At 47.3% G+C, this 70,750-nt stretch overlaps 2 protein-coding genes across 4 annotated transcripts; both read left to right on the forward strand.

Annotated features, from left to right (window-relative positions):
* The first annotated feature begins 18,534 nt into the window (after nucleotides 1–18,534).
* Nucleotides 18,535–29,106, forward strand: Znf23 (zinc finger protein 23). Of its 3 annotated transcripts, none has more exons than XM_021170374.2 (5): nucleotides 18,535–18,800; nucleotides 21,696–21,760; nucleotides 22,676–22,802; nucleotides 23,368–23,475; nucleotides 27,335–29,106. In XM_021170374.2, the coding sequence occupies exons 2-5, from the start codon at nucleotides 21,737–21,739 to the stop codon at nucleotides 29,092–29,094; spliced, it is 2,019 nt and encodes a 672-aa protein (XP_021026033.2). In that variant the 5' UTR covers nucleotides 18,535–18,800; nucleotides 21,696–21,736; the 3' UTR covers nucleotides 29,095–29,106. The 3 variants fall into 3 exon arrangements, with proteins under 3 accessions (XP_021026033.2, XP_029336751.1, XP_029336750.1); XM_029480891.1 differs by having other exon boundaries at nucleotides 22,626–22,802; nucleotides 27,335–29,098; XM_029480890.1 differs by having other exon boundaries at nucleotides 22,679–22,802; nucleotides 27,335–29,098.
* A 10,549-nt stretch (nucleotides 29,107–39,655) lies between these two features.
* Tle7 (TLE family member 7) lies at nucleotides 39,656–49,889 on the forward strand. Its single transcript, XM_029480428.1, has 11 exons — nucleotides 39,656–39,826; nucleotides 40,941–40,943; nucleotides 47,116–47,222; nucleotides 47,332–47,354; nucleotides 47,515–47,573; nucleotides 47,909–48,121; nucleotides 48,212–48,453; nucleotides 48,648–48,789; nucleotides 48,934–49,087; nucleotides 49,426–49,499; nucleotides 49,785–49,889. Exons 1-11 carry the CDS (start codon nucleotides 39,656–39,658, stop codon nucleotides 49,887–49,889), a joined length of 1,293 nt encoding a protein of 430 aa, XP_029336288.1.
* The last annotated feature ends 20,861 nt before the right edge of the window (nucleotides 49,890–70,750 follow it).

The raw sequence follows: 70,750 nt of genomic DNA on the forward strand, positions 1-70,750 counted from the left end.
CAGGCTCTGCCAATCTGCAGGAATATCACGAGAAGTTCTTTGGTGCACTTCTCTCTATGAAGTCACAACAAGCGATGGATCAGGGCAAGGTGAACCAATACCACAGAGTCTAGCAAAAACAAACCCAGGCTAGAACAGCATCCGCTGTCTGTTGGGTTGTACTTACACCCTTTCCAAACATCACGTGTCCTCTCAAGTCTCTGCTCCAGCAAAACATCATGTGCCCTTTCCCCAGGCAGCTTCCAGAAAAACACCACATGTCTGTTCTCAGCAAAACATCCTCTCACAAGACAGTTTCCTGAAAAAGCATTGCATGACACCACTGAGTCTCCAAAAGAAACCAGAAATTTCCACCTCACTTAACTTTATCTTCTGCCCCTAATATAAATATCTGTTACATCATCCTGCCAAGTCTAGGTGTTTCCGGCCTCCAGGACAGCTCTGAAGTGGCTCCCCACAGGTGCTCCTGTCCAGCCTCACAGACTGCTTGTACTGGCTGGTTTTGTGTGTCAACTTGACAAACAAGCTGGAGTTGTCATGGAGAAAGGAGCTTCAGTTGAGGAACTGCCTTAATGAGATCCAGCTGTAAGGCATTTTCTCAATTAGTGATCAAGGGGGGAGGGGGAGGGCCCATTGTGGGTGGTGCCATCCTGGGCACTGGTAGTCTTGGGTTCTATAAGAAAACAAGCTGAGCAAACCAGGGGAAGCAAACCAGTGAGCAGCATGTCCCTATGGCCTCTGCATCAGCTCCTGCTTCCTGACCTGCTTGAATTCCAGTCTTGACATCCTTTGCTGATCAACAGCAATGTGGAAGTGTAAGCTGAATAGAAACCCTAAGACACTGCTTCAGTTGGGCCTTCATGTCCCTAGCCCAAGATGGTTGTGCAGGGATTGGACAGCAGCCTGTTATTCCCAGACCTGGCCAACATTCCAGCTTTGGGACCCTCAATAATGACAGCCTTAATGTCAGCAGGAAGTAGTCATAGATGATTATGTCACCTCTTATTCATCTATTATTAACAAAAGGCTGGCATGTTGGGTTTCAGACCTGGGACAAGGGGGTAAGGTACATATTTAACATACCAAAGTAGACCTTGCCTCCAGATTTTCCTGTTACGGGCATGGCTGGCAGACCCTATCCTCTATGCTTAACTTTCCAGCCCAGGGGCTGGGCTTCCCCTCCCCACCCCCCAACCTCTTCCCTATTTAATGCAGACATTTTGTTCTCCTCTCTTCCTGCATGCAAGTGATCTTTCTCTCCTTCCCTCCCCCCTTTCCTGTCTCCCTCCCTATGGCAACTTCGCTGGCCTTGCTCCTTGGAACCAGCGGAGCCCTCCCAAGAGAGGCTTCCCAATAAACTTGCCTTTATAGGTTTTCATTTGGCTTGAACTGACTCGTTTCACCATCGGAGAATAACTTATCAGATATGTAGATCACTGGGCTCAGTCTTACAGAGTTTCAAGTGTCTTTGGGGTATGGATAATTTTGAAAAATTGTTTCACACTGTTCTACCCTACTGAGAAGGCTGGATCTGGACTTAGAGTTTGGCTGCCCCCCCCCCACCCCAAAGTCTCTATTCTGAGTCAGGCCACCACCTGTGTCTGTGACAGGAAATAGAAGAGAAAAACAGAACGGCCAGGAAAAGACACTACTCCTCTTATTTCTGTATTGATTTTGTTTACTATCTTCAGAAATGACAAAGTGAACCGGTCGATGGTGGGGCACACCTTTAATCCCAGCACTCAGGAGGCAGAAGCTGGTAGATCTCTTTGAGGAGCCTGGTCTACAGAATGAGTTCCAGGACAGCCAGGGCTACTCAGAGAAACCCTGTCTTGGGGTGGAAAGGGAAGAAAAAAAAATGACATTTATGTAATCACAGATGTTTCACTCTCTTAATATTGCTCCTTCTTCTTTCTCTAAAACTTTTGTTCAAGTATGAACTTTATCTCAGAACCTGTAAGTGTGGCTTCAAAGCTTGCTATGTAACTCAGGCTAGCTCTCTTCTCTCAGTCCTCTAGCCTCTGCCCACCAAGTGCTGGCAGATCACCAAGTACCAGTGCCTCTGCCTAGAAGTGTTCGGTGTACTAATTTCTAGGAATTAGGAGGCAAATGACTCTAGCAAATAGGCAACAGAATAGTTTACAGGTTTCTAATTATTGATTTCTGTCAACATTGAAGGAGAGTCAACTCACCAGGCTCAGTGACTAATGCCTTGATCCACCGAGTAATCTCCCTGGCCATATGTTTTGTAGATTTTTCATGTACTATTAAATGAGCCGCTATTTCAAAGAATACTGCTCAGTGGTATCTCATACATTCATCATACTGTTCAACCATCTATTTCTTTCCAAGATGTTTTTATCACCCTGACAGGACACTCTGTACCCATTAAGTATTCTCTCTCCGTTTTCTCTTTCCCATGCGGCCCCTCTGGGAAACACTGGGCTGACTCCCATCCCTAAAGACTTACTTTTAAATGATTATACATTTGTGGATCTGTATGGGTGTGCATTCACATGACTTCAGGTGCCTCCCAGAGGCCTAAAAAGGGTGTTAGATCTCCTGGAGCTAGAGTTACAGGTGATTTTGAGCCCCCTCCGGTGGCTGGGAACTAAACTTAGGTACTTAGTGAGAACAGAGATCATGCTCTCAAGCACTGAGCCATCTCTCCAGCCATGCCTCCTTAATTTCTGTGGGGTTTACTTATTTTAGACCCTTTTTAAAAAAATGGAAGGTAACACACAAACGGGAGCCATTTGTACCTGGCTTCTCCCACTTCCCACGTTTTCCAGGTTCCCAGGAATGGCTTTGTTTGACTGTGGTTAATGATCCTCCTAAACTGCGGCAGCAAGGCCAACTCACAAGGCGAGCAATAAGCCACAGCACTTTCATTGGAGGAGATACCATGCGCGTTGGGAGACACCTTGGCTCGATTACAAAGAACAGCCGACTAGTCTCTTTTTCAAACACCTTCAACTCCCAAGAAAATTCCCCAAGGGAACAAATAAAATAACTACACCCAGTAAGTGAGACCACATCTGCTCACATTATTAAAGACCCGGGCCATACGCACAGATTTGAGCTGCACTGCAAAAGACCCCAAATCAAATTTAAGACAAGTAGAACAAGAACTTACAGCTCACAGTCTAGATGTGCTTGTGGGGAAGGTGGAAGGGAAAGGACTCGGGAAAGAACCCAGAGTAAAAGCGTGGCTTAGAACCCCACGGAGGGGCACTCAAATGCCGCCGGCAAAAATCACGAAGAGAACTTATTACTATTTCAAGGGGAAAACCTGGAGAGGAAAACAGAAGCTGAAATTCATGCTGATAATCTGGATCCAGACGCTGAGAATGTGAGCATGAGGTGCTCATGGGACTGAAGCCATCCGTGGAGAATCCTACACAAAATTTAGAAAACACTGCCCAGGAAGGTGAGAGAGAGAAGGGAGCCTGCTGCTCCTCCAGAGGGCCAGAGTTCAGTTCCCGGCATTCACACCGAGCAACTCACAACCACCTAGAAACACTCCAGGGGATCTAGTGCCGCCTTCTGGCCTCCACAGGCACTTGCACACACGGGCACATACACACACAGCCACATGCAAAGACACAGAATACATGTTTTTTTAAAAGAAAACATACTATCCAAACAAACCCAACATAAGGGAACTGCTCACTCTGGTGCAACAGCAGCGAGGCCAGTTAGAGGTTGAACTGCCCTTTCTGCTGCCACAGGTCCCAGAGACCTCTAGATAACACTGTAGCCATTTCTGCTCAAGCTCGAACAGGAATCAGTGTGACTCAGTGTCCAAGGAAGAGGCTATGATGGGCACAAACATAACCTTCATTCATTTGCCTGTGAGGTTAGCTGTGTTTGGTTGCAAATACTTCTCTGGCTATAGAAGCAGGAGGTTTGTTTCATTCCCACACTGTCCCCTCTCCTCCCTCCCCCGTGTTAGGCCTAATGCATGGTTTCTTTCAAGCAGGCCAAACAACAAGAAAAACAGAGCCGGATCGACAAGGAGCAGGCTGAACAAAGAGCTGCAGAAACAGAAGAGCAGAAGAAGTGGTAAGCCTGAGATGGAGTCGGCTGTTACACATTTTTAGAAAGATACAATGAAAGGGAAGGAGCAAGGAGGCAGTATGGATCACGTGAAAGGGGCCGGAAGCAGTTTACCTCAGAGCGAAGAGACAGGAACTTATTGTTAGCTTTTTGAGACAGGGTCTCTTTGCTGGAACCTGGGGCTCACTGATGAAGTGAGGATGTCTGACCATGAAATTCGTGGGATCATCCAGTCTCTGCTTCTCAACACTCACACAACAAGCACACACACCATCATACCCAGCATCATACCCAGCGAGTGACCTTAGTCTTTTGTGATAGCCGTAAGGCTAGAGGGCGCTGCCTGCCGCTGATACCTTCTGTCTGTGGCTGTCCACTCACTGCTATCAAAGTCTACGAAACACAGCAAGCTGGCAAAAATTAGCATTTGAGATTTCTATTTGAACAGAGATGAAGGCCTAACTGGCCAACTGGCCGCAGGTAAAAAGTGAAAATGAAATGTACAAGACTAGGATTTCAAAATGTAGTGGATTGAATAAGAGTGACTACCAGCGCTTGATGATCAGGGAGTGACACTCCTTGAGAAGCACTAGGAGGTGTGGCCTTGTTGGAGGAGGTGTGTCACTGGGGGGTGAGCTTTGAGGTTTCAAAAGCTCAAGCCAAACCCAGTGTCACTTTCTCTTTCAGCTGTCTGTGGGTCCAGATGTAGAATTCTCAGCTGCTTCCCTAGAATCATGACTGTCTGCAGGCCTCCCTGCTCCCTGCTATGTTGATCATAGACTAACCCTCTGAAACTGTAATTGAGGCCCAATCAAGTGCTTTCTTTTGTAAGGCTTTCCTTGGTCATGGTGTCTCTTCACAGCAATAGGACAGAGACTAAGACACAACAAATCGAGGCTAGGGATTTAACTCAGTTTGCAGAGTGGTCACCAACTACGCATGAGCTGCATCATCAGTCCCCAGCAGTGTATAAACTGGGGACGTGCCTGTAGTTTCTGAATCCCAGAGGTGGATGCAGGAGGATTCATTCCATGTTATCCTTGGTTACATAGCTCTGAGGGTCTCTGTGCCACCACAGCCAGTAGAGAAATGATCTGAGTCAGAAGGTAGCTTGGCTCAACATGACTAAGTGGCTGGACTTGGTTCAAACTTTGGGAGTCTGACTGTGAGTGGTTTGTTTTAGTCATATTTAAGCACAACACAATTTGGTGAAAACCTTCATGGTGATAACTCAATTCCACATGCACAGCAAAGCTTAAGACAAAATAACTAACTCTTACGTTAGTCAAAGAGACATGAAGACTCTGTAAAGTACCTGTGACATTCCCCGTAGGGATGGGTTCAACAGATTGAAAACCTCATAACGAGGGTCTGGGAAAGGATCCAGAATGGTCTTAGTCACACAGTGCAAAGATCACTAGGCTATTAACCACATCTGCTGCCAGCTTTCTGGGTGGATAACAGGTCAGACATCTCATTCTTGGAAGGAACATTTTGTGTTTGACATTCCTGCTTACCATATCTGTGAGCACACGGGCCTTCAGACTTCCCACATCCCACACATAGCAAGTTCAAGGCCAGCCTGAGATACATGGGAATTTAGCCACCATTTCTGAAGAGCTTTCGATGAAAAAAATTTAGCTTTTTGAGTTGTAAAAAAAAAATCCACTTCCAAATTAACTTTAGAAAAATAACTGTCAATTTTATAAGGACTTACTAAAAACTATTTTGACATCTAACTAAAATCTCAAGTTAATCAAAGGCTTAAACATAAAACAATGAGGTGTGATAGTACTAGAAGAGTTATCTTCTCTTTCTGATAAATGTGCTCTTCCATCTTCTCCTGTGGGTTGGAGCAAGGGCTCTGTGGTTAAGGCATACACTGCTCTTGCAGAGGACCTGAGTTCACTTCCCCAGCACCCATGTTAGGTGGTTCACAGCTGCCCATAACTCCATCCCCAGGCCATCCAGTGCCTCTGCACACAACAGGGACCTGCATTCACATGCATGTTACCACCACACACAATACACACATGATAAAAAAAAAACCCAACTACGTGAAATCCTGTACAATGACTGGAAAGATGCGTAGGTCAAGGTGCTTGCCACTTAATCTGACTGCCTGAGTTTGATCCCCAGGGTCTCCACGGTGCTTGGGGTAAACCTAACTCCCAAGGATTGCTAACTGGAGTGCTGGACCACTGATATACTCTTGTAGAAATCACTGACAATGTTGTCTCTTCGTCGGACAGGTTCAAGACTGCTAATTGATGCCTCTCTTCTCCCTGGTGAGAGACCACCTCCATCTTTCCTACTTCTCCCACCCTGCATTTAGGGTTATTCCTTTTGTAGGACTTTGCATGCAGATTTCTCCCAGGTGGAGTTTCTGTGTATAAGCTTGTGGCTTTTTTTTTTTTTCAGTCTGCTTCCCATCTGACACAACAGTTCCTGGCCCTGGGTCTTAGCCTGTAATACAGGTTTCTTAGACATCACTATGCACCAAGGGCCACCTGGAGGGCTCTTGCAAATTCCTTTCTCACAAGTTTCTAACAAGACTTTAGTGTTGAGTCACTCAAGATATTTTTTTAAAAAAGACTTTCCAGGGTTTGTCATCAGCTGGACAGAAGATATATTCAGGGTAGTACTACCTCAGAGCTAGTGTGTGTCTGCAGGTACCAGACAGGTTTTGCTAAGGTAGAGGGGAGTTGGATCCCAGGAATATTTAAGTGCTGTTATCAAGGATTTGAGTGGTGATGTCGGTCATAAGTGGACAGCGACAGGGAATTGGGCTGAAAGTGACTCTGTTAGCAGAGACCAGGATATACTTGTCTCTGCCCAGTTGGTCAGATGAATGAAAAAGAATCAGTTTGTAGGGGAGCTGAATGGGAAGGAAGGTCTGCTATGCTGCATCAACCAAGCCCAATGCAGTGAGGAAGCGTAGAGCCCATGAGTGGGAGGGTCCGAGGATGCCCTTGTCATACTCACATAACTGACCAGGCACCAAAGCCTGATTCCTCAGGCTAGACTAGACTCTAATCCAGATGCTAGAGCTTATGAGAAGATGGAGTTTGATGCCATAAAAGGTAGGAAATGGTCACTATTACAAAAATTTGAAGTTTGATACGCAGAACTTACTGTAGATTGTCGGGAGGTATAAAAGATAGGCTACCCTAGGAACTATCCTGCCTCAACCATCAAATTCTAGGCAAGTCCTTTCTCAGGAAGATATCAAGAAAGCCGAATGTACCGCTCCAACCTCATAGGCCGTGTGCGCCCTCTGCTGGGCAACCTAAAACACAAGCAACATGGCCCTTTGGTGTGGGGTGGAGGGTTGGATCAAGTTGATCAGATGAACTTTGACAACAGTGCACATGCTATGTATGTATACGGGGCAGAGTGAGCATGTGTGTAGTGGCTTTGCTCCCACCTGCAGCAGCAAAGTGGGAGGCAGGGAGTGTCTAAACGGATTGAGGCCCATTGTCCCCTGTAAGGGCAGCAGTGAAAGATGAGAGTGGTATTTACGGAATCAAAGAGGTTTCATTGTAGAAGGCTAACTAATGAGAAGGTTTGGTCCGACGTGGCAGTACAATTTTTTTTTTTTTCCTGGTGGAAGCTCTCTTGGCAGTGAGAAAAGTTCTAGACGCTTAGTTGATGGAGAGTCAGTTAATGACAAATGTCCAGTTTCGATTGATGACACCAAACAACCCAGCAAGAACAAACTGCAGAGTCTTGAATGGCTTGGCTCTTCCTTTTCAGACTGTTGTTTACCAGCCCGACTGCATGTCTGGATTTGTGTGTGTGTGTGTCTACCCTGACCTGCCTTCTGAGGTCCTGGACTCATTCACTTACCCTCAAAGTTAAAAAAAACAAAAAACAAAAAACAACTAAACAACATCAGAGGAGTCTTAGGTAACCTGGATGCTGAAATTAAGCCAATCTTACACTGTATATATAAGAGGATGGTTTTAAGTGTGTTGCAATGTATGCTGGATAATTTTACATAAACTTGATACTAACTAGAGTTATCTGAAAGGAGGGAACCTCAACTGAGAAAAATGCCTCCATAAGATCAGGCTGTAGGCAAGTCTGTAGGGCATTTTCTTTAGTAGCTATTGATGGGGTAGGGGAGGACCCAGCCCATTGTGGGTGGGGCCATCCATGGACTGGTGGTTCTGAGTTCTATTAGAAAGCAGGCTGAGCCAGCCAGTAAGCAGTCACCCCTCCATGGCCCCTGGATCAGCTCCAGGCCTCCAAGGTCCCTGCACTGTTGAGTTCCTTCCCAGACTTCCTCAGTGCCATGGAAGTGTAAGCCAGATAAACCCTTTCTTACCCACTCTGCTTTTGGTCCTGGTGTTTCATCACAGTGATAGTAACCAGAACTAAGACACAATGTCAATTTTTAGGAATACAGAGCTGTTTGGTGGGCTGTCGTGTGCTTCCAGTATTCAGGAAGGAAGGAAGGGTGACCACATAGGCAGAATCAGAACAGGTATGTTCTCGGCAGGGCTGAGGCTCAGAGTTTGAGAGTCTGACAACTAGACATTGCGGTCATCACGATTTTTGTGTAGTTCAGTCATCTTCAGGAGCCCCCCCCCCGTGGACCTGCGGCTGAGACCCACGCAGTCGGCAGTCATGTGGCATTTGAGGGTCTCGTTCTTTAAGTACCATTGTAACTTCCTTTCTCTCTGTCTTGCCACAACTATGTGCCCTTCATGCAGTGTCCCTAACCTTTAGGGGCATCTTCAGCGTGTGGAATTTTAAAATGCAAGCACTCACCCATTGCTTCTGCTTTTCATCAGTCTGTCATTTTGTTTCATGACCCTGAGTCTTAATGATTCCATGGCTAGCACTTAAAGCATAGGCCCTCTTTGACATTATCTATGTAAGTTCCGTATCATTTGGTTTAGAGGTAGCATATGTTCAAAAGACTTTAGAATATACGAGAAAGACCAGACCATGGAAGCCACACCGTTCAAGCACCTGAGCCAAGGAAAGCTTGGGCGGCAATGTGATGTGTCCGCTGAGGTTCTGTTCTTCTCTGCTTTGGTGGTAGTTAGTATTTCCATTTTAGCAGCATTTTTTCTTCTCAGCAGTTTGATGTTGAGGTTAAGTATGGTGCCGTTCAAATCCCTAGAGTTTTTGTGTGTTCTTTCGTTTTTAGAATTAGCATTTCCGTTTCCATTTCTCAGGTCCGATGTTAAGACCACTGTCTTAGGATTTCTCTTGCTGTGATGAAACACCATGACCAACAACAAGTTGAGAAGTGAAGGGGTTTATTTGGCTTCTGCTTCTACATCACCATTCACCACTGAAGGAAGCTGGAACAGGAACTCACACAGGGCTGGAACCTGGAGGCAGGAGCTCATGCAGAGGCCATGGATGGATACTGCTAATTAGCTTGCTCCTCATGGCTTGCTCAGTCTGCTTTCTTATAGACACAGGACCACCAACCCAGGGGTATCCCTACTCAACAAGGGGCCCTCCACCATCAATCACTAATTAAGAAAATGCCCTTCAAGCTTGCCCACAGCCCAGTCTGAGGGAGGCATTTTCTCAGTTGAGGCTCCCTCCTCCCCAGTGACTCTAGCGTGTGTCAAGCTGACATAAAACTAGCCAGCACAACTGACAGTGACAGCAAGCCTACATCAACATAAGGGGTTTCTGAAAAGAACAGCATGCCATCCTGTGGAGTGTCCTCCAGAGAACTGACCTCCTAGAAACTCAAGAACATGAGAAGGACCAGAAAATCCCTACTGTGAAAAATCCACTATTCAAGGAAACCCTTTGAGTGTGAGGCATACAGACAAAGCTTCAGCTATTTTTCATACTATGTTGGACACCAGAGAATCCACACTGGGAAAAATCATTTGTGTGTAAGGAATATGGAAAGGTCTTCAGTGGCGAGCCATCATTAATCCAGTATCAGAGAATCTGCACTGGAGAAAAGCCCATCTTTGTGAGGCATGCAGCCTCCAGTGAGAAGGCACATGGGATGCACACACAATGGTGACAGACCCTATCCCTGTGTGGAGTGTGGAAATGGCTTTACCAGTAGTTCTGAGTTTGTTATCTATCAGAGACTCCACTCCAAGGAGAACTCTATACATGTAACCAGTGTGGAAGGGCTCCCATTAGCAATTATCCACTGACATCAGAAAATTTACATGGGAGAGAAATCTTAGGAGTGGACTAAGTGGGGCATAACCTTTGGAAGGATTTTTTCTTTTAGTCAAGGGCACTCCACTCACACAGATGAAAAGTCCCACTGTTATAAAGTGTCAAGAAAGCCCTTCAACTTTTCCACAGAGCTAACTCAGCACCAAAGAAGTCACAGTAAGGACGACCCTCTCACTATATGTCTTATGGGAAAGTCCTTACAGCTAAAGAACATTAAAAAGACATCTAATAACTCACCCAGCATACATGAGGCGTGTGAGAAAGTTTTCATTAGTAAGAGAAAACTTCAGCATCAAAATCTCCATTCCGGGAAGAAACCCAATGGTTATAGTAACTATGAAAACCCCTCCAGTGTAAGTCCCCCATCCCCATTGGCCACTGTGCACTGGTGGGCTCAGGACGTGGAGGAACTGGCGAGCAGGGTCTCCCGCAGCAGGGAACATAGCGGGTATAATTATATCGGGAGAATTATTGAAATAGTGGGGCTAGTTTATATAGCACGAGTGTTGGGGCAGGGGGAGAAAAAAAGTATAAAGGAGGAAGCGCAAAAGCAGCTAGATTAGCAGAAGGCAGGCCATTTGATTTCTGAGAAGCCAATTCTCTGGCAGGGAAACAGAAACCTAACAGGCTTTATCATGACATGGCCTTTGTGTCTATGGAGTTGAGTAGTCCCAAGCCTGATCTGGGTAGGGAACAGGCCCCCTCCTGCCGTGCTCCCTGAGAACTCTTCAGGGTATAGGTAGCATTCTACTATCCCTCACCTGGCTTGGGAATCCACACTCCAGGGCCGTTTTGTCCCTAGGTCTCTACAAGCATATCTGTTCTGTGGAGACAGTTGGGCTGAACACTTGCCATTTGACCTCCCTAAGTTGCTTCACTTCCCTTCACGGTAATAGTATGCTCAGTTTTGGAGCCCACCTTCCACTCAGAAGTGGAATGTGTGGCAGAAGTCTCGCTATTGCTGCACATTCCTTCCGACGAGCCATAGCTACCGGTTAAGCTAAGAGGACCATTCTGCATGCCTTAGAGGATGGAAATGAAGAGCAGTCAGATCTTAGAGATAGTGTTGAACACCAACATTAAGTCATATCTGAAGCTAGAAGTGTGTGTGTGTGTGTGTGTGTGTGTGTGTGTGTGTGTGTGTGTGAGAGAGAGAGAGAGAGAGAGAGAGAGAGAGAGAGAGAGAGAGAGAGAGCTTAAATCCCAGTAACCACTAATTTTTGCTTTTGGACTCCATAAGTAAGGTAAATTATTCATGTTAATTTTTTTCACCTTGAAACAGTATTTTGACCTATGCAGAACCTTATCAGAGTAGCAGATAATCTTTATTTCCCTCTAAAGATGACACCAAAGATCCCTCTAAAGACAAATTTATTGTTGGGGATGCAAGTGGAACATCTGTTCAACACTCAGGAAGCCAAGACAGGAGGATTGTGAATTCAAGGCCAGCCTGTGCTGCATACAAGTCACACAGTGTAGGAGTCATGGATGTTTTCCTGGGACCTTGGGTTTTGGTGTGCCTGGTGAATGTAATCCCTTAAACCAAGACTCTCTTCCAAGACTTTTTATGGCAGCATGGGTTGAGGTTCTTTGGTTTTCTAGGGAAATTGTAGGCATAATGTTATTGTGCCTTGTGTAAAAATTATCCTTGTATTATTTCAAATGTTGGTTTCTGTGCCTCCATATTTGGTTGCCATCTGTATTCTAAGGAATCACCGGTCTCAGTGTTGTATAAACATTGCTCTATAATTATTCTCTGATTGGTCAATTGTGCCAGACCTATCGGCATGAGTCAAACAACCTCTGAGGATTAAAGACAGGAAAGGCAGAAAAAAAGATTCAAAGCCAGAGGTAAATTTGGGAGGACTGCTGGTCAGTACCACAGCATCAGTAGTCAGCAGCAACCAGCAGCCTTGAGTTTATTTTTTCTTAAATCTTTTTATACTTCGCATTACCATGGGAAGCAAAGGCTCAAGCTAACAGAAACAATTGCTGAAATATACACATACCATCCAAAGGCCTCCTTGTTCCTTCCACCAAGGTCAATAGCATCTTCAGCCTCTTACCTTAAGACTCAAGTGTACCTCCTCTTATCACTCCATGTCTCAGGAGACCAGGAAATCTGCCAACAGACCCTGACCCACTTTGATTCTGCCTTGTAGGATGTAGGAAAACATCCGTGAATCCTACACTGTGTGTCTTGTATGCAGCACAGGCTGGCCTTGAATTCACAATCCTCCTGTCTTGGCTTCCTGAGTGTTAAACAGATATGTTCCACTCTGCATGCCCAGCAATAAATTTGTCTTTGGTGTCATCTTTAGAGGGAAACAGAGACTATCTGCTACTCTGATAAGGTTCTGCATAGGTCAAAATACTGTTTCAAGGTGAAAAAAATTAACATGAATAATTTACCTTACTTATGGAGTCCAAAAGCAAAAATTAGTGGTTACTGGGATTTAAGCTCTCTCTCTCTCTCTCTCTCTCTCTCTCTCTCTCTCTCTCTCTCTCTCTCTCTCTCTCTCTCTCTCTCTCTTCTCTGCTTCAGAGAAACAGGCAAATGACACCTGACTGTCAATGAAGCTAGTTGATTAGCCAGTGACTGAGGAGAGGGGAGAAGAGGACTGGGCATTCTCCCAGCCAGGGGAGGAGGAGAGAGAGGAACTGAGGATTAACCATATGGAGAGAGTTCCAGAGACACCAGGAGTAAAACATCTGGATTAGAGAAAGCCAGATAAGTACTAAAATGCACATTTCTCAGGGATATGGGCTAGGAGGTAGCCGGATTAGTTTAGAGGATTAAAATAGAGCAATACTGCTCAGTTGTTGTGCCCTTGAAGCTTGATAAATATATATATAACAATCAAGTCTCAATTATTTGGGAACTGGCTGGGTTAAGAAGAAAACAAAAACATACATATTAAAAAGCCATTAACATGGAATCTGAGACTCAGAATCTGTGGGACTGAGAGCTGGTACTCTTGTAGTATTCTGAAGGAGTCTCATACCTGGAGTATTGTGTCAAGAAAGATATCCAGGGCCCATATTAGATACATGGAAGAAGGAAGTTACTAGGCCGTACCCATGCGAAAGAAGGTATGCTGTTCTCACTTAGCGACCAGCTTGTTTCATCATCCTATCATCTTGTTGTTTGGATAACTTTCAACTGCTATCATGTCAGAAATCAACCATAGTGTCTGTCTGTCTGTCTGTCTGTCTGTCTTCCCTGTGGTTAAATAATAATCTGAGTTAGATGTCTGTTAGGAAGTTTCTGAGGAGCTAGGCAGAACATGCACCTGAAGCAGCCAGGCGTGGCAACCTCTTCCCCTCGTTGCGTCAATGCCATGTCTGTAATGAACAGTAGTGTAACTCCAGAATCCAGCGCCATTACTTTAGGCGAACCAATAGGCTATAGTTCTATATAAATCCACCCTGTCGCTTCATTTTTACAGTTAAATGAATGCATGCCAGAAAGGATAATTAATGCCCACCCAAAGCCTCATAGATGGTCAGTGGCCAGACCAGGACCTCTGTGTACTGGCCATTTCCTCTTCTCTGTATTTCTTTTCTGAGTAGTGAGTCCTGCTGTGTCCCCAAACTCACCACCTTTGCTCTCATTACCTAATTTCTTCACCCATGTGTTGTATGCCTAGAAGTTTAATTTGGGTCTCTCTCTCTCTCTCTCTCTCTCTCTCTCTCTCTCTCTCTCTCTCTCTCCAGTAGTCTACCAGGCTATGTTTTCAATCTAATTTCTTGAATTATGAACCACTAGTACAGGTAGGTGTTATTGCTATAAGCTTCATACTCAGTGATATAAACTATGATTATGTTTTTTAATTTAATGTTTTTATGCAATGTAGTTTGATCATGTTTTGCCCTCCCCTAACTCTTCCCAGATTCTTCCCCTTTCCCCCGACCCCCAGCTTCCCTCCACCCCCTACATTGTTAAGGGATAGTGCTACTGTGATTCCAATACTTAGGCAAGGACCAAAGCATCTTTATTATCTTTCTTTGTTCACAAGATGCTTATCCTAATTCATCTTTTCATGGGTCCAGGCATCTCGGGGGTGCCTGCGTAAGAGAGCCATTACCGTTTCTGCTTCTTGTTGTCTAGCCTTCTGAATATTACAATTCAGCTTCCTCATATGACAAGACAAACATCTACGTCTCACATCCTTTTGGCTCCTTAAACCAAACCAAACCCCATCAGGATTTAGTTCCGTATTTATTCTTCACTATGTGGTTGTACTTCTCTGCTCGATAAGTCCTTAGAATGAAGTTGTGTGTTCTAACTTCTCCTAAACTCCTAGGTGATAATTTGCATCAATCACTTCATTATATAATGATTTTAGTCTTAAAATCATTATTGCAAGATATTAGCCTAGACACATTACTCTCTTTAACTTAATTCTTCTCTCTGGAATATATTTCCATTTCTAAACTTTCAATTCATGTGTGTTTCTAAATTTTAGGTGCACCTCATAACTGTCTAACATTTTCCCACTGGTGATCTTCAGAACCATTTTCAGAAATTTCAAAATCAGTCCAGTTGGATTTTGTTTGATATGACATTGACTGCATACAACCGATCAAGAATACCTTTCCTATTAAAGTGATTTTTACACCCATCCTTTTAAGTTTCTTTATTTGGTTAATTCTGAGTAATTACACACACACACACACACACACACACACACACACACACACCTTAAACACTTATTATTAAGCTAACTCTTTATTCAGCCTTACTTTGTATATGACCTTGCCAGCCCTGGTATATATTTTTCCACATACTAGGTTGAATAATTCAGTAAATTAACACTATCAAGAAGAACAGGAGAAAGGTGTAGTGATGTATACCTAAAATCCTAGCACTCAATAAGCCATGACAGGAAGGAAGATCATGGGTTCAAAGCCAGCCTGAAGTACATGGTGAGACAAAGCACTAAGTGTATATGACAAAACTCTTTCTGGAAGATGCAACACACACATCTACTTACCTCAGATAGGAAAGCCATGATACACCAAAGTATTGATACCACTCAAGTCCAATTTGGTGACCCAACGCACTTTATTAGGGTTACTTAAGGAAGATGGGTGTGACGGTTTGTATGTGCTTGGCTCAAGGAGTGTTAGGGGATGTGACCTTGTTGGAGTTGGTGTGTCACTGTGAGTGTGGGCTTAAGACCCTCATCCTAGCTGCCTGGAAGTCTGCCTTCCACTAGCAGCCTTCAGATGAAGATGTAGACCTCTCATCTCTGCCTGCATTATGCCTGCCTGGACTCTGCTCCTGGCTTGATGATAATGGATTGAACCTCTGAACCTGTAAGCCAGACACTATTAAATGTTGTCCTTATAAGAGTTGCCTTGGTCATGGTGCCTGTCCATCATGGAGGCCAGTTTCCTATCTGAATGAGAGAAGCCACATGTAGTGGCCATTCTGAAAAACAGTGAGAACTGAGGTCAGTGCAACCCTTGGTAATACAGAAATGGAAGGAGGGTGTATCCAGATGTTGGGCTGGAGGTTTGGAGGTCATGTTAGCCAATGCTTCTTATTCCTCTTTTTCCAGCTTGACTTTGTCTCCAGTTGAGGATAACAATGTTGAATTAAGGATGTGCATGCTCACACGCTGTCTTTTGCTGGTGTTTTCAAAGAAAAAAAAATCACAAGAGTGTGATCCAAAATGGTGAATGCTCTTTTGACAGAGTTCTGAGTGAAACACGGGATGGTTTTCCTCTTCATAGTGCTGGAGTCAGATTCCTGGAATTACTACATGTTAAAATGTGTGAACATGCATGTGTGAGTCCTAGATTCCGGTCAATATTTTCACTTACATGAATGACCAGCCACACATTAACAAGTCTTCCTCTGTAATACATGTGCATGTATGATCCCTGCTTTTTGGAACTACCAGAAAAGACAAATAGTTATGTAACTATGAACACTAACTAGGCAAAAATGTGCCAAATGCAGAGAAGTACAGGGTGCTGTAATGGCATATAAGTGGGGGCTCCCGCCTTGTTCTGGGTGGTTGGGGAAGGCTTGCTTTCTGTGAGGAGTGGGATTTCAGCTGACATTTCCTGTAACAGCCGAAAGGAAGGGTAGGGCTGGTAAGGGGAAAGCATTCTGTGCATGTGTGTAAGTGCAGGAAGAGCAAAGAAAATAGGTGTGGTGAGAGCCAGGAGGGGTGGGCGGGGCCAGCCAGCACCCTCAGGTACAGCAGGATGGGGGCAAGCCAAGCTGGAAGGAAGAAAGAACTGTGTTACCAGAGTCAGGAAGGGGGTTCATTTTCAATGCTTGAGAATTTCATACACACACGTAGTGGTTTTGACAACCCCCATCCCCTCCCCTCTATCCAATCCCCTCCCCCTCCTACCCCTTTCCCTCCAACTTCATGTGTTCTTTTGAGAACTCACTGAGTCCTCTTAGTGCTGCTAGTCCCGGAGCATGGGTAGCCTCTGAGGGACCACATCCCATTCCCTGAAGAAAATAGACTCCCTTTCCCCAAGCAGCCATCAATTCTCAATAGCTCCTCAGTGAGGAGTAGGATTTTGGGAGCATGTCCAGGAAGGAGAATTTTTAAAGAGGGTCCAACCCAGTAGCTTTTAGTACTAATGTCCCCCAGGGTTCATTCTTGGACTTTGTGTGGGGTAAGTTTTTTGTTTTTGTTTTTGTTTTTGTTTTTGTTTTTTTACCTTTGATGGTGATGGTGAGGGGTAGCATTGTGGGTGAAAGTCAGAAGTGCCACAAGCCTACGATGTAAGACAGTCTTGGCTACAGAGCTTGAAGACTTGCTAGTGTGTGACTGGTCATTTATGTAAGTGAAAACCTTGACCAGAATCTAGGACTCAGACAACCCGTGTAGTAATTCCAGGAATCTGACTCCAGCATCATGAAGAGAAAAACCATTCCGTGTTTCACTCAGAACTCTGTCAAAAGGGCATTCACCATTTTAGATCACGCTCTTGTGATTTTTGGAAACACCAGCAAAAGACAGGATCTCTGTGGCTCTGACATCCGAATTCCATGTGGGACAATGGCAAATATGTATGCCATTAGACCAAAGTAGTGTTGTTACTATAAATCATTTTCATGTATCCTCTACTATGTATTACTTGTGGGTCTCTAGGCAGAGACCAATTTTCAGTTCCTGAACAGAAGTCATGTCTACAGAGACTGATTTATTGAACTATAGTGCTGCTGAGATATTAGAATGCTACAGGTGCTGAGGCTAGCTAATTATCTTATTTTGGGTCTGTGTTACCACTCTGAATAACCATTTCTTGCTTATTTTTCTGTAAGAACTAACATTCTGTAATATAGATTAAACACCTGTTGGGATCTTGCAACAGGTCATTGACTTCCACCAACACAGAAGCCAAGAAGGTTATCATATAGCATCCATCTGAAGTATAGAAAGGCGACCCCTATCTTGCTGTACCCACCTCTCCGATGCACCCAACCAATATGTCTTTTTTTTTTTTTTTTTTTTTTTTTTTTGAGACAGGGTTTCTCTGTGTAGCCCGGGCTGTCCTGGAACTCACTCTGTAGACCAGGCTGGCCTCTAACTCAAAAATCTGCCTGCCTCTGCCTCCCGAGTGCTGGGAGTAAGGGCGTGCGCCACCACCGCCCAGCCCAACCAATATATCTTAAACTTTGATTTAGGACTTTTTTGATCTGTAAAACTATAAAACTGTTTCCGCGTTGGAACGTGGAATTTGGGGCAACCTAAATCTGGGCTCCTGGGCTATGATCACTTAAATTTGGTTTGAGAATAAACTATCTCCTATCCCCTTTAAGGTTAAGAGTTGTTTTCTTGTGTCAACAGCAGGTAGTTATGAATTTCATGGTAGGAATCGGGTTGTTGTTGTTGTTATTTGTCCTGGTTTTTGAACCCAGAGTGCCCGAGAAGCAGTGTATCACTAGGCGCCATCTCCAGCCTCAGCTTCCAGAACAGCTGCAATCAAGGCCCAGCAGCAGGCCTGCATGACATTACATAACATTTATTTTTAAAGTGGACCCTGGGTCCTCCAGCCTGTGACGCACTGGCACAGTCCACCTGCTGGCACCTGCAGCTTTACCAAGACATAAACTCGGGCGGCCTTTCTCGGGTGGGTCTATCCAGTACTCCAGGAGTAAGGGTCCTAAGACATCAGATCCCATGGCCCACCACAAAGAGCTTGAGTCCTAGGCAACAGAGGAGAACCGCAGAGGCCAGGCGGGGCACCCCGAGAGGGAGGGGGCAGCACTCCTAGAGGGGCGGGGTCGGGCCGGTGACGCACTTCCGGCCGCGCGCGGACCGTGCTGCGCAGGTGAGTGCGGACCCATTGCGGTTCGCGGTGTGTCTTGGCGGACAGCACGCAGGGGCTCCCGCAGCCAGCCTCGCGGGCCACCACGTCTCCGTGTCCACAGCGGTGACGCTTGAGTGGCGACCATCGTCAGACCCAGAAAACTCTGCAGGTGGCGGATCGGGGAAGCTGTGTCACTTCACAGAGGGTGACTGCGTGCGGGGGCGAAGCGGCTCGAGGTGACATCGCAGGTCTCTTGACGCGCTGCGGCCCTGCAGGTGTGTACTGCTTGTCCTGGGCTCCAGGCAGGGTGAAGGGCGCGGGGCCACCGCAGGGAAAGCAGGGACACTTCTCAGCCGTTGGGGACAGAGCGAGCTTGAGGCCTGGTCTGCTGCATCGACGTCAGGCCCCACACATGCACACAAGATGACGACATGGCAAGAGTACACACTGACTAGTTTCAGAATTGCTGCTATTTCATACCCCGTAGAAGGCAGTGCGACATTTGGATGGATGCAGGTCTCTTACGGCTATAGCCGTAGCCAAAACACTATTTTTCCAAGGTGGGGAGCAGGGAGAGACAGAGATAGACACAGAGAAAGAGTTTTAAGAGAAAGAAAAGTAAAGGATGCTTACCAATGCGCAGCCAGTTAAGAACGAATCTGGTCCTTACTGCTGCATCCATCAGGGTATGCGTTCTTCACCTGACTCTCAGTCAGACTCTTCCCACCCTCAGATGTAACAACTATTTTGAATTTTGTGTTTACCACAGCCTATTTTTTTTTAAGTGTATCCATATGCAACAGTTTAAGCTTTGTTGTTGTTGTTGTTCTTGAGTACTTGGTTAATTTCTAAGTAGTGTATGTCAGCTGGGTAAGGTCCAGCTATAAAAACAATACAGAAGCTTGTATTTTCAGTGGATGGTTAGGTAGTTTTCAGGCTGGTTATGCATCACAAATAGTGCTGACGATGGATACTTTGTGCATGTCTCCTACACATGAGAATATCCACAGGAATACATTTTTCAAGTTTTTTTATTCACAGGCAATTTTCATACAAATTTAGAATGCATTTGATTCATTTCACATCCCCCCCCCCTTCCTGGGCACCCCCTTTGTAGACATTTTTAAAATTTGATGTGGATATTGAATTTTCCAAACACATTTGGCATCGGGCGTTCCTGGTCAAGGGTTAATTCTGAGCCAGAGGAAAATTTACAGCCTGATAGTTTTTAAATTGCCAAATAAGTCACAATGAAAATGGCTGGGGAAACTCCTGCAATTTGAAGAGGTAGAAACATTTAAAAATCCCTTTGTAGTCTAGGTTTTTCAAGATGTAGAACGTAGGACAAAGGGTTTGGTTTTGTTTTGTTTGTGGGAATTTAGCTACGAATAGAATATAGTCGCCTGGACAGAGTGAAGGACAAAGATAACAAAATAGAAAAAAATATATAGACAAATTAAATATAACAGTTCAGTTGGGCAAAGAATGATTGACACCACAACAACTTGTAAGACTGGGGATGCCATGGGTCTGGGTATTTATAGACAGGAGAAGGCCTGTACTGAAGAGCTAGCTCAGATGGCTTGTGCCTGGAGCTTGCCTTATTTGAACTTAGTTTGATCAGCCTGGCCACTATGATTGGCTGAGACTCAGTTCTGAAGTTAGGTTTTGAATGTGTTTATATACTGAGTTAGGTTGCAATTCTCTACAGGTCAGGACTCTGGTGTATGAGTAAGAAGGCTTTCTTAGGCCAATTTAGTTTGCTTTAATAAAGTACATACAGCTTTGGCCCTCAACAGGTTCTGTCTGGCAGGGTCTCTGAGGAGCCTTGGAATCTCAAAAGGTGTCCTTCTAGGGTTAATGGGAAAAGCACTTACCTATCAAATCCTGCCCCCTTATGGTCAAGGGCGGCCTCATAGATGTTTATTTGCCTGCAGTCTGCTATACCAGGCATCTTAGAATGTGGGAGAAGCCGGACAGCAGGAATGAGGTAGATGTGGTATAAGTCCTTGTGAAGGTGGCTTACAGCTTTGTAAAGCTGGTCTCTGCCTAGGAGAACTGTAGAAAGCCTCCACTTGGCATATCTGATCCAAAGTGGACAGGCTAGATCGAGAACGAAAGGCAGCCTGATACCTCTCTTATTTTAGCCAAGCTTTCTCAAGGTTAGCTTAGGCCATGGATGAGACCTGCACAAAAGCCTTAGGGTTCATTTGTTTCTTTGTGTGCATCCCCCCCCCCCATCCCCCTCCTTCCCCCATGGTTTGTTGAGACAGGATTCCTGTGTGGTTCAAAGTAGCCTTGAACTTTGAATTCTGGAGCTTTCTGCCCTGGCCTCCTGCGTGCCGGGGTTACAAGTAGGCACTGTTATGCCCTGGATTCATCAGGGTCCTTCTGTTGTTTGGGGGCAGGGTCTTTTGCAGCCCAGGCTGGCCTCCAGCTCTGATCCTCGCCCCCCAGCTCCATCACTCCTGGCAAGCTTTAGGATTCTTGACACCAAGAAGGACCGAACTGGCAGGTAGAGGGCCAGCTGCCTCCTATCTATGTGGTATTCCTGCAGCCTGACTCCCAGACCTGAGGAGGTGGCTGAGGCTGCCACCCAGCGGGCCTGTCCTGCGGTGTCATTGCAAATGATGCTCAGTTGCAGACAGAGAAACGAGTTAGGGTTGATAATGTTCTCCCTAGAACTGAATCCTCTCGTCCTGGTCTGTTATTCTTTAGGCTCTGCCTAAGTTTTATAAATACTTTTTTTTTTAAAAGATTTATTTATTTATATTACATATTTATATGTAAGTACACTGTAGCTGTCTTCAGAGACTCCAGAAGAGGGCATCAGATCTCATTATGGATGGTTGTGAGCCACCATGTGGTTGCTGGGATTTGAACTCAGGACCTTCAGAAGAACAGTCAGCACTCTTAACTGCTGAGCCATCTCGCCAGCCCTTATAAATACTTTTATATGATGCTTATAAGAACTGCCAAGTCACAGGCTTTGGCAGCCAACTTGAGAGCATCAGTGTCCTACCTGGGAAGAATCCCTGGAACCAGTGAGGGGGGTCGCTCCATCTTCCTTGGCAGCTCCTGCTTCTGTCTGGAAACCAACTCAGATCTTAACTATGCTCCTGATTGGGATGGCTCACCTTACACCCCTCCCCCACCCTGTTTCTCCTCAGCTCCAGTCCTTCCTTGAGAGGGAGACCAGGTGACAGCAGCCATGATCCCATCGGTTTGGCCCCAGGTGAGCCGGGGGGGACCCACATCCTTTCTTCTGGGCAGTTCAGATTGAGAGCTGGGAGCTGGCGAGACTTGGAAGGAAAAGCGCTTCTACCTGCCGGCCGGATCTCATGAGAAAGTGGGCAGACAGGTGGCAGAGACTTGGAGAGTGACCAGCGAAGGTGGCAGGACAGTGAACTCAGCAGACAGAGTCATACAAGGGTCTGCATGGCACTGCACTTGAGCACCCTGGCAGAGGGCGTCTGGAAAAAGTGTTGCCATGGAAACCACCCATATGGTACTTTGAGGAGTTGCAGAGGTTTAGGGTAATTGATAGCTGGGGTGGAAAGAAGAGCTGCAGGCCAGTAAGAAGGAAGCTGTGCCTCTGACTAGGAGAGATGAGGACCATGGTATAAAGTGGGAGGGAGCAAGCAAGAGAGAGGCAGCAGGCCTGTGAGTCCTTGGTTGGGGGTCGATGTGGGGAGTCAGGTGGCAGATGGGTTGAAGCCAGGCTACCCTTGGAAGGATGAGGGACATGTGTTTTACCATATGAGGATGGGAGCCGTGGAACTGGGGCCTAAGGCAAACCAAAGAGGAGCTGAGACCTGTCAGGGATGCAGTGGGAGCTGCAGATGCTCCCAGCAGTGTGCCAGTGAGGGCAGCCAGCCTGTCTAAGGGCACAATTGTGTCATCGCATTTGCTCACAGGGTTCTTTTTCTTTCAGCCCAGTGTGAAAATGGCATGCGGTTTCTCTGCTCTAAGAGGAGGAGGATATCCCATAGTTTACTTCCCCGGTGTCTTTTTTTCTCCACTTGCCCTTATTACTAACTTTGTGCTCCTCGCAAGCCCCCTCTCCAAGCCCTTACTTTGCCCTCTGCCCCTTTACTTAGGGCCTGAGCCATGGAATTGGCCCTAGGGCAGCAAGAACCTGTTGTTTCAGAAGTCGGTGACCTTTGAGGATGTGGCCGTGTACTTCACCCAGGCGGAATGGGGTGGTCTGTCTCCTGAGCAGAGAGCGCTGTACAGGGACGTCATGCTGGAGAACTATAGGAACTTGGCCTCTGTAGGTAAGGTGTCTCTCTCTCTCCCTGGGACTTAGACTGCAATTTTGGATTTCTTAGCTCCTTTCTTCCTAACAAGTGGTGGGTGGGGGGTTGGTAATTCTTTATGAGTGGGCTGTTTCTAATCTCTTATGTATAGATTGCTGGAAGAGCAAATCTCAAGCTGTCTGGGGCCAACACAGAACTTTGCTAAGACCCAGGCATGCTTCTGGAGAAGCCTAGAGAAGCTGTATATTGGACATAGTTTGCAAAATAGAAACTTAATGTTCTACAGAGGCCCCCTCAGATTGCCGCTCACCTTACTCTCTTGAGTCTTTTTAAGAATTTCAATAAACTCTGAGTATTTCAGGCTAAGATCAAGAAGTGGTATCCCTTTGGGCATACTCTCCCAGCTTTCTCTGCACATGGTCCCAGGCTCCCATTCTGACCCTTCTCATCCCTATCCACCCCCTTTCTGAGGATCTTACCTCCTTCCCCCGTGGCCGGGCCAGCCTCAGGAGAAGTTGGGAGAAGTTAGGAATGTACGTGAGGGAGAGTTTTCATTCTCTTCTGTTTCCTTTCACCAAATCAGGATTTCCACTTCTCAAACCTGCTGTGATCTCACAGCTAGAGGAACGAAAGGATCTGGAAAACCTGTTTCAGCTGGCCACTGGAACGGACTCCCAGGGCCTCTGGACTGGTAAGGGAGGCCCGCACTGCCAGGTTTCTGCAGGATGGCATTGCATTTTCCCAGATGCCATATTCTGTCTCTGACCCTACCATTTTCAAACAAGACTGTAGAATTTGTGGTTTTGGGGGTGGAAGTCCTTAACATTTTTGAGCATTGCCACTAAAAGTGGAGGATAGAGCCTTAACCTTTTTACATAGAGGCAGAAATAGCTAAAGCTTCAGGCTTTGCTGTGGTATGATACCATCTGTGTTTGTGAGGAAACTGTTTCTTTCTAGCTATGTGACGGAGCAGGTCAGTTATTTGAGGTATCTAGTGTCCAGTGAACTCACCTCTGAAACTGTGGCAATAAAGTAGAGCAGTGGTGCCTGCCACTCCGTGGGTTCAAGGCCAGCTGTGATGACTTACATTAAGGCTCTAGCTTAGTTAGATTGTAATTATCTATACACTGAGAGTGTAAATAAACGTGCCCCTATTCCCTGCATCTTGAATGCTATGCACATTCAGTGATGCGTACATGATTACTCGGGATTCCTAGAGGTACACAGACTCTCAGTAGGTCTTGGGCCCAGGCAAGTGTCTGCATTTACATTCCTACTGTGTGGCCCTTAATCAGAGGTGTTCAGGTCTCATTCTGTGTGCCACAGTTAATCTCATTTGTTAGCAAAAAATGAGACAGGCTCTGGGTGGGCAGAGGGAGAAGGTGGGCACATAAGAACTGTGGTAGTGAAACTATGCAGCACAGAACAAAAGGCCCTTTTCTTAACCGGTGATTTCTATGAAGTCTTACTTGCTGGACCTTAGATCCTTTATGAAAGAGAAGCTGGACAATAAGATTTGGGTGGGCAGCTCAGTACTTCAGAAAGTTAAATGGAGGGCATGTTAGTAAAGATGAAATGGACATGGATATTAACATCTGCCATACCATAGGGTTTGGAAGGTCACTAATAAAAGTTGGTAAAGAGTAAGTTGTTGATCTCCATGACACATACAAATGTTAATCAATCTGAAAAATGTCTATCCTTAGAAACCAAAGACAAGCAAGTCCTAGGGATGCAGCATAGGAGAAGAACGTTTCCTTAGAATGCATGAGGCTCTGCAGTTGATCTTCACTGTGCAAAAGCTGTGGTGGTGTGAGATAACTTAGCTATCAGAGACCCCAGTGCTGTCAGATGTTAGTGAGGTAGCAAGACAGAGACAGGACTTGTGGAGCAGGGGGTGAATTGGTAGTCTCTCTGGAAGAAAAGTTGGTACTTGGTAACCTGGATGCTGTCTTCTAGAGCTGAAGACTGGTAAGTAATGAGCCACTCTCTTCTCAGAGGTGCCTTGATGCACCTGAGCATCAGGCAGTGGGAACAACCTCAGTTCTCTGTATAAAGAGGATGACGGAGCTGAGGTGCCTCTGCAGGCTGGAGGGGTGTTTAGCGATTAAGCTATTATATTTTTGCAGACTTTAAAAAATATTAGAAAATGTTTATCATTAAAGGAAGGAATAAAATCTAGTTTTGAAAAAGTAAAGAAAAGTTATTTAAAAGATTAGTGTAAGTTCATTTTATGCACCTGGTAACTCATTTTTTTTTTTTTTTTTGATAAATGGATTTTAAAGTCTCTGTTACTATGGATGCCTTAATCTTTTTGAACTATTGGAACAGAGTATAGATTGGTTCTTAAACAACATAATTTGCATCTTTCATATGCCTAAGTGTGGGCTGCTATAACAGAGTACCCTGGATGGTTTTTAAGAACGTAAATTTGTTCTTCCAGTTTTGGAGGTCGGAAGTCCGGATATCCAGGTGAGGTGGATGTGATCTTGACAAGGCCGGTTTGCAGATCAGTAGGCAGCTATTTGTCTTCTTGCTAATAAGCCCTCACATGGTAGAAGGGAAAATAACCTTACCAGATCTTTTAAAACACCTCAAGTCCATCATGAGCATTCTGCCAAAGGTTCTCCTGCTAATCGTGACGGGTAGGGATGGACAGCAAGGAGCACTGGATCTGTAGCAACATTATGGTTGACTTTGAAAAGGCTCATTTGTTTTAAAGTCCTCTGTAGAGGAGCCCAGGTTACTCGTGTTACTGAGAATTTTAATGAAGAAGTAAGGCAAGAGCATTATCCCTTTTTTCTTTTTATTTATTCTCCTCTTACACAGTACATCCTGACTGCAGCCTCCCCTTCCTCCTCTCCTCCCAGGCTCCTCCCCCAGATCCATTGCTCCCTTGTTTCTCTTCAGAAAAGAGCAGGCCTCCCAGTGATGGCAAGCAAACCTGACATAGCAAGATGCAGCAAGAGTAAACTAGATGAAGCAACCCAGTAGGAGGGAAAGGGTCCTAAGAGCAAGCAACAGAGTCAGGGCCACCCCCGCTCCCACTGTTAGGAGTCCCACAAAAACCCCAAGCTAAGCAACCACAGCATGTATGCAGAGGACCTAGCACAGACCCAGGCAGGCTCTGCGGATGCCACTTTAGCCTCTGAGCTCCTAGGAGCTCTGCATAGTTGATTTTGTGGGCTGTGTTCTGCTGTCCTCAACCCCCCTGGCTCCTATAATCCTCCTCCCCTTCTGCTGGGTTTCCCAGACTCTGCCTAATGTTTGGCTATGGGTCTGCATCTGCCAGAGGAAGCCTCTCTGATGCTGATGGGGCTGGGCACCACCTATGAGTATCACAGCAGAGTACTAGAACCCTAGGTCTCTGAGCCATCCACAATCTCTGAGTCACTATTGCCCCAGTAGATCTTACAGGCAGGACAGGTGTGGGTCGAAGGTTTTGTGGCTGGGTTGGTTTCCAGTCCCACTGCTGGAAGCCTTGCCTGGTTACAGACAATGGAAGGGCATATTTTATGTGGTTGGGGGGGAAATGAGAGATGAAAATATAAAGGAAGCTTTTTGGCGGGGAGGGATTTGAGGAGTGGAGAGGTCAGGACTATAAAATGATGATTTTAAAAGGATGTTCAGAGATGGTTAGTTTTAGGATTGATGGAAAGACATTTTGTACAACGGTATTTTAGGAGAGATGGGAAGAGGTGTGGCCAGGTGGGCCTTACAAAGCTTTGCTGGAAACAAAGCCCAGTTCTTCTGCTTTCTCTGCTGATGTCTGTCAGACCCAGTTTTGCAGTGCGTCCTTAGGTCCTCTACCTTTCCTGTGTTAGTCATTTCCTGCTTTTGTAAGGAGCTTGATCCATAGGGACAACCAAGAAGGAACTGGAGAGTGGAGGAAGGTGCGAGATGGTGGAACACACTGATCTGATGGACAAGACCGGGAGTTTGCTTCACTGCTGCCACCTTTGTTTAGCCTTTGTTACCATGGTCACCTTTGCAGTGCCCTTGTCCTGCGAGAGAGTGAATGGGGTCGCTTGAGTGAGGTGGTCTCACAGAGCTGTACTTATTCAGAAGTTTTCTGACTCAGAGATACATGTTCTTGTCCACTCTCCTCATTCTTCACAATTGGAATATGCTGTGTTCTCTCTCTCTCTCTCTCTCTCTCTCTCTCTCTCTCTCTCTCTCTCTCTCTCTCTCTTACCTTAAAGTATATCTTGGGCATCTTCTCATGGACCACATAAAGTATATCTTGGGCATCTTCTCATGGACCACATACCTGGATCTATTTCCTTCCTTTACCAATGGCAATTATACCTTATGGATGAGCCTTAGGTTATTTGACCTCGTTTAGTGATTTTTAAAGACACTTTAGAGCAGGGCATGTTGATACACATGTGTAATTCTAGCCTTTACAAAGTAGGTACAGGGGAGTCAGTTCAAAGCCAGCCTAGGCAACACATTGAGACCCTATATATAATAAATAGCTTTCTAATTGCCATATTCTCTTCCACCGTGGTTATGTGACCTCTCTTGTTATTTTCAACTTCTTTTGGTAGAATGTACTGCTATCCAGTCCGGCAATAATCTGACAAAAGAAGTGTATGAAGAAGAAAAGAGTACATTATTTGAACTTCAGAAGGACTTTTCTCAGGAAACAAACTTTTCAAAAACGTATATTTTGGGCCAACAACAGGAAATCCAGTCAGCAGGAAGTGAGAGGGGGAGTGCCAGTGCCACCGATGGAAGAGCTAAGGCAAGCTCTGTGGAAGGGTGTTTGTTTAGTCAGACTCCACACTTGTCCCAGGATCACACCAGCTCCACTGGAGAGCTATATTCTGATACCAAACTTACTAAGAGTGAAAGAATCACGACCAAGGAAAGACCTCTGAACCACAGAGAATTAGCAGAGGCTTCTCAAGGCAGCCCTCAGGTTAATCAGCGTCCGGAAATCTGCGATGTGGAGAAGCCCTACCAGTGTGCAGAATGCGGCAAAGCCTTCAGTGTTAAAGCCAAGTTCGTCTGGCATCAGAGACTTCATAATGGAGAGAAACCTTTCAAATGTGTGGAATGTGGGAAGTGCTTCAGCTACAGCTCACACTATATCACACATCAGACAATCCATAGTGGAGAGAAACCTTATCAGTGTAAGGTATGCGGCAAGGCCTTCAGTGTTAATGGAAGTCTCGTTAGACACCAGAGGATCCACACAGGAGAGAAGCCCTATCAGTGCAAGGACTGTGGGGCTGGCTTCGGCTGCAGTTCTGCGTACATTACTCATCAGAGAACCCACACTGGAGAGAAGCCTTACGAGTGTAGTGACTGTGGGAAAGCGTTCAATGTTAATGCAAAATTGATTCAGCATCAAAGAATTCACACTGGAGAGAAGCCTTATGAGTGTGATGTGTGCGGGAAGGGCTTCCGGTGCAGCACCCAGCTGAGGCAGCATCAGAGTATACACACCGGGGAAAAGCCGCATCGCTGCAGTGAGTGCGGGAAAGGCTTCACTAAAAATGCAAAGCTCATTCAACATCAGCGAGTGCACACGGGGGAGAAGCCCTATGCCTGCAGTGACTGCGGAAAGACTTTCAGTGCCAAAGGGAAGCTGATCCAGCACCAGAGGATCCACACGGGCGAGCGGCCGTATGAGTGCAGTGAGTGTGGGAAGTCTTTCAGGTGTAACTCGCAGCTTCGGCAGCATCTGAGAATCCATACTGGGGAGAAGCCGTATAAGTGCAGTGAGTGTGGCAAGGCCTTCAACGTCAATGCGAAGCTGATGCAGCACCGGAGAACTCACACCGGGGAGAAGCCCTTCGAATGCAAGGAGTGTGGGAAATGCTTTACTTCTAAACGAAACCTGCTGGATCACCAGCGAGCCCACACTGGAGAAAAGCCGTATCAGTGTAATGAGTGCGGGAAGGCTTTCAGTATCAATGCCAAGTTAACCAGACATCAGCAAATACATACCAGGGAGAAGCCTTTCAAGTGTATGGAATGCGAGAAAGCGTTCAGCTGTAGCTCTGACTATATTGTGCACCAGAGGATCCATACTGGAGAGAAACCCTTTCAGTGCAGTGAGTGTGGCAAAGCCTTCCACGTCAATGCTCACTTAATTAGACACCAGAGAAGCCATACTGGGGAGAAACCTTTCCGGTGCATGGAGTGTGGCAAGGGCTTCAGCCTTAGTTCTGACTGCATTATACATCAGACTGTCCATACTTGGAAGAAACCCTATGTATGTAATGTATGTGGGAAAACTTTCAGGTTTAGCTTCCAACTAAGTCAGCACCAAGATGTTCACAATGAAGACAAATCCTAATGAAGAAAAAAACAAAACTAAAAACCAAAAAACACCCAAAAAACAACAACAAAAAAACTCACGCACATACACAAAACAATACCAACAAACAAGCCAAAAACAACCAAACCAACCAAACCTATGTTTAATAAGAAATGGACTGTGGCTCATCAATTATTACTTGGAGGGAAACCATTAGAGGGAAATGAATGTGGCAGTCTTCATTTGGAAACAATTTTTCTCTTATTTTTAATCAGGATGAGCAGCTGGAAAAATATATCAAAAATATCTTTTTTTAAAGTGTATTTTTGTTTTTCAAGACAGGGTTTCTCTGTGTAGCTTTGGCTATCCTGGAGCTGGCTGTGTAGACCAGGCTGGCCTCCAACTCAGATTCACCTGCCTCTGCCTCCTGAGTGCTGATGTTAAAGGTGTGCACCACCACCACCCAACTAATAACTTGATTTATAGCAGTAACCAGTCAGGAAATATAATGAAAGAAAACATCCTATTCCCAGCAGCACCATGAAAAGTAGATTTTCTAGGAATTTTGTGGGGCTGAAGAAAATGAGGGATTCTCAACTGAGGGAGACCAAAGGAAACAAATACAAGGAGGAGGAGAGAAATGTATTTCTGCTTCGTTTTGACAACAAGAATGCATTGCACTTCCTTTAAAAGGGGGAAAGCAAACATTAAAATAAAAATTGTTGGAAGAAGCCTTTAAAAACGTCAGATCCAAAGTGGAGATGAACAAGAAGGAAAATGTTGGCAAATGACCACTCAAAAATAAACCTGTGTGGTTTGTTGTAAATACTTCCAAATAAGTTTGAGTTGTAAAGCACAGACCTACACACACACACACACACACACACGAATGGAAAGACCTTTGTAAAATCTGTGATATAAAGTAATATCTAGTGCTCAGATTTTAACAAAAGATAGCTTAAAAATCAATAGTGACATTAACAGACAGTATTCTAGAGTCACAAGAGTTCTAAAGAACCCCAAGGAGTGCAAATTAGTGAAGACTTGCATGCATGTCACATTGAGTATATGATATGCATCCCCCCAATCCTCTGCAGCCCTCAGTGAATGTAGATGCTGTATTTGCTATAGATGCCTGCCATACAAGCATACACTATATTAACAGATAGCATGTTAGAGTTCCTACTTTGTATTGACTGAACTCTTCAAACAGCTATGCCCTGAAGAAAGGTATCTGCTTTGATTTTGATGCTTTGTGATATTGGGCTCCATGACAATGTTGGAATTCTTGAGATACCTTTTGAAATCTCTTACCCCCTTTAAGAAAAATGTAAGCCATTAGTAAGATCACTTGAGCCGCCCAGAAGCTGAGAAACAGCAGTTGTTTCTCTGTTGTCAACTGGTAATAGGTAAGAAAAGTTTTCTTAAAACACCTCTAGTACCAAATATTCAGGTTTCCACACCAGTTCAATTGTTTGCAGACACCAACTGGATGTCCTCCAATCTATATCAATTTAGTCCCTACCCATAATATCCTGCTACTGAAATGGGCTCAGTCTGAGAAGACTGCCTGTCTCTCCCCCGCCCCCCATTCAGACATTAATGATGAGTCCTACATTACTGATTTGGCTACAGATTGAACCCTCTGGGTTCAGTAATTTGCTACGGTAACTCACCAAACATAAATTGTTTAAAGTTACCATTTACTCTATATTATGAATGTCACAGGAGCAGCCAGATGAAGAGATGGAACAAGATCCAAAGGGTTCCCACGCGAAGGTGCGTTTGTCTTTAGAGAGTTGGAGTGCCTTATCCTATTGAGCCTTGTTTAGTGCTTTTACGGAGGTTACACTGTGTGCCCATGATTGATGAAGTCCTTGGCTGTTAGATAAGTTTCCCCTGCCAGAAGTCGACAGGGGTTGCTGAAAGTTCCAACTCTGTATTTGCACATAGTTGGCTCCTTTGACAATCAGCCCTAATCCTGGAGTTAGTGAGGAGTCTAGCAACAAGTCACTTTAGCATAAACAGATGGCTGTAAGAGACCTTAGGAGTAACGAAAGGCTTTATAATATTTTTCTGCTGGAAACGAGAGACCAAACATACTGAAGTCACAGGCAGAAACCCATTTGCTTGGTTCACATCCCCTCATGTCTGTCTGGGCAATTTGGGGATTTGTTTGTCTTTGGTTCAGTAGTTAAGTAGGATAAAATGAAAATGCAGCACTCTGGAAGCCGTCAATATAGGAACACACACGAACATTAGACAGTGCAGAATATTAGTGCTTTGCCATAAAGCAGTTCTTTCCAAAATGTCTTCACTTAAAAGTATGTAATGGCTAGCGACATGGCTCAGCAGGTAAAGGCCAAGCCCAACCTGAGTTTCAACCTCTGGAGCCCACATGGTGGGAAGGACAGACACACAGTTGTCCTCTGGTCTCTGTGCATGCATTAAATCAATGTCATTTTTAAAAAATAAATACCTATACTGAAATTAAGCATTTTGATCATCTTGAAGTGTGCAACTTGTCTATTTAAATAAATCTAATAAAACTGCAGAATGCTGAGACTTGCTTCCTATGATGAGAGGCTATATATACTATATATATATTTAAATTAGAGCCAATTTTATTTTGAGACTACAATTAGCCTGGGGGAAGTACCTGGGTTTAAATATTAGAGGGTTTGGGGGGAAACTCAAGTTCTAGTGGGATACTTGCTCCTTTTTTTTTTGTTTGTTTTGTCTTTGGTTTTGGTTTTTTGAGACAGGGTTTCTCTGAATAGCTGTGGCTGTCCTGGAACTCACTTTGTAGACCAGGCTGGCCTCGAACTCAGAAATTCGCCTGCCTCTGCCTCCCGAGTGCTGGGATTAAAGGCGTGCGCCACCACGCCCAGCTTGGGACACTTGCTCCTTAATCTAGACATGAGGTTTTAGAAAAATAAAGCTGACATTCAAGATAGACTGAGGTAAATGTCTGGTTTTGTTTGTTTTTTTGTTTGTTTAATGCAAATGCTGATCTTACTTCCCTGAGCTGAGGTAGAATATAACCTAGCAGGTTTTGGACAGTGGGGAGCAGTTCTCTAGAGGGAAGAGAGCAGTGGGAAAAGCAATACCCGGATTCCTATGATCTTCTTGGATTCTTAATGAAATAGCTTAGCTCTACTATTTCTTGTTCACACAGCACTTTAATCCCAGCACTTGGGAGGCAGAGGCAGGTGGATTTCTGAATTCGAGGCCAGCCTGGTCTACAAAGTGACAGCCAGGGCTATACAGAGAAACCCTGTCTTGAAATAAATAAATAAATAAATAAATAAATAAATAAATAAATAAATAAGAATGTGCTTTATACAATTACCCTGGGGAAGGCCTGACAGTCTGGAAAGGCTGTTGAGATGCAACATCTACTGCGCAGGTTGCAAATGTCTCAGACCAAGTCTATGTTGGCCTTGGTGTATAAAGAGAAGCCACATTGGTAAATGTGGCTAGAACACTGTCAAGTTTGTATAGGATGAAGTGAGGGCAGTCAGGATTCCTAACAGGTTCCCTTGTTTGGGTGTGGATCTTTCCAAAGAAATTCCTGTAACATTCTTAGTTACTGTTCTGTTGCTGCGAAGCAGCACCGTAACCAAGGCAACTCATATTGTTATTTACAGTGTTAGTGGATTAGTTATGTGGGGAGTGTGGCAGCATGCAGGCAGGCATGGCGCTGGACAAGAAACCGGGAGCTGGATGTCCTGACTACAGGCATCAGGCAGAGACACTGGAACCTCAAAGCCCACCCGCAGTGACACACTTCCTCTAACAAGCTCACACCTAATCCTTCTCAAACAGTTCACCTAACTGGAGACTGTTTAAACATATAAATATGAGGGGCATTTTCATTCAAATGACTGTACCCAATGTTAAGAAATTGTGTGGCATGTGTCATTGGTAGCTTATTTAAACGGCATAGAGAAGTCAGGAATAAGAAAGCTCTCATACTAGAGAAAAACTGAGCCTGGTACTGCAATCTGGACAATGGGCTGAACACAGCAGTCACTGCAGAGTGGAGCAGGTGTGTGAATCCACATGTAGCCCCTGCCTGGGGTCGGGGGTGTACCAAATACTACTTTGAAAAGTCCCAGAGACTCCCAGACTATCATGAGGATATCTGTTGCTGCCAGCTGCTGGAGAAACCTGAGGGTCCTGGGAAATGTCCCTCGAGCCTTGCTGGACCAGCTTCCCACCTGTGTGGGAGAATGCTCCTCTGTAGTTCTGAGCAGATGCAGTGGGTGAGCTTTATTCTGGGTCCAAGGTTCCTTCTTAGCCTCAGTCTCAAGCTACCAAGGGCAGCAGTCCTCCTCCCTTGCTTTCTCTGCCCCAGGTATGTTACCTCACCTGGTCAGCTGAAAGGGAGAGGGGGTTCTGACTGTAGGGAAGCTGTAACACAAGCCCCTGGAGGAAGCTTCCAGAACATTCAAATACACACAGAGCAGGACTTCCTGGAGCCTACAGAATGGTCACACATGAACAAGATGAGCAATGAGGAGGCTATGTCCCTTTGTACTGTCTGTCCCACCCGCAGTCACCTATCTGCACAGCGTACAGACTATTCCCATATACCAACCACACCATGCACCCCCACAACACCCATGCAGGGAGTCCCTGCCCAGTACAGGCTTGTATACCTGCCCATGGGCTGTGGGGACTAAGGGGACACCTCCAAAAGGGACAGCCTCCCTCCTCCCCTCCAGGGCTCTGCCCCAACACCTGTTCTGTCATCTTTCTTCCGGGTTTCGTTCACTCAGGATCAGGATGAACAAGGGGGTTAGTAGGAGCAGAGCTAAGGCTTGTGTAAGTGATATGATCCCTAGAGGCATGCAGAACTATAGCTATGAGGGAGGCAGACCTAAGGGGAGAGCTCACTCCCCCCACATCTGCGGTCCCAGCCAGATTCTCCTAGAGAACCCAAATCTGACTCTTCAGGGCCACTCCTTGTGGCTCATCATCTCACACCAAGGCAAAGTTTAGATCAGGTGCTGTAGGCCACACACCTGCCTGACAGAACAGAGGGCCCAGGTCTGGCCTGCCAAGGTCACAAAGAGAGTAAATGTACCCAGGGGACATCCCATGAGGAATTGGGATCCTTAGAGGAGGCCTTTAGAGCAGCATTGATGAAGTGCTAGTTAGCCTCCAGAGTTCGCAGCTAGGTTCTGTGGGGGAGGAGGGAAGCGCTGTTCTCATCTACCCTCTGAGTGTCTCAGTGCTCTGTGACACTTGGGATCTTGAGAGGGTTATCAACCTCAGTGCATTGAAATGGACACTGTGACTCAGGAGCTTGGAGTCAACTCTCAAACAGACCCAAATTTTAGGGTACCAATGCTACCTGGGAGGTACTGACAAGGGCACTGGCTCACCCGGGAGAGCAGATTGCATCTGCCCCTGTCCCTAACTGGCCATCCCCAAGAAGCAAACAAAACTCAAAGCTCAAATAACTGGACTGTAGCTGTCTTCTGGATTTTCGTGAGATCCAGGGGTTTGATGCTCAGGCCACCCTCTGCCTCATCTTGCCCTGACTTTCCTCTCTGTAGACATCTCCTCTCCATCTCTGTTATTCCTCCCTTGCAGACCTTCCCACTGTCTGCTTGCTCACAACCTTCCTTGCCTGTTCTCTCTCTTCTCAGTTCCTAGTCTGAACTGTTTACAGAGCTGACTCTGAGAGGACCAGGGGGTGGTGACAGGGCCAGGCATTTCATCCTCCTGAGGCTACACAGGGTCCTAAGTGGAAGCCATGCTACTCTGTCTGGTGGCTGGTAGAATGACCTGTATGCTGAGGGGTGGAGGAGGGTAGGGGCATGTGACAAGAAGTCTCCTGTAGATCACATGGAAACTTCTTAGGGCCCACACATCCTGGACCCTGACCAGATGTTTATACAGATGCGTATCTTTGTTAAACATGAGATCTCCTTTCTGCAAGGTGTCTTCAGATTCTTTCCATTTTGAGATCTTGTCTTGGGGTTAATATTGCTGTGACAAAACACTATGACCAAAAGCAACTTAGGGAGGGTTTATCCCACTTACACTTCCAGGTAACAGTCCATCACAGAGAGAAGTCAGGGAAGGAACTCAGAGCAGGAACCCAGAGGCAGGAGCTGATGCCATGGTGCTGCTTATGGGCTGGCTCCTCAAGGTTTGCTTGGCTTGCTTTCTTATAGCACTGCACCCACGACCACAAGCCCAGGGGTTCCAGCACCTGTAACGGACTTAGCTCTCACCCATCAATCACTAAGGAAATGCCCCACAAGCTCGCCGACAACCCAATCTTATGGAGGCACTTTCTCAATTGAGGTTCCCTCCTCTCAGATGACTCTAGCTTGTATTAAGTTGGCATAAAAACTAGACAGGACAGACATCTGGACAGGACAGAGTCTAAGTTCCCTTGAGCTATTATGGTTCAGAGCCCAGCTCAGGAGAGGATACCCAATCTGTTTCTTAGCCATCTTGCTTTCAGACAGAGATTAAGCTTTGGGCCCCTACCCCTACCCCCACTCCCACCCCCACCCCTACCCCAGACATTTCTTTATGACACACCCAACCGTTTCTCTACAATGTTGAATATCCTAGCTCTAAGCCTTGTCCATAGTCCCTAGTCAAGACCCTCTCTTCCACCCCTGCCCTGTTTGATTATCTTCCACCTATCTTGACCCTGGGCTCAAGCCAGATGGGAGCTGCCCACTCCCTACCCAGAGACACAGCTATTGGTTAATCCACTTTAAACTATACAGCTGGTTTGCTTTTGCTGATAGAGTATCCAAATCTCTCCCCTCTGAAGGAGTCACAGCTCATCGTTGTTACACTGTCCCTAGTTGAGCTGTCCATTCTTTGGGAGGTTACAGATAGTTCATGACTAGCCTCGGACAGGATCACTCGGATTCTCCATTGTGGACAGGACAGATAGGGGCTGTGTGTGTGGCGGGGGGAGAGACATCTGTCCCCAGCACTAAGAGCCTTCCCTGGACTCCTGGCACCATGACCTATATCTGTAGATTTTGCTTTGTTCTCTTGCTTGTTAGAGCCTCTTCTGCAGTATGCCCAAGTAGGTGAGAGCTAAAGGGTGTAGTCTGAAGGGGTCCCGAGGCATTGGGAGCCCAGGACAACTCAGACAATTCACCAGTCTCTATCTGTGCCCACTAAGGACTCTATGGGGCTGTAGCAAAAAGAAAATACTGCAAGGGAGCCAATCCAAGGAAAAGTAACAATGATCCCTCCCAGCACACAGGAAGCAATACTCTTACATCCCATCGCGTGATTTGAGCCCTGTCTGACGATAGCAAAGATAGGGACTGCATCAGTTTCTTATTTGAAGAAAATTTCTCAGATGCTATATGTTAGCATCTGTTTAGTTCTGGAGAAGGTAGGTAGATAAATATTCAGACAGAAACAAAATACCAGTAAACATCCATGCCCAGCTGTAAGGAAAGGTCAAAGGCAGGTTGCTGTTCTAGAGAGAAGGTTGGTGGTTGCCACCAGGAACTGCCATCCTGTAGGCATTGTCTAAACCAGGCAGATTACTTTGCACCACCCCCATGGTAGCCTCAAGTGTGTAGGATTGTGAAAAGATTGAGTCCCAAGTGGTTCTAGACAGTTGTCGAATTTATCCCCCTGGGGAAAGCCAGAGGACAGTTAGGGGGAAACATTTAAAACCTCAGCAAAAGCATCATTCTGCCTCTATCCTACCTTTTGGGTATCTAATCTCTTTGTACACAGCTGAGGTTGGAGAAGTGTCTCAGGCTTCAGGCTCTCGTTTTAGTGTGTACAAAACGGGGTGGTGGTAGGATCTACTTCCCAAGTGTGGTAGTGATTATCTGCTACACGGTTGTGCATGCACACAAATGTGTACACACACATGTGTGTGTGCTCGTGTAAAGTCAAGCATCCAAGTCTCTCTCCTAATGACATAAAGGTAGGCACACAAACTGTGCCATTGACAACGTCCTCCTCAGATCCATCTCCTACAGACTCCCAGAGGCAATCATAACACATGAGTAATACACATCATAGCCCCCAAAGCTTGCCTTTTCGGCCCTTACAAATTTAGCCATCAGTATTGGCCAGCTGTACTGCACTGAGCACTTCAAAGAAGCCATCCTTATCAGCTGGTGGCATGTATAGGACCTCAGTGGAGTGTCCCAGGGATGCCGTTGTGTAAATTGACCCTCTCCTGGGGCTCCTGGGAGCTAAGCATAGAGAGAGGCAAGCCTTGCCTCCTCCATCATACCTTGGAGAGAGAAAGGAGACGAACCCATTCCTTCTCTTGGCCACGTGTGGTGCTGGCCTGAGTAGTTGCATACCATACTCTATGAGATCCAGAAAAGTCTCTAGCCATGGGTCCAGGTTCTCCATTTATTTATGGAGAAACCGAGGTCCAGGGATATATGGGACACCCTCTTGTCACTCAGCTCACTTGTCTCTAATCCCAGGCAGGGGAGAGGTCAGATCCTGCAAGAAGCTCCTTAAGCAGGAAGTCCCTAAAACTGATCAGACTCACTAGGCCTCTCCCTGCCGGAGTAAGCAATAAAAGCTGAGAGTCCCCTTTAGTCAGAAAGGAAACTGAGATGCGAAGAAGGTTCCGAGACCAGACCAGCTGTCTGGAAGAGGCTAAGAACCACCGAGGTACCTGGAAGGGGACACTTTCTAACCTGTTGAGCTGTCTGCAGGCTGTGCAGTGTGTTCCAGTTTCCAGCTTTATGAGCTGCGACCAATACTGGGGCAGGCTTTGGTGATGCAGCTGTCTTTGAGTCATTTCTGCTCCTGTAAGTAACCCTTCACCCATATTCCTGTAAGCAACCCCAATAAAACTCACTGGCTCACCAAATTGAACTTTGGTGGGATTCATACTCTGGTCTACCTTGGGCCCCCTATCTGGTGTACGTTGAATCTCCCCAGGAAATTGTGGGGCAATTGTGGCTGGGGGGTGGTGGGGAACAGGTCAGGAACAAGAGTAAGGTCTAGGCTTGTCCAAACCCCGAAAATCTCATCTTGAGACTGGCGGGAATAAAGATCACCTTCTCCTTGTTCTGGGCCTGCATGCCCTGGGGCACGTAACCCTGTGACTCCCCACCTTCACAACCTTTAAGGTAGTCATGTAGCCTGATGGTCAAATTACACGTTTAATTTCCTCTCTTCCTACAAGGGCTTTTCCAGCAAGCACCTGGAATTCCTCTTCATGCAAAGAAATCATCCCCAGCATCCAGCATGAGCCAATAATGTACACTCACCCACAAAACCCCTACCCACTCCCCAAGGCTTATATAGCCCTTGTTACCCCTGAATAAAGAAAGCTGTAACACTGAAAACTAGAGAAGGCTTCTTTCTCTTCCCATCTCCCCCAACCTCCTGTGAACCCACCTACCTGAACAAGCTTTGCTTGGTCCTTTCTCTCTGGCCTGGTGCTAGACCATGCCTGAACACCCTAAAGGCAGGAGTGGAGCTATGTCCACAGGAAACAGTCTGTCTCACAACAGATGGCCAGGGAGTACTCCACCTGTCTTTAGCTCATGGCCAGCTGCTGCTGTCTGGGATGAAGTCAAAGAGCGTGGACCCCGAGATCTGCTTTCTGCTCCCTCAACGCAGATGTATCGAGGCTCGAATCCAAGAGCACTTAAGTCAGAAGGTCTGACGTTCCAGATCTGCCACCAGTGGGAACCTGTGTAAACTCTGCCTCAGAGTCTTGGCCAGTATGAGGAAGTGGCTGACCCAGGGCCTCCAGAAGGCTGTGCTTTGACGGCCAGTGGTTATTTCACCCCTCTCTGCAGGATTGTTACTGTCCAGGACTCACCTCTCTGCTCAGACCCCAAAGACAGGCAGGTGAAGAAAGCTATTTGACACCTGCCAAACCTCTACTGAGCCTCCTCACCAGACAGAGTATCCCAGCCACAGCTGCATAGGTTCAGGAGATGCCTTACAGTGACAAAGGAGGAGCCTTGGCCCCAAAGACTTTTTTTCCCCTACACTGTAACATTTCTCACCTGCAGCTCTAAGCCCAGATGGGCACCTGTTACAATCTTTTCTCCTTCTGTCGGGATCAGTACATTTGTCCCAGGAGTGGAGGGGACCCTCCTGTCCAAAACCCGTCGCCCCCCAGAAAACGCCTGGGTATACCTGAGTCTGAGAGGGGGCATCTGGAAAGACCTTCTCAGGCCTTTCTGCCTCTGAAATCTCCCCACCCTCCAGACCACTTTCCCACTTTGGTCTGTTGTTGTCCTGCCTGACCAGAAAGCGAGGAGCATTCCGTTCTGTTCCAGAATGCCTGCCAGCCCCTCCCGCTTAGTCAAGAATTGGACGACCAGAGAGGAGCTGATCTTGGCCTTTTTTGGGGAGGGTGGGATGGGGGAACTAAGCACGCAGCCATTGGGTTGGGCAAGGTCCCAGTTTCCTTTAGTTCCACACACTACAGCTCAGGTGGAGCACCTTACAGGCCTCCCGGGAGGATGGGGGTGGGGGTGGGGGGCGGCTCCGTGCTGAGGCCTGGACCAGTTGGGAAGGCGCGGGAGTCATCGGCCTACTCTTTCGTCTGCCTCCTTCCTGCTCCAGTTTCATCTACCATAGCAGGGCGGGTCTTCAAATGGCTGCCATGTTCTTGAGGTGTGGCTCCCACCCCCTATCGGCTGCGGAAATCCCACCCACCCTCTGTCCAAGCCCAGCCTCCAGGAAGCCTCCCTCAACTGCACACTGCGCCAAGTGTCTCCTGTGGCGGCCCCCGGGTCCCCCCCGCAGAGACTCGCAGCCAGTCACGGTAAGAGACTAGTCTGTCGCTGTCGATCCCTGTGTGTCCTCCTGTCTTTCCCTCACCCGGGCTGGGACCACCCATTTGTCACCAGGGCATGGGCCTCCGAGGTCTCCTCCCAGCACAGGCCCGAGCTTCATGCACCCAGCTGCACAGATCTCCCCCTCCCACGCCATTCTCAGAGTGGGAGAGCCTCGTGCAGGGCGGTCTGGGCCTGCAGCTGGCGTCTGGTGCAAGGGGACAGGGACATGAGCGCTACATGCAGGTCTGGGGGTGCCCTGCATAGGGAGGAGGGCGGGCAAAGCAGCCATTTAGGAGTCCTCTTTCGCTCCTGCTGCCTCCTGGTGGAGCAACTCGCCTGGCCGCTTCCAGCAAGGTGGGAAACAAATCGTCGCCATGTCACCAGCGTGAGGCCACTGAGTCCCCTCGGCCACACGAAGGCTCTTTCTCTGCTCAGAACCTGAGGAGAAGCCCTTCGCCACCTGCCTCAAATCCAGGACCCCACAGCAGCTGGGGCTGAGGTGCTGGTGGGAAAATGTCCCCAGCGTCTCCTAGGGGAGCCTGAAGAGATGGCGGAGACTAGAGGGCTGCAGGGGTGTCCGACGGGAGCGCACTGGTTAGCCCACCGCTTCCTCTTTAAAGAGGGCTAGCAGTCTAGTGATGAACCAGCTTCCAGTCAGAGGAGCTCAGGAGAAGGGCTGCAGTAAGGCATGTCGCCCCAAGACCCTGATAGTGACAATTCAAGGCTTCGCTCAAAGCTCCCTAGGAAAAAACCGGAGAATTCTGGACAGAAACTGGACTGTAGGATTCGGAATGTAAGTGTTCAGCCTCGGCGTGGGAAAGGACAGCACCTTGTGTGAGAGGCAACCGCCATCATCACGCTTGTCTGAAAGGAGGCCCGATAAGGCTTGGAGAGTTGAAAGTTCCCAGTGACATCAAAGGACCAGATGAATAAGGAGGAGATGAATAGTAAGAAGGGACCTGGTCCATTGCCGTCCCTTCCTTCTGGAAGGACCCTCCTGTACTCTGCTCAGAGCAAAAGTCACCTCTCAGCCTACTCTTTACCGCCCTCTGCTCTTTGGACTTGGAACTGCAGATGTTCTGCACTGTATGAAGAAGACAGGAAGTGTTTGGTACCTGTGAATTTTCTCCTTTATATGTTTTCATCAACAAATGTCTAGGTAACTCTCTCTGGAGCACTTTGTTGAAAGAGAAGCGCCTGCACTGGGAGACGGAAGAGGGGGTGGGGTCAATGCTCTGAGCATAGCTCTCTAGTGAACTACCTAGGAACCCCAAGGGCCTTATGGGTGGAAATTAGATTTGAGCTGCTTCATACTTGTTCACACTTGGGCATAGCCTCAAATAAAGATCTGCAGGCCAGTGTTCTTGGTTCTGGTACCACCTAGGTGTTAACCCACCAGCTGGGGTACACCTTTGCTTCCACAGACCTCATTTGACTGTATTCCCTGGGTAAGGGGACATCTACAGCTGACTGGCCCTTCTAGGGTCGTAAAGGTAAGAAACCAAGGCCAAATTACCTGGAGTTCACTGGATGGAGAGGAAGGAGGCTCATGACACTGGGACTTTCAGGTCTTTAACTCCTTATTGCTTTCTTTTTCCCCTTGAAAAAATGCACACAAATACCAACACAAAATCCACCATTTTAACTCTATAAAATGTACAATTCGGTGACGTCACAGCATTGAGCAACTACTATCATTTTCCAGTTTTAGAACATTTACATCATCACATGTTAGCAGCCTGGGCCCCAGCTTCCCCATCTGAAAATGAAGCTAATAAGAAACGGCTTTCCTAAGACCAGAGGCAATGTAATCCAACTTCTGTTTCTGTAGTAGGAATTAGCTTGCTTGGATAATGACGAGTGTGGGCGTGACCCCAAGATCAGTGAGAGCATCAGTGGTGCCAGATGGCAAGTAAACAAATGTCAAAGCATTGTCATAAAAGTCTTAGAAGGTACTGGAGATGAACTTTTAATTCCAGCACTCAGCAGGCAGAAGCAAGTGGATCTCAATGAGTTCAAAGCCAGCTTGGTCTACTTAAGAAATTCTGGACCAACCAAGGCTACACGGGGAGGTCTTGTCTCACAAGTTGAGAATCATTCAGATGTCTTTCAAAAAGAAATATAACTATAGCCAGACATAGTGGGCACCCAATTTTAATCCCAGCACTCAGTAAATAGAGGCAAGTGGATCTCTTGAGTTCAAGGTCAGCCAGGCCAACTGGGGCTACACAGTGAGATTCTGTCTCAAAGAAACAAAACAAGCTGAAAAAGATTTGAGTTTCTTATCCTAAACACAAGTTTTATAATATTTGATAGAAAACTACTCATATTTAATACTTCTTGCAACATTAAAAATATCCATCTGGGCTTGGATTTGTATTCTGGTTTTAGACAAGAATCTGTGGGATTCTACCCCTCACCCCCAGTTAATCCTATGGTTTCACATTAGGGACAGAGCCCAGGCCCTGTGTCCTTCACTGTGTATTTTCTGTGAGAATCAATAAAGAGGTATTTACTGAAAGAGGGATTGTGTCAGGACAGGGATTTATGTGAAGTTCCCTCCTGGGTAGTTTACACAGCGGGCTGTAATAAACTGCTCACCACTTTACAAGAAACCCAGTGATCCCTTTGAGAAGTTCTTTCCTCCAAGGGCTGCAGTGACCACAGGCACTGTCTCCTCTGTTATGCAGGAGTTCCTCAAGGATGTAGGCTTGGCTTTGGCCTGGTCTCGGGTCCTTGGCCTAGACTTGGCTCACTGCACAGGAGTTTTGCAGTGAGCAAAACTGTTTGACTACAAGTGACTGGGGAACATCATTCCTAGATAAGGGACAAGCAGGAGCCAAAGCCCCAGCGTGAGAACGTGCTGCCTAGAAAACTGAGGGTCGGGTATGGCAGGAACAGGGAGCAAATCAGAGGAGAGCTGATATACTGGAGTCTTAAAACCAGGCTTCAAACGTCTTGGGGGCCGGAAGAGGAGAGAGAGGAAGGGACAGGGTTTTGGAGATGGGAGGTAAAAGATTTCTACACAGTAGCTATTGCAAGATTTTTGCTTCAAAAGAAGAAAGTCAAGGGATGGAAAGGAAATCAGAGTAGAGAGTTTGGTAAGGGGAGAGGACAGGCATGGGACAGATGAGGGCAGGAGAGTAGGAGTGTCCAGACTCACCAGCAACTGTCCTTCTGTGGGAAGGAATCAGGGGGCAGAAGAGCTGTGTAGGTTGTGTAGAGCACTCAGACATGGTGCTCTAACCAACAACAGCAGCAGCACTTAACATCAGTATGCCTGCCACCACATCACCACTGATATCACCTTCACTACCACCACATCACCAAAACTATCACAATAATATTATCACCACCATTACCACCAGTTTTGAAACCATTACTACCACTACCACCACCATCACCGTTACCACAGTAACACCATCATCATCTAGAATCACCACTGCATCATTATCTAAATTGACACTTCTGCCACGTTACCGTCACTGTCACCACCCCCATCACTTACCCCATCTCTATCACTTCTCCCATCCTGACATCACCAATCTCCATCATCCCCATCTCAGCAACCCCTGTTATCCCCATCATCACTACCGTTCCAGCCACTGCAACCATTTTTCCTAAGCCACCATCTTCATCACCAAGCACCCAGTGAGAAGTACAGATTCTCAGTTCCGGACCTCTTGCATCCGAATTTCTGGGACATGGGACATCAAGCTCTCCAGAGGACTCTGAAGGATGCTCAAATTTAAGAATCTCTAGACAAGACAGCCACATAAATGCAAGGCTTCTCTAGTGGCAAACTAGAAACTCTGATAAAAGACAGGTGTAAGGCCATAGCAGGGAGGAGGAGAGGGGATGGCCCCCTCCTTTCGCTAACTCCCTGATGTTTGGTTGCCTTGGTGGTTGGCGATCTGCCCTAGGAGCAGAGGGAATTCATTCACCTAGAGCTGGGGCAGCAAGTACCTTTTGACCCTCTTATAAGTCAGCTGGAACCCAGAGGCTCATGTCTCTGAAGTTTCTCACTCTATCCGTTGAACATACGTGGAGAGATTCCACACCTCATTCTGCACCCAGAGACACAAGAGCTCAGCACGAGTGTGGCCACACCCTGATATTTACCAGCCATTCAGAATCCAGCACCTGACCGGGTTCTTACCCAGGGCTTCAGTATTTTGTTAGGCCGCTGTTTACCACAGGTGCTGGGCAGCCCAGCACCCCTACCCTTCCAGAAGGGTGGATCCAGACCTAGCCGGGTCTTTACCATCCCACTTCCAACCTTTAGGCTTTGACCTGCCTTCTCAGGTGAGTTCCCTGCGGGAGAGTATTTTGAGTGCAGGATCTCTCACTTTTGGAGAGAAGGGAGGGGAACCGGTGACTTGGCTCCTTCAAAAGCCTTGTCTTATCTTTATGGTGAAAGCCTAGTTACCTTGAAGTCACAAGTCCTGATTAAGGAGTCTCATTGGCTTTAAGTTTTACTCAACTTTCATAAGAGAAACTTGCAAGCAGGACTTCCTCAAGGTGCCGGTGACCTGTACCCCTCTGCTTGGTCTCACCAGAGCCAAAACTAGCCACCCCTTACCCCACCCCGTGTCCCTAGTTAAAGGAAGCCCGATGCTTCTCAGAGAAAATCTATTAACTGAACAAAAGAAAAAAAAAAAGGAACCAAGAAGCATAAGGACAATGATTTGGGGAAGATGAAAAGCCATTTGGCTCTGGCTCAACCGTTTTTAACATGACCTGAAGCGTTCCCCAGGAAGAAAGAGCAACATCAGGTCTTGTTGTGACTAATTTCCCCCTTCCATTCCTTGTTCCTATTTTCCAATTTCTATATTGAAACACAGCTATTCGTCTTAATCTCTTGTACATATGTGAACATATATAAAATAAATTCAAATTTCTATCCTTTCTTATACAAAGGTAATAATATTTTGAACATTTTTCTGAGCTTTGTAAACTGCCCCTCTAATATTATACCACGTCAATGACTCTCTGTGTGTGTGTGTGTGTTTAAATACTGTGTACTATTCCACTGTGGGAATTGGTTAGAGCTTACATCACCAGTCTTCACCTGTGCTGTTTGGGGTTTGCACCAACTTACACACATACCATTTTGTACATATCCAGTTGTGTGTTGTGTACAGGATAGCTTTGTGAAAGCAGGAGGTAGGAAAGTGAGCCAGAGGGGACACAGTGTGAGGCTGTTCTGTGCTTTCTAGCCACTTGACCTGGGACCCGGGCTCACTTGCTCCACACTTCACTTTTTAAATCTGTGAAGGGTGCCCTGGCATTTGGGAGGCTGAGGCAGGAGGATAGTCAGAAATTTTGAGTCCAGCCTGGGCTACAGGATGAGATCTTGTCTCAAAAACAGTATCTATAAAGTGCTTCAGAAAGACTCGGAGTTTAGCTCAGTGAAAGAATGATTTCCTAGCGTGTGTGGGGGAAGGACTCGGGTCTGATCAGTGGCACCGCCAGACCAACAGTCAACCAACCATAAACAGAGCATACAGCAGCAAAGATCAAATGAGATCTTCTATGTGAAACATTTAGTTTAGGGCCACATATACAGCTAACCCTTGGCAGGTTGCTGGGTTTCTGTTAAAGTCCTGCTAGAGCCTTTTGTGAGAGACACAGATTGAGCCTGGCTGTCAAACCTGGTGATCTGAATGGAAGAGTCCCTCACCAATGGCTACCCATGTCCCCAAGGTTTTTGTTAGATTCTCTTAACAGAAAACATGGAGCTTCCCAGGGTTAGCTGTTGGGTAGGTTGGAGTGGAATCTTTCTAAACAGGGCACTGGCTTGTCTTAAATTCACTGATTCTCCCGAACAGGCTGCAGTTAAGTGCACTGTCCTACTTCATTGACTATTAGCCTTTCTACAATGTTCCACAGCCTTCATGTGTGACACCGTTCCCATCTTAGAGTTATCTTGGGGTGTAGCACATGTCAATGACTGGCAGGGCAAGTCTTCAACATCTGCATCCCGTTCTCACCAGACAGTGTCTGATATTTGAGTTCATGGGCCCAAGTTCTTCCATGCTGTCTCCTGTAGTGGGTGGGACACCCCATGGCCTGCATGTGCCTTTCCTGTTGCCTCAGGGTTTGGGTATATTGGGGAATGAGTCACATTTGAAATGGGTATGTCCACATTAAACAGTGAGTTTGAGTTTGTCTACACAGAAACAGTCCATTTCTGCAAAACTTAGTTGACAGTCAATCTTTGGAGGCTTTACATTAAAAGAGGTACTCTCAGAACATTCTGGACAGACTTTGTGCAGTATACCTGAAAAACCTGGATTTTTTTTTTGCCTCTGTTCTGTGTGTGTGTGTGTGTGAGAGAGAGAGAGAGAGAGAGAGAGAGAGAGAGAGAGAGAGAGAGAGCACCAGAGGTTGATACCAGCTGTCTTCCTCAACCATACTCCACTGTTTTTAAAATTGCTTTTTTGGGGTGAACACATGTGTACATGCATATGCATGTGAGTGTGTACATGCCACAGGGCACTCGAGGAGGCCAGAGGGCAGCCTTTCAGCAGCCGCTTCTCTTCTTCTGCCATATTTTGAGGCAGGGTTTCTCTGTGGCTGCGACTGAGCTGCATACTCCAGGGTGGCTGGTTTTCAGGCTCCCGAACAATTCCATTCCCACATCCCACCTTGCTGTACACGTGCAGAGATTATAGTGTGTGCTACCACATCTGGATTTTCACCTAGGCTTGAGGACTGAAGTCAGGCCATCTGGCTAGAGGAGGCATCTCCTTGACCCTTATTTCTTTTGAGGCAGGGTCTCTCATTAAACCCCGGAGCTTAGTAATTCAGAATGGCTGACCAACAAGCCCCCAGGGATCCTGTCTGTCTCCACCTTCCCGGCAGGCACTAGGATGACAGATCCATACTTGGCTTTTCACGTGGCCACTGGGGAATCTGCACTCAGATCCTCATGCTTGTGCAATAAGCATTTGCCAACAGAGCTCTTTCCCCAGCCCTTTTCTGTTCTCTCCAGTAGTACAGGCTGACTTGGGAACCCAGGATCTGTTTGCTGGGTCCCTAGAGCCAGATGGTTCATTAACTTGATTGACCTAAGAACATGAGTGAAGAGAAAGAGGATTCATTCAGGACACTCAGAATTTATGATGAAACAAAGGAGATAAAGAAGATGCCAGAAAGCTCTGGTGTTTTTTCTCATCATGGGCAACGAGAGCAACACCAAGTGGATGGTGCACAGGGAATGCTCCAGCTGCCCCCATGTCCCTCAATACAGCATGACCCTGTTTGTCGGGAGATGCACAGTATGACCCAGCAGCAGTGGGATCCTCACGGCCAGGACACATCTGGACTCCAGTCCATGTGGTTTTCAGAAGCAGAACCAGAAGGAGGAACTGGCTCAAGGTAGGGCTACAAGGACCAAGACTGGGCAGTGATGGGCTGTCCTGGGCAGAGAGGGCCCAGCACCAAGTTCTGTACCTCACACCATCTCCCCTCTCTTCCCTTCTGTCAGATTCCAACCAGGAGACAAGACTGGTAAGTTTCTGGCTGTGACAGTGTGGGTGGGGAGGGGGAGTGGCCCAAGCTGGATCCAAGATGGCGGATGAGGTACCCAGTTTGGTGTTACGGGAGTTTGGGTCTCTCTGTTGCTGTGATATGCTGTCCATGAGAGGTGGGCATGGCTGTTTCTCTGCAGGCCAGTTCTCTTCTTCATCCTTGCCCAACAAAGAAGTCTGGTCATTCCTCAAAGCCATTGTAAGTACCTTAATATTACGTTTTCAATACCCAGGCATCATTGTTCTTTCCTACCCACCCTCTAATAGAGAAGTGGTGCGTTTGCACACCTCTCTTCCCTTTCTCCTAGGTAGGGTGGCCTGGGATGCCACCTTCTTAGCAACATTGTCTTCCTTCTTCCACTGTTTTGAAAAGTAGTCTCTATAGCCCACAGGGTAACTTCTATGAGAGATATGACTTGGGGGGGGGGAGGTGGAGTGTCCCTGAGCCAAACTCTTATGAGAAAGCTTGGGAATTTGGGGATGAGGGGCAGAGCAGGTTTCCTCCTTGGTTGACCAGTCCTGTCCTCTCTCCAGCCTCCCATTCCGGATGAGGCAGTGGTCAAGCGGAAGTCCCCATGTGGTTCCTGGAGGGTTGGGACTCTCCATCACGGGAAGCGAGTCAACGCCATTGCCGTCAGCAGTGCTCCCTGCCACGTGTATACGTGTGGCACTGGCTATATCAGGGTGTGGGATGAAAATGCGCTGCATGCCTCAGACAGGACACCTCAGGCCCAGCTGGACTTTCAGGTGAGGGGCTTCATCAGGTTTAGAGAAGTCAGCCAGGGCCTCTGTCCTCAGCACTGCGGAGTGTACTGATAGTGTGTGCTCTTTCCCCAGGACCCTCGGAATCGTGTCCTCACGTGCAAGCTGTTCCCGGATGAGCAGAGTCTCATCACAGGGGGAATGGCCAGGGGTCTGACTCTCTGGGACCTGGCACCCACCCCCCAAGTCAGGGCACAGATGGCTTCCACAGGCTCCATATGCTACTCATTGGCTCTTTCCTCTGATGCTCACCTCTGCTTGGCATCTTTCAAAGGATTTGTGGAGATTTGGGATGTGCAGAACCAAATCTTGATCAGGTAGGACTTCTCTCTTGAGTCACTCAGGTCTCTCTTGGGAACGGCTTGAACAAGAGACCTCACTTTCCCTTTATGGCAGTAGGGCTATGCCAAGCAGCCTGGAAGGTGAATCTAGGGGCTTCCTAACCATGTAACCTTCAAGTTTGGGGGGGGGGCAAACATTTCTGAAGACCTCTGAGTTATTTTCCCACCAGGAAACACGAAGTCCCTCCCTATGCGTCCCGATGTGTGGACATCACAGGCTTTAAGTTCTGGACAGGTGGTGAAGACACCACCCTATATTCCTGGGACCTGAGGAGCTACCAGAAGCTGCAGCAACACAACTTACGCCATGAGGTGCCTGCTTGGTTGCCTACAGGACCTAGTTCGACCCCTGGGTGGGAGCTTAAATGTGGGCGCGGATTGGTGAGCGTGAATTTGAGGCTGGGTCTTGAGGTGTGGCACTGGCAGTCTTGAATGCTGACCCAAATCTTCCCACAGATCCTGAGCATCACCCACGACCCCAGTGAGGAATGGATACTAGCCGGCTTGAAGATGAGCGACATTGTCATCCTGCATGCTCACCGGGAGGAGAAGTATAAAGCTGTTGTCCAAAGATACACACAACATCACAACCTCAAGTTCGCCTCTTGCGGTGAGTTAGATGTCAGGCGTCTCCATCTCCTTTCCTACTTACCCTCTTTCCTTATGCTTCCCTCACAGGGGCTTCCCATATAGAGTGAAGCAGGAAGGTACAGGGAGACAGATGCTATAGAAGTTCCATCTCATGGGCCTCTTGTTCAATAATAAATAACTCACCATGTCCTGGGTATGGGAGGAGGGTGGCAGCAGATGAAGGGGTGGCTTGGGCCATGAGGCAGGGACGCTGAGGCAGAGAAGATAGTTGCTCTCCCCCTAGTCTACTTGAGGACAGCGGGAGTTAGAACAAGAGGCTCAGTCTATGAGCCCCGCCCCCATTCTTCCCCTTGCCAGGGACCTATTTTATGGCCACTCTGAATGAGGTGATCTACTGCCTAGCTGCACCCTCTCTAAGAAGGTTGTTCCAGGTACGGAAGTGGGGAGTTGGGGGGAGTGAGGATGCATGCACTGAAACTCTCAGAGCTTGTGGCCCCAGATCTCTACTTGATGGGTCCCAGAAAGAACTAGAAAATACCACGGAGATGGCCTTCTGCAGTGGGAGGGACTGTGGACGGATCCTGTGAACCCATGGTCTTCACTTTGAGCTTTTTCCATGACACGGGAAAGCCCTGGGTCTACATAAACCTTGGACCATGAAGTCTGGCTCATGTGTGGCTCAAACCCCACCCCTCCGTGTTGTCCTCTCTTCCTAGGCAGAGGAATGCTATGACATTCTGTGCTGTGAAGTGTCCTCTGATAATCGGTATATGGTCACGGGTTCCAAGGATAGTGCCACGGTGTATCAGCTCTTATACTGAAGGTTGCGGACTACCGTCTTGCTGGTGAAGAACCATGGAGGTCAGATCGCGTGAGCTCACAGTGCCGGACATCTTCCACAACCTGCCTCCCTCTACTTGAGCCTTGCTGGCTGGCTGCACTCCCAGGCTTTGGTTATATGACTCGGGGGCTTTTCTTTTTGTTTCATCCCCTATCACTGATTTCTGTGTTTGGCAGGTAACTTTATGAGATATGGCTTTGGAATTAATAAAATAGAGCAAAACTCAGAATACTGTTTGTGTGTTTCAGATAACAAACGAAGTTATAGTAATGGCCTATTTCTGTATTTAGCAAGTGGGGGCATGTCATTCTTCCAGGGTGGGGCCTATTAGTCACTTTTATGTTGCTGTGATGGAATACCCTGACAAAAAAAGCAACTTAGAGAAGAAAGAATTTATTTCTGGATTACAGTTCTGGAGGGATAGTCTCTCATGACAAGGAAGTCATGGCAGCAGAAGTGTTGGGCCAGATGGGTGGATGGGAAGCTGGGAAACTGGGAACCTGAGTGACCACATTTCATCCATCTTGATGATGATGATGATGATGATGATGACGACAATGAGAAAGAGAGAATCCAGTTGCATCCTTCCTCCTGTCCTTCTACAGTGGGATGGACTGAGGACAGATCCTGTGAACCCATGGACTTCACTTTAAGCTTTGTCCATGGCACAGTGAAGCCCTGAGTCTACATAAATCCTGGACCTTTTCCAACACATGTCTGCCTGCCAGCCGCCATGCTTCCTACCGTGACGATAATGGACTAAACCTCTGAAACTGTAAACCAGCCCCTATCAAATGTTTTCCTTTTAAGAGTTGCTGTGGTCATGGTGTCTCTTCACAGCAGTAATCCCCCCTCCAACCAAGATACCATGAAAGACAAACAAATTTGTATTTTCACTTCATTAATGATGACTTCTATATGCTACTATAGCCCCCCTCTCTCCTCTCTGTCTTCTCCTCTCCTCTCTCCTCTCTTACTCTCTTTCTCTCTCTCTCTCTCTCTCTCTCTCTCTCTCTCTCTCTCTCTCTCTCTCTCTCTNTCTNTCTCTCTCTCTCTCTCTCTCTCTCTCTCTCTCTCTCTCTCTCTCTCTCCCTGCCTTTCTATAATAAAGCTCCTAAACCATAGAGAGTCTCTGCTCATCAAGGCTGCGTGGACTCTCGCAAGGCTCCTGTTTCCTCTCTACTATAACCCCGGGGCTTTAGCAAAGTAGCTCTAGGGTCCCCAGGCAGGGCTGCCCCTTGGCCACCCCTGAAGAGTGGGATAGAGGAATGCCCACCCAGGGATGAATGGATAGGTAGATAGCAGCCCTCCCACCTGACTGACCAGAGGACCAGGGAACTCTGGCGGGGCGTGGGTCTCTTCCCTCCCTTCCCCTGGGCCCCCCTTTTTGTTCCCACAACTCGTAGCAGAGGATGATTTCGCCATTCATGTGAGACAGAACCAGCTGAAGAATGCTTCGCACAGAGACCTACAGGAGATCTCCAAGTTTCTCAAGAGACCATGAGTGATCGAGTTCAAAAACTTGGCTTTTTAACTTCTCTCTTTCCAAAGTGTTCCTGGCCAGCTTCCTCTCCCCCCCCCCCCCCCCCCACCCCGGCTCTGTAGCCCCTTCTCCCTAGCTCTCGGCTTTGAAATTGCTCAGAGCTCTGTTTTTCCTCTGCTGGCTGGGCTGGCATGAGATCCCCTTCCCGTTCTCTGTTAACAGGTTTCAGCTAGAAAGAAGCTGGTTTGAACTGTGTTTCCGGCCCAGCTAGGCAGTGACTGATTGATGCTGCGTAGGCGGGACCCGCCATGACTGGGCTGGACAAGCACTGTGGCTAAAAGCCTTTCTCTTAACCCATTTACTTTCCAGTTCCAAAAACAAACAAACAAACAAACAAACAAACAAACAACAACAAAAACAAAAAAAACGGGGAAGAAAAGAAAGGTTGCAGGGTATACCCCTCCCCACCCCCACCCCCCCATCCAGATAAGCCCGCGAAAACTGCATTGAAGCTGCGCCCCCTACAGGAATACCCGAATCGTACTTTTAACCAAAAATTTATCTTTTTCTAAATGCTTTTTTCTCTCTCTCTAGTATTCATGCTATAAGTCCGAAAATTCTCTCAACTTATTTAAAATTTCCTTTAAGGTGCAAAAATCATCCAATTCTTAATTAATAACCGGTTTTCTTTTACAGAACAACTGTTAACTGCCTACCCCAGTCACACAATTAACATATTTTCTTCCTTAGCCACCCACAAGGGACTGGGATGTGCTCCTAAGCAAACCATTGCAGGCATAACTTTTACTATTCACCCTATGCAGACATACACAGCTGGTGTTTTGCTCCTTTGTTATAATTACTCTACAGGTCTATCTCCATTCGGGACTTGCTGCCACAGATCCATCTGAGACAGTGCCATCTCTGGAACTTTGGCGGGGCATGGGTCTCTTACCCCCCTCTTCCCCTGGGCCCCTCTTTTTTGTTCCCACACACAGGGCAGGGGTAGGGACAGGGGCGGGGGTGGGGAAAGATTACCAGTGAAGCTATTCAGCAAGGCTGTAGGAGCACATAGGTTTTTAAATTAATGTGTTCATCAAAGATGAATGAATAAGCCAACTGGCGTAATCACACAGGGACACACTATGCTGGGTTAAAATGGAAGAGAACTCTTACACACACCATAGTCTGGATGAATTTCAAGACTTCCATAAAAGGATAAACACTGCACTGTTCATTGATCATTGACTCATAGAGGCAGAAACTAGAATGGTCATCATCTGGGGCAAAGGGGAAGGGTACTAGGGGCTCTACTTAGTGAATGGATACAGCTGTTTAGAGTTTCTGTTTGTTTTGAGACGGGGTCTTATGCGGCCCAGGCTGGCCTTGAACTCACCAAGACAGTAAGTAACATTTTGGAGATGGAACTGCCTTTCAAAGTGGCTGCACCATCTTACCCGTTCCACCAGTAATGAATGCAGACTCCACTTTCTCCACATCGTCACCAAAGCTTTGTTACTATGCCCTATGGCAGAGGCTGGCTTGAACTCCTGGCTCTCCAGCCTCAGTCTCCTGTGAGCTGAGTGTAAGGGCAGCACCGTCATGCCTGGCCTTAGATGTTCAGTTTTGTAACACGAAAACCTAGAATTGCACAGTGATGATCGTTAGACACTGCCACATGCATGTATGTCCCTGGTAACTGAATGGGACAACAAACTCTTTCTAAGTTGCCTTTGTTGGGGATTTTGTCCCAGCAGTGAAAAGAGTAACACACACACACACACACACACACATATGAAGAAGTAATCTTGGATACTGTTTGAGTAATGGTGACTAGGTTTTGCTGTTGTTTTGATTCTCCTGCAGAGCTGTGGTTTCTTTGTTAGATACTCGGGGAACAAGAAGTATCATTAAAGATCTGACGTCAGCATGCATCAATATTGGGTATGGGCAGTGACCCTGAGGGTATAGCACATCTTCCACACACAACTTTCCACAAAAAATGGTTTTCTTGTGAAGCAGTTTTCTTTTCTTTTTTTTTTTGTTTTCTTTTCTTTTTTTTTCTTTTCTTTTCTTTTCTTTTTTTAAAGCAATACAGGCTGGAGACATGGCTCAGAGGTTCAGAGCACTGGCTGATCTTCCAGGGGACCTGGGTTTCCAGCTCTCACATGGTGACTCACAATCACCTGTAACTACAGGTTCAGGGGATCTGATGCTCTCCTCTGGCTGCTGTGGGCACTGCATGCACGTGGTGCTATTACATGCACACAAGAACACAACGCACAACATAAAGATAAGGAAATCTTGAAAGAAAAAAAAACCCCTCTCATTTGGAAATTCACATGTGAGACTCATCCAGGATCATGAACAGTTCAGTTTTTAGAATGTTTATGCTGTTAGCTCTCAGTGTTGTGACAAAGTGCCAGAGAGAAACAACTGGAGGGAGGAAAGGTTTTGGCTCACAGTTTCAATCCCTACTCAGCTGCCGCCATTGCTTTGGGCCTGAAGTGAGGCAGAGCATCCTGTGGGAAGGAAGTAACAGCACAGCCCTTCACCTCATGGCCTCTGGCAGCGACAGCTAGAAATAGTATGAAACAGCTGGGAACAGGATGCGCCTTCCAGATTCCCTTAGTCCATCCCCTCCTCCCGTGCCTCAACTGACATTCTTCATCCTGTTTTTATTCATTTGCCTGTTTACATATGCATGTGCGCAAGTGCACGTGTACACACACACACACTGCTCCCTGTCAAGCCAGATAATTCCAGTGATTACCAGTTGGTCCAAGTCAGGAAGGAAAACTTCCTTTCAGGAGACAAGAAGAACATGGACCCTTAGACGGTCTGTGCCCTGAGGATAGAACAAACCAACAACATTGCTTATAAATGTCAATGCAAACAATGATGAAAAACATTGGCATCGGATAGACTACGTACTAGCAAACTGACTCTAATCCTGTATAAACACAAGATACCGTGACCAAGTGGACGATTATAGGAGGTGATGTTGGATCAAATACTAGTCCATAGGAACAGATTGTTTGCACTGAATTTAGGTACCTGTTCATGACTGTAAGACATTAAAGAATGTAGGAATTAACACTTTCCTAATAAATACACATACAATGCATAATCCATCTATTAAATTATCTAGTCTTAAACTTATTATTTAGAATGGGAAATGTTACAGCCACAAAACACTTCTAGTAGTATCAGGAACAAAATTAGCATGCTGTATCATCTACTTGCACTGAGAATCTTCTTTGCTTCTTTAGTGGAGGGAGTACTGTTGACTCTTTCCTGCCATGGAAGCCAGTCTAATAAATCCCCATACATGTTCTATTCCTCTAGAGAACCCCACGAGGGCGAGTAAGTTTGTAAGATTCTGTGTCAGGAAGCACATTCATTTTAATTTTTAAAACCGAAATGCTCCTACGTTCAAAAGCCACTTTGGTTGAACTAAATTCTTCATATCAATTTACTTGTAATAAATTCAGTAGTTCTGGGTCACACTTATGGTGATCAGTGTCATGGGGATGAAATGTTAAGACAGTTGCTGTCCCTAAGGAGTCTGTAACTGGGAAAGATGCATCCTGGAAAATAAATTTAGTAAAGGGCAAAGAATGGTCACATCCCGACGGATGGGGAGGGACCTGGCCTGAGCCTCTGGAAGGCAGGATTAGCAGTTGGTTGGTTGGAATGTGCAGGGAGTGAACAATCCAGAGGCAGTTAGAAGGTAGCCGTGAGAGAGGGTCACGGTTGGTACGCAGACAGTTGGAGAGAGATAGGTCAAGGCACAGACACCGGTCTCATGAGCAGAACAGGGCAACTGGTCAGAAATGCTGGTTTTGGCTTGGTAAGAGACACTGAGGACATTCCCATCCCACAGGATCCGGACTAACACAAACCAAGGCAGGAGACCCCTTAAAGCGTCTATGAACTACAGCAGCAGAGCCATGAGGAACTTGAACTTCTGGGTGGCATGAACTTGGTTCCTCAATGAAGGATATAGGGAATAGCTGACCAAGGCTCATGAGAGTTAGGGGCTGGGAGTTGGGGCTGCTTGAGATTCTGGGGAAGAAAGGCATGCATGTGTTCATAGTCCACTGATCTTTGGAGATGTGGGCCTGCTGGTCAAAGTAGAAGACTCAAAAGAAATAAGATTTGCCCCTACAACTGTGTGAGGATGAATTATGGAGGGAGAAAGGGTAAAACCTGAGGGTCACAGAGTCCTAGGTAGTCTCATGTTGGAGGCTATAAGGAGAATAGACAGGCTTAGGTTGGCATCTTGTTCCGGTACCTTTGCACTCAAATGCAAGTTGTGTGCCTGTGAGATATATATGTACGAGACAAAGCCTCATGTAGTCCTGGCTAGCCTCTAAGTCTCCATGTGGTCAAGAATAGCACTGAACGTCTGATCCCCCTTCTGCTTCACAAGTACTCAGATCGACTTTGTGTTTTCTTACCTCTAAAGTGGGAAGTCACCAACGTCAAGCCTCACAGCAGGGTGAGCTGAGACCCTGTGTGCAGGGCTGTGATGTAGAAAGAGCAGCCAAACAACTTTATCACTAATAAGGGGCAAGAAGAAACTGAAGGGGCAACTCAAGGGGCCGCTGAGAATTCCATGATGAGGTAAACTCATTGAGACCTCGTTCGGGGAGCGCAGGGAGCAAGCAGAGAAGAGGCATCATGGCGTGTGCCCCCCGAGAAATGCCAGGTATGTAGCGCACATGGTCACAGACCTTTCTTATTGTATCCTTTGGAGGGAGTGTCTGTCTTTATCCCCACTCTACTGTGTAACGGGCTTGTGGTTAGGAGAAGACTATGTCATCTGGCCATGGATGAGCCTTGGAAGCAGAGAAGCACATGGAGAGTAAGGGGGTCTCTCAGTGTGCTTTCTAATGCTGTGATGACCACCATGGTCAAAACCATCTTGGGGACAGGGGGTGTTATTTGGTTCACATACCCTAATCACACTCCATCACTGAGGGAAGTCAGAGTAAGAAGTGCAGGCAGGAACTGAAGCAGAGGCCATAGAGGAGTGCTGCTTACTGGCTTAGTCCTTGTGGCTGGCCCAGTCCATTTTTGTTTGTTTGTTTGTTTGTTTTGGGGGGGAGAGGGGTAACCTGTTTGGTTATACCAGGGTTTCTCTGTGTAGCTCTGACTGTTCTGTAACTCACTCTGTAGACCAGGCTGGCCTTGAACTCAAATCCGCCTGCCTTTGGTCTCCCAAGTGCTGCGGTTAAAGGCGTGCGCCACCACTGCCCAGTTCAGTCCACTTTCTTATACAACCCAGAACCACTTGCTCATGGATGGCAGCATCCCACAGTGGGATGCTGGGGCTCTCCAACATCAGTCATTAATAGAGAAAAATGTCCCATAGACTTGCCTCCAGGCCAATCTGGTTGAGGTTATTTTCTCAACTGAGGTCGTCTCTTCCAAGATAACCTCAGCAGTATCTGGTCGGCACACAGGAGCAAGACAGAGGTGGCACCAAAGGCAAGGGGAAGGACTAGGGTGGCCAAGTCGGTTCCATTTCCCAGAATGCACTTCCTTCTCCATCCCCATCTGCCTCTCTTTTCTCTTCAAAGCTGGGGGCTGAGTCACAAATGGACCTTACCTTTTAGATTTCCTTGACATTGGCTTTTTGATTTGAGGCCAGCATACTGCGAGGTCTTTTGTCTTGTCAGATCTATAACAGCCACTGGTTGGTTTTGTTCTAATCGTTCGTTCGTTTGTTTGTTTTGCATCTGCCTCACTCAAGAAACTCTACAGGGTGCTGAGAAGTCATTCCTGGTCCCCCTACTGTCATCCCTTAGTGGCTGTCATACAGAAAGTCACCAAGGATGCAGGTGTGTTTAGAAATGCAGTGAGAGGGAAACCGGACATGATTTGCCCATCACCGGGGCTCCTGGGGCTTCAGAAGAGGTGATATTTAATGGAAAGAGCCTCTCTCTCAGACCTCTCACATCACATCCTGGTATCCATAACATGCCTCGTATCCAAGATTTGACTAGTCCAGTGGTCAGCCAGCAGAGGGCACCCTGGCTTCAGTTTCTTCTGGTCCTCTCCCTCTTGATGGCAATTGGCAGCCCTAGTAGCAGCATGCTCTCTGGGGATAATCGCAGCACTGGGCTCCTCTCAGTCAGGGTGGGAGGGCAGTGGGATCTTCTCTGTGTGGCCTGCTCTCTGTGGGATGTGGAACAAGAGAAGGTTCCAAAGAAGCTGAAGAGCCTAGGTCGAGAACACAGATCTAGTTGCTGCTTGCTTCACCCTTGGACCAGCTGTGTGATCACAAGCGTCATGCATTTCTAGGCTGCTTACCCGTTAGCACACATTAGGGCACATCCTTCCCTGCCCAATGTAGGACACAACGACTCTAAACCATTCTGGGCTGAGATGCTACTGTTTAGACCAGTGAGGGCACTGGACCCCGGCTTTGGGGGCTCTTATCACTCTTAAAAGATCAGAGTCATGGGAACACAACCTCCTCTTGATGTAGTAGAGGGAGGCCCCCTAGGTGGGCACTTTCCAGATCCTTCCCAAGGCCACCTGTGCACAGCGGCAGGGATGAAGCAGCCAGTCCAGGAGATATGGCTGCTTTCCAGATAGACCCCTCAAGAGCTCCCAGATAAGGATGGTGGGAGTGGGGGTGGGGGGTGGGGTTCATGCAGTACCTGTCAACTATCAAAATGTACCAGACAGCACACCATGTTGGTTCTGACTACACGACAGTCCCCTAACAGTAGGAAATACGTAGAGAAGGGTTGTACATCAGACAGGGCCTGGTGGTCGTTACATGTTACAGGTGTTGGGAGGCAGGACATTTAGTTTCACAACAATATTAGATTCATTTCAAAAAATAAAAAATAAAAATGCGAGCTTGCCCAGAGGTTAACCTTTTAAAAGGACTGACCGCTGTTTGAGAGTACTCCAGTTTGACCCCCTAGCACCCACACAGTGACCCGCAAAGCATCAGGAACATCAGTTCTAGCATGCTGGACACTCTTTCTCAGGCGTCTGTGGGCACTGGGCACACATGATGGATAGACATGCATGCATCTGACACACGCACTAGATAAGTCAATCTAAAACACTATTTGTTTATTATCTTTAAAGTTATACTTATCGATTGGTTGAGTGTGTGTGTGGGCATGTACATATATGTATGTGGAGCACAGGTATAGAGCTTAGAGGATAGCTTTTCAGGGGCTGGCCTTTCTTTCCACAGTGTGGATCCTTGGAGCTCAAACTTCGGCTCTCAGGCCTCATGCGAAGTGCCTTTACTGACAGAGCTGTCTTAACTGCCCCTAAATCAAAAATTTTAAAGCGACTTTGACAAGTGTATTCCCTTTGGTATGGCCTGGTTGAATCTTGTTTTCTTTAAAAAAAAACAAAAACATTTTAGTGTGTGTGTGTGTCTGTGTGTGTGTGTCTGTGTGTGTGTGTCTGTGTGTGTGTGTCTGTGTGTGTGTGTCTGTGTGTGTGTCTCTGTGTGTGGCACGGGGGTGGGGGTGCGCTTGCTCATATCCATGCCATGGTACACATATAGGAGTTCATTGTCTTCATCTACCATATAGGATCTGAGGATTGAACTTAAGTCATCAGACTTGGCAGCGAGCGTCTTCACCCACTGAGCCATCGTGCCAGCCCAGTTTTTGTGTTCTGGGACAAACAAAAATTAGATTTGGATGTATCACAAGAAGAAAAAATATCCAAACTATGCTACTGAATGCGATTTGGATAAATGCGGTTTCCTGATTGTCACAGGCTTCTTGTGGACATAAGGGTGATGTGCCCAGTGGGTTCTCAGTAGCAAAGGGATTGAAGGAGTGACCATTGGGACTTAAGGGACAAGGTACAGCTCCTTGGGCTGGGTTCTCAAGGTCACTATCAATCCCCAGTGTGATAAAGTTGGTGGTTGCATAATCTGTAGCCTGCGGGGCCTAGGAGTAGAGCCTTCTTCCACTGTGAAACAAGCAGAGGGAGACCCCAGCTGCAGTTTGGCTAAGGCAAAATAAGGCAACCTTGGGACTAATGGTTGTTTTCTTTGCGTTCTTTCCAGAAAACGGCAGATTTCTGTCCTCAGGGAAAGGCCTGGCAGCGTCTTGAGCAGGTAAATCCGGGAGAGTAAGTTAAGTAAATCCTGGAGCTGGTTTGCTAACGTCACCAATCAGCCGGCAGAGCACTGTGGATCTACCAGCACAGGGTGGCGTGGAGGAGCTGACAGAGTCCCTGAGGCCTCGCATCCTGTGGGCAGAGAGCTGGCTAGAGCTGGACCTGGAGACACCTGCGCCCCCCACTGCCAATACCCGCACAGGGGAGACTAGGGAAGTGGCCAGCTTCCAGAAGCATCAGAGATTAGTGGCTGGAATGCACCTCCTCGAGCCGCATCCACCTTCAACCTTTGTACATCACCTGCTTGAAAGGACATCTTGAGGTCCCTTAGGCTCAGCGTCCATGCTCCATGTGAGCCAGGCAGAGAGCTGTGTGGAACCAGGGGTGCTTGGATTCCCACCTCAGGGTCTACGAATGGCCTCCAAACTCCAGAGTTCTGAGGGTGAGGGTAGGGGTGGGGGTGGGGCATGTCCTGTGGCTTTGCCACTTGCTAGCTGTGTCATCTTGGGAACCTGGCCTAAATCTTTGTACCCCAGTCCTCTCTTTTCTGTCATATGGTGATAATGGTCCTGATCGGATACCTGGGAGGCTTTAATGAGGTTGCTTGTAGAAGCCATTCATTCAAACAGGCTTCCTTTTAGTTACAGAGTTTTTTTTTTTTTTTTTTAAAGAGTCGAATTACTTGGGGGCAGGGAGGTAAAAACAAACAAACATACAAAAAAGAGTACCCGACCTTGATAGTAGAGCATTTGGTTTTGACGGGCGGCTCCTAAATGGGCATGAGGGGCTGCTGAGCCCCATCCCCAACAACCCTGGGGGATCTCCGTGTCTTGTGCCTGCATTTCTAGAGTCTACATTGTTCCCAGCAATGGAGTCCACAGCTTAGCTGAGGTGTGCAGAGACATCCTGGCATCCATTTGGATGCCTGGAGTGGGGTCCAAGTGCCTGTATTTAGGGCAGACCTCCTCAGCCTCAGCACTACTGACATTGGAACTGAATTCTTTGTGTGTGTGTGTGGTGATGGGGGAGGGGGAGGCAGGGAGGCTGTCTGTCCTATGCATTGTAGGATGATTGGCACTATCCACCCATTAGATGACAGAAGCACCTTCCACCCCATCTTGTCCCAGTGTTAACAAAGGAAACCATCATTGATGAATGTCCCCCCCCCCCCGCCAGCACCCCTAAGGGAATGGAGGAAGGTCACCCTGGTGGAGAACATGGTGTTTCTACGTTCTCTTTGGGGCGACCGTCTATGACTGGTAATAGCCAGTCACGTTGTTGTTTGTTGAGATTTCTTAATCTTGCTGATTCCCCAACTGAGTCCATCGTACACTGACTTGAGGTGTTTTCAGTGTTGAGGGATGGTAGACTTTCTGGATCCCCAGCCCCATTTGAAACAAATGGCTGGATCCTGATCTGGGCAGCACATCACCTACTGTTCTTGTGGTGCCGGGTGCTTATACCTAAAGGTTTGGAAGGCTTTGAAGCGCCACAAAGGTTTCGGCACCACTTGTAGACGCCCGACTCGCCAGCAAGGAGGACACCACAACAGGATTCTCCTGAATACATTTATTGGGAGAGCTTGATAGTGAAAGTGAAAGACCCTGAGCCCCAGAACTGGCGCTGCTTATATAGGCCTAGGATAGGAGTGTCTACACCAGATTGGTTATGCTTTCAGTACCTCATTTACATGCCTTGGCCTAGGCAGTGACTCAGCAAAAAACTCTACCGCACATGTGCACATTGGTTGTTTACCCATATTCATGGGCGTTGGCTTATTGAAACCAGCGCCATCTTGTAATCGCGTTTATTGGCTTCCCATATCCCAGCCCTTTCCTGCTGGATAAAGGATTACTCACGGTTAGACAGTGAGTGTTGTATGGGGAACAGGGACTTGATCTTCTTGTATATGAATAGAGTTCTTCTTCTTCTTTTTTTTAACCACAAACCTAAGAGCAGGTGGTTCTTCCTTCAGGTAGGCACCAGGACGAATAGTATCGTTTTTTGACCAGCTGGATGGAGGTCGAGATGGAAGCATCTGGAATCTCCACTATTTAGGAGGTCTTTCTAAATCCCCAGAGGTGGTCCCGCATCCTGGACTTCCCACTGTGATGAAGGCCTTTGGTACTGTTAACTTTGGTACTGTTGGCCTTTTATTTGGCACCTGCAGGCAAATGGGGTGTGCCCCCTCCCCAGTCTCGTTTGATGTGTTAGGTGCCAGCTCTTAAGAGTCAGGGCAGATGCTAGGGGTCAGTCAGGCTGCACCCCCTCCCCGTTTGGGTGCCATTCCCATCCTTTCAGGAAGAGAGAGAGGGTGTCTCTCCTTGATATGTTTTAGGGAGTGGTTCCTTTGCGCTTTCTCGAAGAAGGAAAGGTTTCCATCTAAGCACAGATCCAAGATCAGGGGAGGCTTCAGGTGGGGACAAGGTCTAGTGTTTCCTTGGCAGGCAACCCTCAGGCAGGGCTGAGGTTGCCAGGGTTGGGTGGGTGGAGGGGTGGGAGGGGTCAGCAGTGGGCGTGGACAAAGCAGTTTGACTCCTTGCTGGCAGTTGGAAGAATCAGATTTTTTAAAGTAATTTTAGACAGGTCAAAGGGTTACTTTAATTTTGATGACCCATGCCTCAGATTATGGCTTTTGTTACATCTTTTTGGATCTAGTCTAGGTTATGTCTTCTCAAGGAGATAAAAGGGAACAAGCAATGGCTGAGTTAGGAGAGATACAGGAAGCTCTGCAGGCTGGAGTGGCGCGCCACCCCCACCCTACCCCTCAGTGGGGTCGGCATCTTTATATGGTAGAAATTGCCAGTTACTTGTGTCCTGTAGCCTAGTTCTTCAGGAGAGATGGGCTCTTGCACTTGCTGGATGTGTGGATGTGTGTGTGTGTGTGTGTGTGTGTGTGTGTGTGATGGGGGAGCCTGGACCAAATAGGGGGAGTCATGTGCTAGGTGTGAAGCTTCCCATCCTTAGGATATGATGCTGGAGGATTCCGGTCCAGATGAGACTCCTCCTCCCTGTGGGCGTGGGCATGGGCGGGCTGGTGGCTATTTGTGATGCAGCGTTGCCCCTGCTCCGGTGGTCCAGATGGTCGGGAGAGCTCTGTGATGATGGGTGGCATCTTCAGGACGATTCTGCTGACTGCTGCTCTGAGCTGTTTGGAGAACTGGCTCACTCTCAGTTCCTCCATATGACTGTTAGGGAATCATGCATCAGGCTGGCAGATCCCCACTTCTGTTCAGGAAGCCCTCTTTTGGCCTCTAGGGCTAGGGGGAAGGAAGGCTTGTCTGAAGACTGGCCGTTTGGCAAGGTTATCCTGTGTCTTTAGGTTGTTTTTGTTTGTTTGTTTTCAGTGGAGAGTTTCTTTATTAACATTTCAAATGTTATCCCCTTTCCTGGTTTCCACCCCCCTTCCCAGAAGCCCCTTTTCCCATCCTCCCTCCCCCTGCTCCTATGAGGGTGTTCCTCCACCCACCCACCCACCCACCCCGCCTCCCTGCCCTTGATTCCCCTACACTGTGGCATCTATCGAGCCTTCAGAGGACCAAGGGCCTCTCCTCCCATTGATGCCTGACAGGGCCATCCTCTGCTACATATGTGGCTGGAGCCACGTGTGCTCCTTTGTTGGTGGCCTAGTCCCTGGGAGCTCTGGGGGAGTCTGGTGGGTTGATATTGTTGTTCTTCCTATGGGGTTGCAAACCCCTTCAGCTCCTTTAGTCCTTTCTCTAACTCCTCTATTGGGGACTCCGTGCTCAGTCCAATGGTGGGCTGCAAGCATCCACCTCTGTATTTGTCAGGCTCTAGCAGGGCCTCTCAGGAGACAGCCATATCAGGCTCCTTTCAGCATGCACTTCTTGCATCCATAATAGTTTGGTAACTGTATATGGGATGAATCCCCAGGTGGGACCATCTCTAGGTGGCCTTCCCTTCAGTCTCTACTGTACACATTGTCTCCAACTTTGATCCCGTGAGTATTTTACTCCCCTTTCTAAGAAGGACAGAAGCACCCACACTTTGGTCTTCCTTCTTCTTGAGCTTCATGGGATCTGTGAATTAATTGTCTCTTGGGTATTCCAAGCTTCTGGGATAATGTTCACTTTCAGTGAGTGCATACCATGTATGTCCTTTTGTGATTGGGTTACCTCACTCAGGATGATATTTTCTAGTTCCATCCATTTGCCTAAGAATTTCATGAATTCGTCCTTTTTTAAAGCTGTGTAGTACTCCATTGCCTGTGTCAAGCGGTCTTTTGGGCTTTGATCTGGGTCTTTGCTTTGGTGTTGGCTCGGGCTCATCTCCTCAAGCAGCTCCTTCTCTTCCTCCTTTTTGATCAGCCGCCTGTCCACGACCAGGGCTGGCGCTGTCCCCACCGAGGGCTGCACGTGCCTTTTGCCTTTGTTTTCTAGATTTGCAGGGACGTGCAGGGAATTTGGGGCCTCTTGTTCTGCTTGTCCAGAGGACTCAGATGACTCATCTCCCCCCAGCCTCAACCCTTGATGTTGAAACAAAGCTGGAAAGAGCCTGTTTTTCAACACCCCCCTCCCAAGAGCCGCGACTTGCTGCCACTAGCCTTCTGATGGCTTGTGTGAGGTTCCTCCCTTCCTGACCTTCTGAAGCCATTTTGGTGCCCTCTTTTCCCCCCTTTTTGGCAGGGTGGAGGACTGGTCAGCGATATTTTGTCTTGGAGACCACGCTCTGACTTGTCTGAGTTTCTGGGTTGACACTGTGGGACTCGGCAGCTTTCTGACTCTTGGAGCATGGGACGGACACTAAGGGCGGGTGTTTAGCATGGGGGCTGGGCTGGCAAGAGACTCGTAAGGTAAATGGCACCAAGAAGTTGTGGCATTTGTGTGACTTCCAAGCTCGTTGCAGGAGCACCCTGGGAAGAAGGCCTAACAGCCCAGGACTTGTGGTGTCAAATTTTGTGAATATCTCTTTCCTCTGTTCCTCTGCCCATCCATCCATCCATCCATCCATCCATCCATCCATCCATCCATCCGTCCGTCCATCTGCCCGTTCATCTGTCTGTCTGTCCATCTGTCCGTCCATCTGTCTGCCCCTCCTTCCGTCCCTCCCTCCCTTCCCTCTCCCTCTCTCTTTGCCTGTGGTTTTTGGATTCTTCCCAATGATCTGATTTCTCCGTCTGCCTTTAGTGAAGTCTCCCTTCATCTCAGGAACGTGTGTGACTTTAGTGACTCATGAAACCAGAGGCTGAGAGAAGTCACACTGGCAAGGAATTCCTCAGCAGTGCCCCCCCCTTTGCCTTTTCTAACAACAGGAAGTACCCCCCTGGCATATGCCACGCCCCCACGCTCCAATACTACGCCCCCACGCTCCAATATACCCCCATGATGCCTACCCTTGAGCTCCCAAGCTTCCAGGTCCCCCACAGCTGCAGTCACCCACCCCAGGGATTGAGGGGGCTGGGCAGCGTGGCGTGGGTAACTCTTTAATGATCTACAGCTTGGTTTTGTGCTCAGGAAGGGCTCTGAAGAAACGTGACTTTAGTTTTTAAAATGAGTATTTGGAAATCTTTTGTTCCTTAAACTTTCCACTCCAGTTTTCATTTTGTGCTCTGGCTGGCTGTAGCAACCAACCGAGAAAGATGGTAAGACTTCGGGCTCTTCCCTAGCCACCTCTGAGGCAACGTGCCCCCCGACCCCACCCCATCCCATCCCCGCCTGCCCGCTCACTCATGATTAGTCACCTGCACGGGCACTGCTGGCCTGTGCTGGCCCAGGCTCTGTCAAAGGCTCCTTTCTCCCTCTGTATTTAAGAGGAGTTGGTCTGAAGAGACTGCTTGTGTACCACTGTGCTCACATGTGACCTTGGGCTTGGCTTAGGGCTCTGTTCTTGTCATCTTGGAAGTTCTTAATTTTTTTTGAAATAGTTGGCTTTTTAGTACTGGGCTGTACAGATCAGTCCCATGGTTCTGAAGAAGGGGCCACGCCAGAGAAGTGTGCTGGTGTCAGAGCGGAGGTGTGCCCATAGAAGGTTCTCAAGTGGAGGAGAAGAACAGCCAGAGGCTGGTATTGAAGGGTGGGGAGAAAGGGCAAGGTAAGAAGGCTCAAAGGCTTTTTAAACAGGAGGAATAGGTCTGGGAATCGTATGGAATTTAGGAAAAGAGGAACTCCCCATTAACCATTAACATGCCTACTTGTGAGACAGTTCTGTTTAGCACCCCAGTCCTTGGCCTGATAGTGTGACACACAGCCTGTAACACTCCCAACATAACTGCCAAACAGTGGCCACTTTCACTCCCAGTACCGGTGTGGTGGGTTTCTCTGACAAGCAAGGTTTTTCTCTGACAAGGTCTCGGTTTTCTGAGACCCCATCCCCTTTGCTGGGGGAAGCAGAAGCCAGTCGGTCAGGTGGCATTACCACAGAGCCACCAATGTCCCGTGTAAAGTTGGCCACGTGCACATATATGTCAAGGCCAGAGGTAAGATCAGATGGTGCTCCTCAGGAGCTGTCATCACCGTTATCTGTCATTGTTGTTTTGAGATGGGATCTCTTATTGGCCAAGACCTCATCCTTCAGGTGCAGCCGGCTGGTGAATGAGTTCCAGGGACCCACCTGCTTCTGCCTTCCCAGTGCTGAGATGGATTTCAGGATTTCAAGAGCACGCCTCTATGCTTGCCTTTTTTTTTTTTTTTTTTGTGAGTCCTAGGGATCAAACTCAGGTCCTCATGCTTGTCATACAAGCACTTTGTCCGTCAAGCCACTCAGGGTTTGGTGAACCTTCTTACTGGTTACTTACCTGTAGGCTTTTGGAGCCCCACCCCCACCCGGGACTCTGCGTCTCTGCCAAGTCTCATTTTCCTCTGGGTCCATTTGTCGACGAGGCCAACTGTCCTTGATGTCTCGAGTTGGGTGGATCTGTTGGAGAAAATCCTCCAAGGCAGGGCATCTTTAGGAAGGTGAGGGTGCTAGGGATCCAGGAGTAGTCCTTGATGTCCTTGTTGCCATGGTCACCTGCAGCTACAGCAGGATCAACTGATGGTGTGTTTCCCTTTGGGCGAGGGCATGGGAACTCTAGTACAGAGGGGCTGAATTGAGCATGCGCAGTTCGGCATCAATGGTTTAAGCTAGGACTTACTCATGTCTGTTTTCTCTTTGAGTGGGGTTTCTCAGCACTGCCTTACCCACCCATAGAACTCCATTATGAAGCTAATCATTGCTTTAACACAGAGACCCCTGGCGTATGGGGACCTTTAATACACACAGATGCCGTTCTGCATCTCCTATCTTACTCAGCAGTAAGCTTTAAGATGTGGCTGTCCCTCCACACACTGGAAACTTACTGAGATGACCCAAAGAGCTTTTGTTTATGCGGGTTAAAGCTATTGACAGTCACCATGCTTGCGGCTTAAAACAGAGACACTTAAAGTATGTACGGACTCACTTGAAAAGAGCCATGACGAATGCATCTTGTGTTGATGCAGATAACATTTTGGTGTTGCAACGCAAATGGTTTTGTCTCAACAGACCCCTCTTTCTAGACAGATGACAGTTTGTTCCTCAGTGTGGAGGGGGTTTCATGAACGATGGTAGCTTAGAAAGCAAGTTTGGTTTGCACGGTCTTATAACACACGCGCTGGTAAAGGAGCAGTGGGGTGGATTACATTTTAGCAAAACTCTGCTTAGGATTAGTGGGGTCTGGACCCTTAGCTTCTGAGTGATATCATTGCTGGTATTGAAAAGGTCGTGTCGCTTGGCAGATGTACTGTGCCGTACCAGAACACTTCCTGGTGTGGTGTGTGGGATTTGTTGTATCTCATACAAAACCCCTCATTTTAAAATGGCATGTGTTCATTTTACTTTTATTTTTGCAATTCTTACTGCATAGTTACTATTATAAAAATCCCAAGATAGCCTTTGCCTTGCTAAAGAGCACAGGCTGATGGTTTTTTAGCACATTATCGAGGTGTCTAAACATCACTGCTACCTTATCTCTTATTTTAATTCTAAAACCTTTTTTTTTTCCAAAGTGAGACTTCATATTCTTTCTACATCTCCAGCCCAGGGGAATCCATGTTTTGTCTGTATGCATTTGCTTATTCTGGATAGTTCATGTCATTTGATTTTTTTTTTCAGAATGTGTGGCCCTTTCTGATTGGTCTCGTTCACACTGCAGCCTGAGTTGGGGGTCCACCCGTGTTGTTGCCTGCAGAGGTACCCTGTGCTTATTTGTGATTAAATTGCACCCGACTATAGGGATGCATGCCGTGTCTTGTTTCTCTGTTCATTGGTAGGTGGCTCTTCACTTTAGAATCATTACAAATGATGCTGTGAAATGCCTGTTTACGTGAGTTTTTATGTGACTGCACATCTTCAACACTCTGTTTGCTTTTGAGTGTCACCGATCCGGTGGGTGACCGTAGCTTGCTGTCTCAGCACCTGTGACCACACATTAACACCCCCCCTCCACCCCCACACACGTACACAACACGACTTTGCTGTGACAGTGCTCCAGCTCCTGCCTTCCCAAACTAAGTAGGGAGAAATGAAAGAAACTGGCTCCTTGGGACGACTTTTACACCTACAGTCTTGGGGATTTTCTGGGGTGGGGCAGAGCTTAAAAGGCAAAGAGAGTTTGTTCTCTTACTGTAAGATAAGAAGAGTTACCAGATCCAAAGAGGATCTGCCCAGGGTTCCTCAGGGTTCTCTTGTACAGACAAAATGGTGTTAAGAAATCCACTTGGATCATGTGTGTTTGCTGGGACATCCCTTTGGTGTGCCAAGGGACTTCCTTGTGTCTCTCTGCCGGTCTTTCCCTTTCTGATCTGGTTGGTATGTCTCTGCAGCTGGGGAGGTCTCTACCAGCAGGTGGCGCTGCTCCGTAGCTTGTGTCTCACTAGAAAGTCTATCCAACCTCCCAGTGAGTGACTGACTATGGGAGGTTCCTCAGACCAACAAGAGGCAGTGCCCGTCCCCGCCCGTATCAAGTTGGTGTTGGTGACCTTTGCTGATCCAGAAGCAGGTGGTTTTCTGTAGGCTGACTTGATCCCTGATACAGCGGGATGAGAAGTAACTGTATAGAGGGCCATGTGACGTGATAGTGTTGGGGTGATCTCTTATTTATTTAAACGATTGGTAATGTTCTATTTAATTCTAGGCTACCTTGAGGAAGCTCCATACACACACCACACACCCCTATTCACTCCTTTGTAAACCCCAATGATTAAATAGGCTCTGCTTTTGTAAACCGAAATAAGGCATTTGAAAGCCATCATTGTTTTCCACGGGTGTGCACGGATGTGTCTCACTGTGGTTTTAACCTTGCTTTCCCCCAATGTCCGCTGGTGTCACTCACCCTCACATAGTGACATGTCAGGGCATGGTACTTTGAAGGGCCCTGCATGGGGGATGGGAACTCGAGGTCTAGGAAAGAAAGCCTGGACGGAGGATGTTGGTCTTAGAATGGACGCAAAAGGTGGATGAGAGGGAGACTTGGCACGCGAAGGCAAGCCTTGGGGCAACTCCTAGGCCCCGCCCCTCTTCAGCCTCTCTCTTGCTCTCATCATAGGATGGGTGTGTATATTCAGGCCCACTACACTGAAAGACACAAGTGTGCTCTTGGAGCTTGCCAGGTTCAGAGGAGCCCCATTATTCTAAGCAGGAATTCTCTGGTTCACCTGAGGTGTAGTGTGTCCCCCCCCCTCAAGCCCCCCGCCCAAAGGTTCGTGTAACAGGGAGGTTGCTCCCCAGAGGTTCCTGGAGGACCTGTGACTTCACTGCAACTTGGGTTATCAGCTGTAGCATGGGCTGGACATGGTAGCACATGCCTTCAATGGACGTATCCAGGAGGCAGAGGCAGAGAGGCAGAGGCAAAGGGGCAGAGAGGCAGAGGGAGGGGCAGAGGGGCAGAGGGGCAGAGGGGCAGAGGGGCAGAGGGGCAGAGGGACAGAGGGGCAGAGGGACAGAGAGGCAGAGGGGCAGAGGCAGAGAGAGAGGCAGGGAGGCAGGGAGGCAGGGAGGCAGGGAGGCAGGGAGGCAGGGAGGCAGGGAGGCAGAGGGGCAGAGGCAGAGAGAGAGGCAGGGAGGCAGGGAGGCAGGGAGGCAGGGAGGCAGGGAGGCAGGGAGGCAGAGAGGCAGAGACAGAGGCAGGCACTTCCCTCTGAATTTGAGGCCAGCCCAGTCTTCATAGTGAGTTCCAGGCCATCCAGGGCTACACAGTGAGACCCTGTCTCAAAAGATCAAAACCAAACAAGAATACTACGATATGCGTTATTTTGTACCCTGTGTAGTGCTGTTCCAGGAAACACCGACCAACCCGCCCGAAGCACCTCTCTGCTCAGATCTGAGGCTATTGCAAGCTATGGATCACACTGTTTTTACTGCATCAAGGAAAATATCTGCTCTAATAGAAACACAATAGTTTAGATATGGGAAACAAAAGATTTAATATTTCCCTACTGCCACTTCTCAGCATGTATCTAATTAGTCTCCCTTTGATTGTATGCTGTCAAACAAACTCATCCGTCTTATCATCCTGCAAATTTTCTTCCACTTTTAATAAACAGTAAATTTATATGTTTACCAAAGAGCTGTTTAAAAATAAACCTTACATTTATATTAAATGTTTGCTTTGCGTGTTTTTTTTTTTTTGTATATTCAAGGTTGTGTTAAAAGGTTTCCGGTTATGAAGGAGCTTTGGTTTGAGTGGGTTTTAAAAGCTTGCTTCTAGAAGGCTTCGTGGTACATGGTGCCTGCGGCATGTTCTGTTCCCTGCGTGGTTTTCCTGATTGGCTACTGGGACACACCTCTCCCACAGTCTTGTGTTCAGCTCGGAAGTATTTCTAGCCAATGTGAGGCCCTGCCCACGTGAGGCTCTTGGGTTAGATCCTGTAGCACCATTGGCCACCACTTAACTCTCAGGGCTGACTTCTTCAAGTCGCCTGCGTATTGCAGGGCCCAGGACTCGGGGTACTCAAGGCCCCCAAACTGCCGTGTACATGACACAAAGTAGAATCATCAGGAAAGACAGACTCTCAGACGAACATGTCTTGGGGGGCATTTTATTTGATTAATAACGAGGGCAGTGCCATCTCTGATCAGGTCCCAGTCCTGGCCTCTATAAGAAAGCAGACTGAGCAAGTCATGAGGAGCAAGCCAGTAAGTAGCACCCCTCCATGTCCTCTGCTTCTGTTGCCCCTTCAGGGGACCTACCTTAAATTCCCATCCTGTTGTTACCTGGGACTGGAAAGATGAAGTTAACCCTTTCCTCCACAAGTGACTTTTGGTCA

Source organism: Mus caroli, chromosome 8 (genome assembly GCF_900094665.2).
Source record: "Mus caroli chromosome 8, CAROLI_EIJ_v1.1, whole genome shotgun sequence".
Classification (NCBI taxonomy): domain Eukaryota; kingdom Metazoa; phylum Chordata; class Mammalia; order Rodentia; family Muridae; genus Mus; species Mus caroli.

What these genes read in the sequence shown, in the direction of transcription:
- Znf23 (XM_021170374.2), top strand. Translation starts at nt 21,737, where the DNA reads ATGATCCCATCGGTTTGGCCCCAG. An exon ending in TCCCATCGGTTTGGCCCCAG is followed by an intron (nt 21,761 to 22,675) that starts GTGAGCCGGGGG and finishes CTGTTGTTTCAG; the next exon opens with AAGTCGGTGACCTTTGAGGA. An exon ending in TAGGAACTTGGCCTCTGTAG is followed by an intron (nt 22,803 to 23,367) that starts GTAAGGTGTCTC and finishes TCACCAAATCAG; the next exon opens with GATTTCCACTTCTCAAACCT.
- Tle7 (XM_029480428.1), top strand. Translation starts at nt 39,656, where the DNA reads ATGGCTGCCATGTTCTTGAGGTGTGGCTCCCACCCCCTATCGGCTGCG. An exon ending in CCAACCAGGAGACAAGACTG is followed by an intron (nt 47,355 to 47,514) that starts GTAAGTTTCTGG and finishes GTTTCTCTGCAG; the next exon opens with GCCAGTTCTCTTCTTCATCC. An exon ending in GGTCATTCCTCAAAGCCATT is followed by an intron (nt 47,574 to 47,908) that starts GTAAGTACCTTA and finishes TCCTCTCTCCAG; the next exon opens with CCTCCCATTCCGGATGAGGC.